This window comes from Palaemon carinicauda, chromosome 38, assembly GCF_036898095.1.
Source record: "Palaemon carinicauda isolate YSFRI2023 chromosome 38, ASM3689809v2, whole genome shotgun sequence".
Classification (NCBI taxonomy): domain Eukaryota; kingdom Metazoa; phylum Arthropoda; class Malacostraca; order Decapoda; family Palaemonidae; genus Palaemon; species Palaemon carinicauda.
Genome location: NC_090762.1, coordinates 30,986,928 through 31,059,016, shown reverse-complemented (window position 1 = coordinate 31,059,016; position 72,089 = coordinate 30,986,928). Strand labels below are relative to the sequence as shown.

At 44.1% G+C, this 72,089-nt stretch overlaps 1 long non-coding RNA gene across 1 annotated transcript; it reads right to left on the bottom strand.

Annotated features, from left to right (window-relative positions):
- Window positions 1-44,146: 44,146 nt before the first annotated feature.
- Window positions 44,147-70,174, bottom strand: LOC137630124 (uncharacterized). Its single transcript, XR_011041664.1, has 3 exons — window positions 70,082-70,174; window positions 56,425-56,727; window positions 44,147-44,588 (listed from the first exon to the last, which is right to left on the bottom strand). It is a non-coding gene; the product is annotated as an uncharacterized lncRNA (long non-coding RNA).
- Between the last annotated feature and the right edge of the window lie 1,915 nt (window positions 70,175-72,089).

Sequence of the window (72,089 nt, the reverse complement as noted above, 5' to 3'; positions counted from 1 at the left end):
TTGTCAGTTTACAGACTGTGCAGCAGTATCATGATCTTTGTCCGGCTCCGTCAGACGACTGGCTTTTAAGAGCTCCCACAAGTCGTCGCTGTCTGGAGATTTTCAAATGGACTATGGATCTGACCAAGGAACTGGGCCTCCTGGTCAATTTTGAGGAGTCTCAGCTCGTTCCATCCCAGACCATTGTTTCCTTGGGTATGGATCTTCAGAGTCGAGCTTTTCGGACTTGTCCGTCGGCCCCAAGGATCTTCCAAGCCCTAGAATGCATCCAGAGCATGCTGAGAAGGAACCGATGCTTAGTCAGGCAGGGGATGAGTCTAACAGGGACACTTTCATCGCTGGCCCTGTTCATCGAGTTAGGGAGACTCCACCTCCGCCCCCTTCAGTATCATCTAGCTGCTCACTGGATAAAGGACATGACGCTAGAGACGGGCTCAGTTCCTGTTTCCGAAGAGATGAGGTCTACTCTAACGTGGTGGAAGAACAGCATTCTTCTCAAGGAAGGTCTACCTTTGGCTGTTCAGACCCCCGACCACCGTCTCTTCTCGGACGCATCGGACACGGGCTGGGGTGCGACACTGGACGGACAGGAATGCTCGGGAACATGGAATCAGGAGCAAAGGACACTTCACATCTATTGCAAGGAGTTGTTGGCAGTTCATCTGGCCTTGATAAACTTCAAGTCCCTCCAGCTTAATAAGGTGGTGGAGGTGAACTCCGACTACACCACAGCCTTGGCTTACATCTCCAAGCAGAGAGGGACTCATTCGAGGAAGTTGTTCAAGATCGCAAGGGACCTCCTCATTTGGTCAAAGATCGAAAGCTCACGCTGGTAACGAGGCTCATTCAGGGCGATATGAATGTCATGGCAGATCGCCTCAGCCGTAAGGGTCAGGTCTTCCCCACAGAGTGGACCCTTCACAAGAATGTTTGCAGCAGACTTTGGGCCCTGTGGGGTCTGCCAACCATAGTTCTATTCGCTACCTCGATGACCAAGAAGCTCCTCTTGTATTGTTCTCCGTTTCCAGACCCAGCAGCAGTTCGCGTGGATGCCTTTCTGCTGGATTGGTCCCATCTCAACCTGTATGCATTCCCGCCGTTCAAGATTGTCAACAGGGTACTTCAGAAGTTCGCCTCTCACAAAGGGACACGGTTGACGTTGGTTGCTCCCCTCTGACCCGCGAGAGAAGGGTTCACCGAGGTACTGCAATGGCTGGTCGACGTTCCCAGGACTCTTCCTCCTAGAGTGGACCTTCTGCGTCAACCTCACGTAAAGAAGGTACACCCAAACCTCCACGCTCTTCGTCTGACTGCCTTCAGACTATCGAAAGTCTCTCAAGAACTAGAGGCTTTTCGAAGGAGGCAGCCAGAACGATTGCCAGAGCAAGGACGACATCCACTCTCAGAGTCTATCAGTCTTAATGGGAAGTCTTCCGAAGCTGGTGCAAGGCCAATGCAGTTTTCCTCAACCAGTACCACTGTAACCCAGATTGCTGACTTCCTGTTACATCTAAGGAACGTAAAATCCCTATCAGCTCCTACGATCAAGGGTTACAGAAGTATGTTGGCAGCGGTTTTCCGCCACAGAGGCTTGGATCTTTCCTCCAACAAAGATCTACAGGACCTCCTTAGGTCTTTTGAGACCTCAAAGGAACGTCGGTTGTCCACTCCAGGCTGGAATCTAGACGTGGTCCTAAGGTTCCTAATGTCATCAGGATTTGAACCGTTCCAATCAGCCTCTTTTAAGGACCTCACATTAGAAACTCTTTTCCTCGTGTGCTTAGCAACAGGTAAAAGAGTAAGTGAGATCCACGCCTTCAGCAGGAACATAGGTTTCACATCTGAAACGGCTACATGTTCCTTGCGGCTCGGTTTTTTTGGCTAAAACGAGCTTCCTTCCCGTCCTTGCCCTAAGTCGTTCGAGATCCCAAGCCTGTCCAACATGGTGGGGAACGAACTAGAGAGAGTACTTTGCCCTGTTAGAGCTCTTAAGTACTATTTAAGAAGGTCAAAACCATTACGAGGACAATCAGAAGCCTTATGGTGTGCTATCAAGAAGCCTTCTCTACCAATGTCTAAGAACTCAGTTTCTTACTACATCAGGCTTCTGATTAGAGAAGCAAATTCTCATCTGAAGGAAGAAGACCTTGCTTTGCTGAAGGTAAGGACACATGAAGTGAGAGCTGTGGCTACTTCAGTGGCCTTCAAACAGAACCGTTCTCTGCAGAGTGTTATGGATGCAACCTATTGGAGAAGCAAGTCAGTGTTCGCATCATTCTATCTCAAAGATGTCCAGTCTCTTTACGAGTACTGCTACACCCTGGGTCCATTCGTAGCAACGAATGCAGTAGTAGGCGAGGGCTCAGCCACTACATTCCCATAATTCCATAACTTTTTAACCTTTCTCTTGAATACTTTTTATGGGTTGTTCGGTCGGCTAAGAAGCCTTCCACATCCTTGTTGATTTGGCGGGTGGTCAATTCTTTCTTGAGAAGCGCCGAGGTTAAAGGTTGTGATGAGGTCCTTTAGTATGGGTTGCAGCCCTGTATACTTTAGCACCTTTGGGTTGATTCAGCCTCCAAGAGGAACGCTGCGCTCAGTAAGGAAGACAAACTTAAAAAAGAGACAGAGTAACGGTTCAATTCGACTTCCTTACCAGGTACTTATTATTTCATTGTTATTTGAGATAACTGTTATATGAAATATGGGATACTTAGCTATCCTTTAATCTTGTACACTGGTTTTCACCCACCCCCCTGGGTGTGAATCAGCTACATGATTATCGGGTAAGTTTAATATTGAAAAATGTTATTTTCATTAGTAAAATAAATTTTTGAATATACTTACCCGATAATCATGATTTAATTGACCCTCCCTTCCTCCCCATAGAGAACCAGTGGGACCGAGGAATAATTGAGGAGGTGTCAACAAGAAGTACTTGAGTACCTGGCCACAGGTGGCGCTGGTAAGAACACCCCCTTCTAGTATTGTGATAGCTGGCGTATCCCTCCATAGAATTCTGTCGGGCAACAGAGTTGACAGCTACATGATTATCGGGTAAGTATATTCAAAAATTTATTTTACTAATGAAAATAACATATCTCGGTCAAACTAATCATGTTATTCATCTTTATATTAATGTTAATGAGCTAAAAAGCTCGAAATACTATTGTTAATACAGTTCATGCTTTCATAGGTGGTCGTTATAGGTTAAGGAGATAATTAGGTAGTCTTTTACGGGCTGGCAATTTAAGAGCTCGTGGCCTACGTAAGATGGGGGAATAAATACTTTCATGCGCAGATTACCTCAGGCATTGATTTGTGAAGCAAAACTGGTTATAATTAATACTTAGGTGCCTTCAGTACACAAAATCTTGGTTGATGATGATCTGCTGGCTACGAAATTTGTGTCCATGAATTAAACCAGGACCAACTTCCCAGTGGGTCCTGATATAAATTATTTGTGCTTCGGTTATGGCACCAATGTTCAGTGGAGACTTGCTTTTTAGTCTCGTGATATTTAAATTGTGCCCCAACTCGTAGAGGAAATTGGGAGTGAAATTTTGTCGAATATATTCTAATAAATTAATGAGAGAAAAGTTGAATATGAATATATGTATGTAAATATCAACCACAAAGGCTTATAATACTGAATTCTACCTTGGGAATATATATGCACTGGAATTCATTTATGATAATAGCTTCTTTCTGGGAAGAGATTTGAACTGAGTGTTACTGATATATATTCATGTATGAATGTAAGGTTGTATGTATGCAGTACCAACTCCTATTTAAGTTTGAATGCATATTGCGTGCTTAATTATTTGTTGATTATATTAATACGTTGCAACAAATTTGCAACTAAGTATGTATGAACCGCTGTAACGTCATTCAAGCAATGAATTAGGACTTTTTCAGCAAATAAACCTTTTGTATTTGTTCGTGCTATCATGACTATCTTGTAACTAGTTTTTTTAATACCTTTCAGTAAACTCAACTGTTGACATTAGTCTGGTAGTAGTAAGTGTTTTAAGCTTGGAAGGAATTTTAAACTATTTTGGGGAAATTTTAGTTTAAGTACAGTAGTAGGCAAAAGTGAAAGTGTTGCTAAAATATCCTTTTTAATTCTTTCCAGAACTGCGCTCCAGTTGACTTGGTATTCATTTGTAACTGAGGATTGAAAGAGGAGACAAGGCTGCCATGCAAAATGTTGTGAAATTGCAAGAAGAGCTTAAATTCTCTGTCTTCTGCATTAGCCAAGTTAAGTATGACATCATCAAAGGTGAACTGATGGTGTTTTGTGCTTTTTAGAAAACAGATTAGATTTGGGGGATTTAGTGGTGGTATGAAGTTCCTCAATCATGTACAGCACAATATTAGATTATGCTGAGTAAAATAGATATCCAAGATCTTTGAAAGCAGCACGTAGAATAAAATAAGGATGCCACCTTAGTTCTCCGCCATAAGTGCCAGTAAATCAAATTTAAAAGATACTGCTTACAGTTATCTCCGTAGAATATAATTCTCTATATGCTGGCTGCTTATTTATCCAGCAATGTTTAAATCTTTCATGAATGGTTAACTAGTAGTTTAAGAATTACATTTGTTCCGTAACCGAAATACAAACCCCGCTATTTACATTGGGTTTACCTTTTAGCGTAGCTGAAATGACGAGCCAATAGTTTTTAACGAGGGTTAATTACCCCCGCGCTAGTTAGCGGGGGGTAGGGGAAGGGTAGCTTGCTACCCCTCCCCCCCACACACCGGTGATTTGCTTCACTTCACTTTTGGCTCTGGCGATGAACAGACGTGTCTGTCCATCGTCCTCGTTGACAGCCTTTAATCTTTTTTCTGCTTTTTCTTTACAGTGTGTGTGTGTGTTAGAAGTTGACCACCTTTATTATTACTATGCATACGTGCCCTGGAACTGCCGGCCGCCCTTGTGGTACCTTTATGTCGGCCACGGACACGGATCCTCACACCCTTTGCCCACAGTGTCGAGGCCGACAGTGTGATCAGGAAAATGTGTAGTGTGTGCAGGGAGTGGTCTGCCTCCCAGTGGGAGAGGTTTGGCCGCCGGCGTAAGAAGTCCAAGAGAGACCGTCCTCCATCCGGGGTTGCCTTGAAGGAGGAAGGTTCTCGGGACACTTCTTTCGCCGCCCAAACCTCCTCCGAAGCTCCCCCTCGTTCGGCTCCTAAGGAGAGTCGGCCGAGTGGGAGCGCAGGCCCTAGTTCTGTTTCCCGACCTTGGGTGGGGGGAGAAGGCGTCGCCTCCCATAGCGGGGCGGTTCCTCCTCCTCCTCCGGGGGAGGTTTTTGATGAATCTCTGTCTAATGATGATCTTTTACAGATTTGGGCTTCCCTAGGGCTTAAGGGCTTGCCCTCCAGGGTTGCCCTGATTTACCTTGTCCAGTTGGGGGCCACCGTTAAGCAGTCACCGGTGATAGCAGAGGTAGACCCTCTGTCTATCGTCAACGTCGTGGTGGCAGAGGCCTCCGATGGGGCGGGGCAATCCTCTGCAGGTGCAGTTGGGGATGTTGGTGCTGACGGCACTCCTCCCCCTTCCGTACATCCTTCGAAGGGGGAAGGGAGTCCTACGGGCTCTTCTGCTGTCCAGCTTCCCTCTAAGGGGAGTGCCTTGACTGAGACTCCCCTTCGGAGGACTGATGGTCCTGACGATCTTCCTCGTGGCCGCCTTCGCCGTAAGGGTCACCGTCCGCTGTGTCGCAAGGGCCGTCCGTCTCCTTATAAGGGTGTTAAGAGGCGCCTTTTTGGATCTTCTTCCTCCGAAGGGGACTCTCCTCGCCGTAAACAGCCTGCAGCTCCAGCTTCTTTAGACCTCTCTGGGGATCGGTCTCCTACGCCTGCTAGAACTTCACCTTCTGGGGCAGATGTTCAGCAACCTGACCTCGTCTCCCGACGGGCAACGGTCCCTTCGGGGCAAAGGGATTCTTCCCTTACACGTGCAGTGTTAGCGCACAGGCGCTCTCCTGCTCGTCAGCGCTCACCTGTTCGCCGGCGCTCTCCTGATGTTCGCCCTTCTTCTCGCCAGCGCTCTCCTGAGGACATCCTTCAACCTGTTGTTCCTGAAGAGCGCCCAGCGCGCCAGCGTTCCCCTGCTCGCCCTTCTGCAGTGTTAGCGCACAGGCGCTCTCCTGCTCGTCAGCGCTCTTCTTATCGCTAGCGCTCTCCTGTTCGTCAGCGCTCTTCTGAGGATCATCGCCCTTCTGTTCGCCAGCGCTCCCCTGTGGTCTCCGAATATCCTGCAGTTCCTGTTGGGCGCCCTGCGCGCCATCAGTCTCCTGAGCGCTCTCGCAATCCTCAGCTTGTTCCTGCACAACATCGCCCACGGTCTCCAGCGTGTGTTTCTAAAGCACATGTTCGTCCACGGGCCTACGCGCTTCCTGTTCCTGTTCATGAACGTGCCGCGCCGACTGTTCCTTCACAGGATTCGACGCGTCGCCCTCTTGCTCGTCAGTGATCACAGACGATTCAACAATCGCCTGCTCGTCAGCATTCTCCTACGCGTCAGCGATCACCTGAATATCGGCGATCTCCGGATCGCCCGCGTGACTTATCGCTTGCGCGCATGCGTTCTCCAACGCGCCGTCGCCCAGAGGTTCTGGAAGGATATGGTTTGCCCTCTGCTAGCTCGCCAACGCGCCATCGCTCGCCTGCGCACCAGCGTTCGCCAGCGCACCACCGATTGCCTGCTCGCAATCGCTCTCCCTCGCGCTACAGGCCTCCTGACCAACGTCGTCAGCAATCTTCGGAACGTTCTCACTCGCTATCGCGCCAACGCATTCGTTCACCGGCTCGCCCACGCGCTCGTTCGCCTGTATGCCCTCGCTCCTACTCGCCTGCGCGCCCGCGCGACCACCGTTTGCGCCGAATTTCACTGCCAGTGATAGCAGCAGGAACGCGTGTTCCTAGACAGCGCTCTGGATCGCCTCCATCAAAACGCAGGACTGTTGTGCAGGACAGGGAAGACACTTCAGAGAGGTCAGTGCGTCTTTCTTCCCCCTTTCCTTTTCAGGCAGGTCCAGTGGTGTCCACTCCGAAGGATCGCCCGATCCCTTTTCCTCCAGCGAGGATTTCGGACTCTGTGTCCGTGGAACAACAGACTTGGTTTGGTCCTCTGATGCGTGCGTTAGTGAGGGTAATGATGCCAGCACTCGCCGATCAGGGCAACAAACCAACGGCTGCCTCACCTACGCTGAAGAGAAAGAGAGGAGTGGACTTCGTGGTGACTTCCCCCAGGGAGAAGTTGGTTTCTAGGAGGTCTGTCGGGAAGGCCCCTTCCCCTGCTCAAGCGTTTTCTCCTTCTCCCATGGACGAGGCTTTTCCATCCTCGGGCGAGTCCAGTGAAGAGATAGTCTTCCCCTCAGCACCAAGGGGGGGAGCCCTCTCTTCATGGAGGAGAATCGTCTCGTGCGGAAGGGGCTCTTCGAACCTCTTTGTTGGGATCCTGTATCCCTCCGAGGAGGGAACCCAAGGACTCCAAGACCATCCCGAAATCGTCTTCGAGGATTCGCCAGGAACCCGCGGCTCCCCAGGGGAACGTCCACACTTCGCCCCAGGAAGATATTCCGGGGACAGGAGACTTAGCTGCCAGCCCGCAAGGAGGAGATCAGCAGGAATCTGAACATGCCTTCTGGCAGGTCCTGAGCCTGATGAGGCAACTCAACTGTTTCATGGACCCCGTGATCGCCCCCCGAGAAGGCTAGGACACAGTCTTGGACGAAGTGTTCGACGTTCAGAAAGCCCCTAAGTCCAGTGCGGCTCTTCCCTGGTCTCGGGGTTTGAAGAGTGCCAGAGCCAGGGCCAACACCCAGCTCGCGATTCTTACCTCCTCCAGTCGTTCCTCTGCCGGGAACAAACTCATCCCCCCTCCTCGTCTCCAGCAGAGGAGGTATTTTGAGATCTTGGGCGAGTCCAGTCTCGCTCTTCCTCTCCATCACTCCGTGGAGCAGCTGGCTAAGGGAGTTCCCCTCGAAAAGCTCTCTGCCCGGCAGGTGTCGTTCTCGGCGTCGGAGATCCTGGGCCATAAGAAGGTCACAAAGTACGCCATGCAGGACACTTCGTGGTTGGATATATGGCTAGGAACTCTGGGCATCCTATTGCGCTCCGAAGACTTGTCTAAGGAGACCAATAGGAAGGCCCTGGAGACCACCTTACTCTCGGGCACCGGCGTCAATGACCTCAGTTCCTGGCTCCATCGAGTTCCTGGCGCACCAGGTCACCACCCTGTGGGGCAACTCGGTTTTGAAGCGGCGCGATGCTGTGACCGAGAGATTCCACCCGAAGGTCCCCGCCGTGGAGGTGTGTAGGCTCAGACATGCTTCCCCTCTTAATGAGAGAATGCCTTGACGAAGTCATTGAGCTTCAGCACGGCATTTCATTCCCGTGCTGAATCTTGGTGACGGGCAAGAGGGCTCTCGAACTTCGGGAAATTGCTCCCCCAGTTCGAATCTAAATTTCTCTCTTTCATCTTTTTCTTCTGCTTAATATTACTTCGACCTTCTCCTAATTTCATCAACTTTCTTTCATCTTGCTGTCCTATCTCTATGATTATTATCTTTCTTACTTATATATATATATGTAGATGTATGCATATATATATATATTTATTTATTCTATTTGCTCATTTATTTATTTATTTTTTTTTTTTTTCTATTTTATTTAACCCTGGATAGGTACGGTCCTCGGGCACCCCTTTAAGGGTATACTCGGACGCGAACGACCCCGACGCCAAAAAAAATTCTTGAAAAATCAGTTTTTGCAGTAACCTCCTTTTTTCTTTTGCCAAAAAAAACTTCAATGAATGCTTAAAACAACTGTATAGATAAATACTACTCATCTGCAGAAAAACTATTTATTATAAATATTTTAAAAAATTAAGTAGAAAAAAAAAAAGACCTGACATAAAAATTCATAAAAAAAATGTTTATACATATATACACAAATCCTTTTAGGAATTGATTCTTGAATGTTTAGGACACATCTTGATGTATTTTGGATGAAGTCAGACCCATGGAGGTGAAGATCTGAAATGAGAAAAAAAGGGTAACTTTTTTTGGCCAAAAAAATTTGTCCAAATTTCATGAATTTTTTTGGGTACCCAAATGAAATAGGAAGTGGCTAATTTTTTTAGGGAATAAACATATGTTATCCTAAAATAGAAATATGTAAAAAAATCTTCATTATTTTGTAAATTACATTTATATCAGGGGCCATATCTAAAGGTAATTTTTTGAGTACTTAGAAATTCCGTAAAAAAATACATATATTTAATATATAATATGATATTTATGCAGGTAAAAATATACCAAAATATCACAAATTCTATAGGGAACAAGAATATATATAGATAGGGCAGCTTACGCTTCGGATATGTCCACAAAATGGCCGCCAACCACACTGACTCAGACTCCCTAATCTGCCACTTGAAATGTAGGAAGGATATGTCAATTTCAAGGTGTTATTTACTAATCTAATTATTATTGGATATGCATAAAAATTGTATGGTGGGTTGCTGGATAATTGTCGATTATTTTACGAATATAAAATTAAAATTCTGACCCAAAAAAATTTTTTTGAAGGGAAATAAAATCGAAAAAAAAAATGTAAAACAATATTTTAGCTAAAAAAATTTGATGATATTCAATCAAAAAAAAAGTAAACAAAATTTTCCGACAAATAAACATCTAGAGGAATCATTACTCTGTGATAGTTCCTTAGTACGTAGTAATTTTGAAAGAATTGGGAAAAAACGAAAAAATGGCAATCACCGGAAAATCGAACACATACCTATATATACGCCATATCTGGCTAAAAAAAAGATAGGCATGGGTAGCCAGATCATCTAGAAACACTTTCCAACACTATAAAAATATAAGTTTTGCGACACTACTTGCCAATTCCTTACGGTAACATGACTAAGCAAAAAAATGCAAAACAAATAAAAAGGGGCACTCGAGGAAAAATGGCTAACATTCTAATATACGGCATTTCAGAAAAAAAAAATTCAGCCACGTGCTAGTCAAACCATCAAGGCACATTTTCCGACAAATAAACATCTAAATGAATAATTACTCTGTGATAGTTCCTTAGTACGTAGTAATTTTGAAAGAAATGGGAAAAAACGAAAAAATGGCAATCACCGGAAAATCGAACACATACCTATATATACGCCATATCTGGCTAAAAAAAGAAGATAGGCATGGGTAGCCAGATCATCTAGAAACACTTTCCAACACTATAAAATTATAAGTTTTGCGACACTACTTGCCAATTCCTTACGGTAACATGACTAAGCAAAAAAGTGCAAAACAAATAAAAAGGGGCACTCGTGGAAAAATGGCCATTCTAATATACGGCATTTCAGAAAAAAAAAATTTCAGCCACGTGCTAGGCAAACCATCAAGGCATATTTTCCGACAAATAAACATATAAATGAAATATTACTCTGTGATAGTTCCTTAGTACGTAGTAATTTTGAAAGAAATGGGAAAAAACGAAAAAATGGCAATCACAGGAAAATCGAACACATACTTATATATACGCCATATCTGGCTAAAAAAAAAATAGGCATGGGTAGCCAGATCATCTAAAAACACTTTCCAACACTATAAAAATATAAGTTTTGCGACACTACTTGCCAATTCCTTACGGTAACATGACTAAGCAAAAAAATGCAAAACAAATAATAAGGGGCACTCGCGGAAAAATGCCCAACATTCTAATATACGGCATCTCAGATAAAAAAAAAGACATGCACGTGTTAGCCCAACCATCAAGGCACACTATCTAACACATAAACATGAAAAAAAAATCAATAATATACGGCAATTCCTTACTACGTAGTAAATTTTTACAAATATTGAAAAAAAACAGAAATTGGCAACCGCAGTTAAATACCCAATATACCAATAACTACGTCGTATCTGACAAAAACAAAATCACGCATGGGTAGCCAGATCATCTAGACACACTTTCCAACACTAAAAAAGCAAAAGTTTTACGACACTATTTCGCAATATCTTACGGAAAAATGACTTGGCAAAAAAATGAAAAAAAAGGAAAAAGGGACACTCGCGGTAAAATGCCCGACATTCTAATATACGACATCTCAGATAAAAAAAAAGACATGCACGTGTTAGCCCAACCATCAAGGCACACTTTCTAACACATAAACATGAAAAAAAAATGAATAATATACGGCAATTCCTTACTACGTAGTAATTTTTACAAATATTGAAAAAAAACAGAAATTGGTAACCGCAGTTAAATACCCAATATACCAATAACTACGTCGTATCTGACAAAAACAAAGTCATGCATGGGTAGCCAGATCATCTAGACACACTTTCCAACACTAAACAAGCAAAAGTTTTACGACACTATTTGGCAATATCTTACGGAAAAATGACTTGGCAAAAAAATGAAAAAAAATGAAAAAGGGGCACTCGCGGTAAAATGGTCCTCGTGGTGATGAACGACATTTTAACTAAAAAAAAAAAACATGCACATGGTAGCCAAACAATCCACCAAGACTTTCCACAACTGATAACCTATACAAGTTGCACCATTCTACGACAATTTCATAATACGTAATAACTTTGATAATTATGCAAACTACCCTAGAAGGGTAAACTCGGACGCGAACGACCCCGACGCGTCTCAGAAATCGGGGAAGGAGTACAGCTACAGCAATGCACATCTGGACACTACTAGAGCGTGTAGGGGAGACACCTCCTGCAGGTCGATCACCCACAAATTCAGTCACGGGGGTGAGTCACGTGAGAAAAACCTGTTTTTTTTTTTACGCTCGGGGTCGCAAACGACCCACCGTACCTATCCAGGGTTAAATGGCGTGGATATTTCCACATTCGTTATTACTGCCTGCTTAGATGAATGGGAGAAGGTTCACGGTTGGGAGGTATTCGCATTCAAAGCTATATATGAGAGTATTGGATGATCTCAGCCATCCCAAAGATGTTTTGGACCTTTTTGGCGGAACTACTCTCAAGGGTTGGGTCATCGGAATCCAGGGGGATCCAATCCTTGAGGTGGGACTCTTGGCTTTTGGCCGGAAGCCCATCATTACAGATATGGGGATTCCATATTACTTTGGTCTCAGTCCTAACAGGCGGGTTTAGCTTACACCTGTGCCTCTATATCTGTTTTGATGCTATCCTTCGGGTAGGGTATGGAGTGGACCATCTGGGAAGTATACTCTCATTGTGCCGATAGTGGAGAATACAAATTTCCTTTCCAACGTATGATACTTTCTTATAATTCTCAAGCAGGTACCCCAACCAAACAACAACAAAAAACCTGAAAATCCCACCCTTAAATATGGACCCTTCAAATGCTGACTCCCCATCCCCTGGATTTGCTGACTCCCCCCCGGCACTGTTGACGACTTCTGCTAATTCAATTAAGGAAAATTTTGTTGATGACTTAGGAACAAAAAAGGACCCCTCTACTAATGTTTCAAAACCAATTAAGTCGGGTAACAAAGGGAAACTAAGAATTCTTCATGTTACCCAAATTCCAATAAATACTGATTATGATATGATATATAAAGCATTTAGATGCTATGGAATGATAAAAGAAATTAGAATGAAACTTGAAAATGAAAAATGGCATTCATGGATAACTTATAATAATCATGAAGAAGCATTCAATGCAATATGTAACATCAATGATATCAAAATTAATAACCTAAATGTCATGGGTGCCCTATGTGATAAGATACCAAACAGTTTGGATGTATATAGACCTGCTGACTGGTTTGAGAAAGATATAGATTTAACTATGCTCCCCCAAAGAAAGCCAAAACCACCAATGTGGCTTGTTGCCGAGCCTAAAGGGAGTAATGGGAATTATTTTAAAATTAGCAAACTAATTCAGAAAAAGGTAGGAACCATTGCACCTGGTGATATATCTCGCTTTGGGAAAAATAGCTTCCTAATCCATGCTAAATCATTCACGCAATCAGTAATACTGTCTAACCTTACGACAAACAGTGATGAGGATATGTTAGATGTCAAACCCCACCTAAACTTTAGTTATGGAAGGGGAGTAGTCTTCAATAAAGATCTTTACGAATTTACAGAAGAGGAAATACTAGCCATGTGCCCATTAACAGTGTGGAAAGTCCATAAGATTCCTGGGACGTCAATGATTATCCTTACTTTCCAGGATGCTGATGTGCCTTTCCACATCGATATTGAAAATGAAAGAATAAAAGTTCGACCTTTTAAACAAAAGCCCTTACAATGCTTCAAATGTTTCAAATTTGGACATCCTTCTAAAGTTTGTAAAAATGAAAAAATGTGTAGCATCTGTGCCAGTCCCTATCATGGAGAGTGTACACTTGAGCCCAGCTGTTTGAATTGCAATTCAAACCATAAATCCACTGACAGGAGCTGCGAGATTTATAAGTTTGAAGAAGCAGCCCTCAACAAATCCAGTGTAGAACACATAAGTGTAGGACACGCCAAAAGACTACTGAAAAAACCAAACAGCTATGCAAATGCACTGAAATCAAGAGAAAATATACCACAGGAGACATCGAACCCACATAGTGCTGCCAGTAATTCCCAAAAAGGAAATACATCATTTAATGATAGTAGAGTTTTACGTGACAAGGTAAGCATATTGCCTTCCAAGGCTTTACCACTGTGTATTAAAACTGCAACACTGCCCACTTCTATACAAACTCCATCCCCCATTACCAACAATAGTGCTAACCTCTCTCAGGCCATGTCCTTGCCTGATTTGATGGAAGTTCCACCCGAAACAAAGTTACCAGGTGCACCTGTGGTAGGGAAGGTGCAAAAACCTGGTAAATCCTCACCACTGATAAATAGGAAAAGAGAGAGACCTCCTTCTCTCTCTCCACCCTCCATTAGAAACGTCAAGGTTATGACATCAAATAAATTTGATGTTTTGTCTGTTGATGTTTCTAATGGACCAGAAGATAAACTGAATAAATCAGAAATTCAAGTTGAGGTCCACCATCCACCTCAACAAATAGATCAAAAGGATGCAAAGAAAAACACAAACATAAAACCCATTATAACAAGACCACCTCTGAAGAAACCTACAGGTAATAATGTTAGATTAAAAACTGCTAATGGGAAGACCTCATCCAAGATGTCTTCCAGAAATAATCCATAGTTTTCTCCTCCATTTTGCAATGGAACTGTCAGGGTTTGAGGGCCAAATATGAAGAACTTAAGCTCCTAATTCATGAGCATTCCCCCATAATTGTATGTCTACAGGAAAGTATGCTTGATTCTAACACTCCTAGTCCTCGAGAGTATGTTAGCTATAGAACACCATATAATCAACAATCAGGGAGCCATGGCGGAAGTCTTGTATACATTCGTCGAGATGTTCCCCAAATACCTATGTCTATACGTACAACCCTGCAGGCAGTTGTTGTACAAATTGATATAGGGAGAAAATATACAATTTGCTCTCTGTACTTACCTCCAAATGATATTATTTTATATGATGACTTAGCAGAGGTCATTCAACAACTCCCTCAACCATTTCTCTTACTGGGAGATATGAATGGTAGACATCCTTTATGGGGTGATATCCTAGCAAACACAAGGGGCAATATTATCTCATCAATTGTGGAGAATGAGGATGTGGGACTCCTTAATACAGGAGAGCCCACACACTTCCATGTTCAGACAGGTACCTTGTCATGCATTGACCTTTCAATTGCAAGCTCTAACTGTCTTCTTGATTTTGATTGGAGGACATTAGATGATTGGCATACTAGTGATCATGCACCAATCATTATAAACACCAACAATGGTCCACCTTTACAGAGATCGCCACGATGGAATCTTGACAAGGCGGACTGGGAAAAGTTTCGTGAGCTAAGCGAAATTGAGGGGGATGCTGAACAGGTTGAAAATATCGATGATGCCATAGACTTACTGAATGGAACTCTCCATACAGCAGGAGTCAATTCAATTCCCAAAACAACAGGGTTATTCAAACGACGACCAGTCCCGTGGTGGTCTTCAGAACTAACTGCCCTCCACAGAGCCACAAGAAGATCTCTAACACGATTGCGTAGACTCCGAACCGATGAGAATTTAATTATGTACAAGAAATGTAGAGCACAGTTCCGTCGTGCCATGAAAGAAGCAAGGCGCCAGTCATGGATGTCTTTTGTTTCCTCCATTAACAGTAGAACACCACCATCTTCTGTGTGGAGGAAAGTAAAAAAGATAGCTGGCAAATTCACCCCCAACCCACCACCAGTGTTGAAGGTGAATGGTCAGTATGTTACTGAAGCAAATGATGTTAGCAATGCCCTGGCTAATCATTTTTCAAATGTATCCAGCAAGTGTGTAGGAGCCCCTGGTCACCAGTATAGGAGCGTTGAAGAAAAGAAAATTTTAGATTTTGGAACAAGAAGAGAAAAGAGTTATAATTCTCCTTTCACTGGAAGAGAATTTGATTCCGCACTTGCTCATTGCAACGATACAGCCCCTGGACCCGATGGAATTCCATATGCAATGATTAAACATGTACATTTTAATACAAAGCTATTTATTTTAAGCATTATTAATAGAATATGGCATGATCATAGTTACCCAAGTGTTTGGGAACTAGCCATTATTTTAGCCTTTTTAAAACCCGGTAAAGACAAGTTTTTAGCAGCAAACTATCGTCCTATTGCATTGACATCTTGTTTATGTAAAATCATGGAGAAGATGGTCAATGCAAGGCTGATATGGTACCTTGAAAAGAAAGGTATTTTATCACCGATTCAATGTGGATTCCGAAAAATGCACTCAACGACTGATGTGTTGATACGACTTGAGTCTTCTATTTGTGAAGCCTTTGCTTCCAAACAGCACCATGTTACAGTATTTTTTGACCTTGAAAAGGCATATGATACCACTTGGAGATATGGTATACTTAAAACCATTCATGAAATCGGATTGAGAGGAGAGCTGCCACTATTTATTCAGGCATTTCTTTCACATAGAGTTTTTCAAGTGAGAGTTGGGGAAGCTCTATCAGAGAGTAAGTGCCAGGAAGAAGGAGTTCCTCAGGGAAGTGTGCTGAGTGTAACCCTTTTTGCACTAGCAATTAATGGGATATCCTCAGCCATTCCCCAGGATGTTCTCCCAACATTATTTGTGGATGATCTCTCAATATCATTTGCTGGAGCCAGAATGGCAACGGTTGAGAGAAAACTACAGCTCTCAATTGACAAAATTATCCAGTGGGCCGATATGAATGGATTTAAGTTCTCAACAAGTAAAACTACTATTGTACATTTCTGTCGTATACGGGGAGCACATCCAGACCCGGATATATACATTAAAGGTCAACGGATACCATGTGTATCGGAAACCAAATTTTTAGGTTTGATATTTGACTGTAGACTTACATGGGTTTCTCACCTAAAAGCACTAAAAGCAAAATGTGTTGAAGCTCTGAATATTTTAAAAGTATTGTCCCATACATCATGGGGGGCAGACCGCAATACTATTTTAAAATTATACAAGGCCTTGATTTTTTCCAAAATTAGTTATGGTTGTGAGGTATACTCTTCAGCCACCCCAAGCCGGTTGAAAATATTAGATTCAATACATCATGCAGGTATTAGATTGTCCACGGGAGCATTCAGAACATCACCTATCCCAAGTCTCCTTGTTGATGCTGGAGAGTTACCACTAGACCTTTACCGGATGTCTTCTATCCTTCGGTATTGGTTTAGATTGCAAAGACTCCCTAATTCTTTAGCCTTCCAGACTGCAAGCCTTGTAAGGCACCCAACATACTTTGAAATGCACCCAAAATCTCCTCAACCCTATGGCTTTCGGGTGAAACAATTATTAAACAGTCTGGATATAATTAGATGTAAGGTACTTCCATTCAAGATATCATCAACGCCTCCATGGAAGTTACCAGAGATATCTTTTTGTAAATATTTTATAGGAGATAAGAAGAATATGTCAGACCTAGAAGCCAGGTCTCTTTTTAATGAACATGTTAAAGAACATAGAGGATCAACTTTTATCTATACTGATGGCTCCAAATCTGATGCTGGCGTTGGATTTGGGGTACATAGTAATAGTTTTAATTGTAGAGGTGCACTTCCTCTGACCGCTTCCATATTTACTGCCGAACTGTATGGCATATTAACCGCTGTTGAGAAAATAGCATTGGAGAAGGAGGGTAATTTTACAATTTTTAGTGATGCAAGGAGTGTCCTTCAAGCTATGGAAGTTTTTAATTCTAATAACCCTCTAGTTTTAAAGATTTTAGAATGGCTTTTTATTATTGGACGGAGAGGTATAACAGTTCAATTTTGTTGGGTTCCAGCACATGTAGGTGTGTGTGGGAATGAGAAGGCAGATTCACTGGCTAAGAATGCTGCATCCGAGTTGCTGCCAAGAAGGTATCCCATTGCCTGTAATGATTTCTTACCTGACATCAAGAAATTGGTTTGCAATAAATGGCAACAGCAATGGGATACCCTAGATGCGAATAAAATGCGAGAGGTAACAAATGTCATATATCCTTGGAGGTATAATATGATGCCCCGAAAATGGGAGACGTCTCTTTGTCGTCTCCGTATTGGTCACACTCGGTTGACACATGAGTTTCTGCTGAAGGGCCAACAGCGACCGTATTGTGACGACTGTTTAGTACCTTTAACAGTGAGGCATTTGTTGACTGAATGCCCCAATTATAACAACTTAAGGAATAGATATTTGTTTGAGGCTCGAGGTGAGGGTGGCAGGTTCATCCTTGCCAAGATTCTTGGAAATGATGTGTCCTACCATGCAAGTGGCATTTTTAGATTTATTTCAGAAGCAGGTCTTCTGAAAATTATTTAACTTTTATGACATTCAACTTTTATGATTTTAATTGAATACTCTTTTATTTTTTATTTTATTTTATTTTTTATTTTTGTATACATAAGTTAATTGTTACCGGCGTCAATGACCTCAGATGTCAGGATGCCTGAAAACTTTAAATCAATCAATCAGACATGCTTCCCATCTTGGGGAGAATCTGTTCGAGCCACAGGATATGGAGGGAACAGCTGAGAAGTGGAGGAAATCTAGCACGGACTCCCTCCTCCATAGGGCCCTTATAGCTCGGCCCTATAAGCCTCCAGCTCCGCCGCAACAGCAGCAGCAGCCTCGTAAGGCTCTGAAGCAGGCACCGGCAGTTGAGAAAGTGGTGTCTAAGCCCCAGCCCTTTCCAGCCAAGGTCAAAAGGGGAGGCAAGACTCCTAGGGGTAGCGGCCACGGCCGCAAACCCTAGGGGTGGCATTCCCCCTGCGTGTCCACCTGTGAGGGGATGCCTTCAGCGTTGCGTCCGCAGGTGGCAGCAACACGGGGCCGATGCTTGGACGGTTTCAGTGATCGGCCAAGGCTATTGCGTCCTGTTCACAACATCTCAACCTCCCCTGACAGCGAATCCAGTGTCATTGAGCTTCTATGCCACGGGATCGGCAAAGGGGCTGGCCCTTCGGGCCGAAGTCGAGACCATGCTCAAGAAGGGTGCTCTCCAGGAGGTCGTCGACGACTCTCCAGGCTTCTTCAGTCGACTCTTTCTTGTAAAGAAGGCGTCTGGAGGCTGAAGACCTGTCATCGACCTCTCAGCTCTGAACGGGTTTGTCAAGCAAACCTGGTTCAGTATGGAGACAGCGGACACGGTCAGACTTGCGGTGAGACCACAAGACTTCCATGTGCACACTGGATCTAAAGGACGCGTACTTCCAGATCCCAATCCATCCGTCTTCCAGGAAGTACTTAAGATTCTGCCTAGACGACAAGATCTACCAGTTCAAGGTGCTGTGTTTCGGTATCTCCACAGCTCCTCAGGTGTTCACCAGAGTGTTCACCCTGATTTCATCTTGGGCGCACAGGAACTGCATTCGTCTCCTTCGTTATCTGGACGACTGGCTGATCCTAGCAGACTCGGAGTCGACCCTTCTTCGGCACCAAGACAGGCTTCTAGGTCTTTGCCAGGATCTGGGGATCGTGGTAAACCTCGAGAAGTTCTCTATGCAGCCGCCCCAACGATTGGTTTATCTAGGCATGCTGATAGACACCAATCTCCACAAAGCCTTTCCATCAGACGACATGATAGCAAGGCTGAGGAGGGTGGCGGAACCCTTCCTCAGGCGAGAAGAGCTCCCCGCCCAGTCTTGGTTGCGTCTCTTAGGTCACCTGTCCCTGGCTTGTCTGGTTCCAAACAGCCGCCTTAGGATGAGATCCCTGCAGTGGCAGCTCAAGTCCCGGTGGAATCAAGGATCCGATTCCCCGGAAAATTCTGATCCCGATAGGATCTTTGGAACGAACGGACTTGCGGTGGTGGCTGGTCGACGAGAACCTGCGGAAGGGAGTGAGTCTTCTCGTCCTCCCCCCGGAATTGACTATTTTCGGACATGTCAAAAGAAGGGTGGGGGGTGCACGTTCTGAACCAGAGGACCTCAGGCCTTTGGTCAGAATCAGAAAAGTGCCTGCACATCAACCTGCTAGAATTGAAGGCCGTCTTTCTGGCTCTTCAGCAGTTCCAACGGACCCTGGCGAGTCACTCCGTGGTGGTGATGAGCGACAACACCACGGTAGTGGCTTATATCAACAAGCAGGGAGGCACTTTTTCGCAGCAGCTATCCCATCTTGCAGTAGAGATTCTGAGGTGGACCGAAGTCCACTCGATAACACTATCAGCTCGCTTCATTCCTGGGAAGAGGAATGTGCTCGTTGACAGTCTGAGCAGGGCCTCGCAGATAGTGAGTACCGAGTGGTCTTTGGATCCTCAGATAGCCAACAAAATCCTGACTTTGTGTGGGTTCTCCGACCGTGGACCTGTTCGCGACAGCGTTGAATTTCAAGCTGCCTCTGTACTGCTCCCCAGTCCCGGACCCCAAGGCACTCTGGCAAGATGCTTTCCAGCAACGGTGGGACAACATCGACGTGTACGCCTTCCCACCGTTCTGTCTGATGAGAAGGGTGCTCAACAGGACCAGACTATTGGTCAACTGTTCAATGACTCTGGTAGCTCCGCTATGGCATCACGCGGAATGGTTCCCGGACCTTCTGCAGCTCCCGAGGGAACTTCCCCCACGACACTAGCTTCTCAGACAACCCCACTCCAATGTCCCTCACAAGGCCGTGGCCTCGCTTCGGCTTCACGCCTGGAGACTATCCAGCGTCTCCTCACAGAGCTTTTCACAACAGGTTGCGGAGAGAATGTCTCAGCACCTGCGAAAGTCCTCTGAGGGAGTCTACCAGGCGAAGTGGAGAGTCTTTTGTGGTTGGTGTCGTGGGAGGGGTATCTCTCCACTCGATGCCACTATTCCAGCAATAACGTACTTCCTCGATTATCTGCGGGAGGAAATGCGCCTTTCTGTCTCGGCAGTGAAAGGCTATCGCTCAGCCTTAAGCTTGGCCTTCAGGCTGAAAGGCGTGGATATTTCTTCCTCGCTAGAACTCTCTTTACTCATACGTAGCTATGAGCTTACCTACCCCCAGTCGGAAGTGAGACCACCTCCTTGGAACGTGGTTCGGGTTCTCAGGGCTCTTAAGAGACCTCCCTTCGAACCATTACGCCAGGCTTCCGATCGCCACCTGTCTTGGAAGACGGCTTTCCTGCTCGCTTTGGCTTCGGCCAAGCGGGTTAGGGAACTTCATGGTCTCTCGTACGACATCGCCCATTCAAGGTGATGGGGGGAGGTAACGTTCAGGTTCGTCCCTGAGTTTGTAGCCAAGACTCAGAATCCTGGAGTGCCGGATCCTCAGTTCGACTCTTTCAGGATCGCGATCTCTGCTCTGTAACAAGCGACCCAGACCAGCTGCTACTATGTCCAGTGAGGTGTCTGAGGCACTACTTGAAGAGAACGGCTGCAGTCCGTCCTCAAGTGCGAGCATTGTTTGTGAGCACAGGCAGGACGAAGAGGAGGGTCACCAGGAACACCATCTCAGCTTGGATTTGATGGGTTATCTACCATGCCTTGAATCCAGACCCCCCTCCGTCACGTCGCCCTAGGGCACACGATGTCAGGGGTGTTGCTACGTCCCTGGCCTTCAAGAGAAACTTCTCTGTGGCGCAGGTGCTTCGAGCTGGGGTCTGGAAGCGTCAGAGGACCTTCACAGCCCACTACCTGCAGGACATGACCCACAGGAGCCTCGATACGTTTTCTATCGGCCCTGTGGTGGCTGCACAACAGCTGGTCTAACCTCAGGCTCCTTTATGGACAAGTAGCAGTAGGTTGAGGGCGTTGTTACCCGGTTTTAGTCTGCGTGAATGACAGAGTATGTCTTACCCTTACTTCTTTCTTCATTCTCCCCTCTCTTGGGGAAGCAGCATCCTGGTCCTCGCATAGCTGACCTCGACCTATGCAGGTAACCCATGCTTCCTTGTGCTCCTAGTATTAAGCTTAATACTGTTGCGTCCCCCATACCCTGACGAGGTGGTATTGGGAACGTCCTATCCTGGATTCCTATCTAAAGGTCTCGAGGTCAACTTCATAGGACGAGTCACACCTTCCTCCACACACAACTTATGTAGGCCACTCGTTCCTAGCGAAGCAAGGAACTTGTGAGGTGCAGGGGTTCCTTCTCTCAAGTGCTACTCACTGAGGGATTGAGTCCCCGGGCAAAGCCGAAGTCAGTAAGGCTGGGGACTTTCCACCCTTCCTAAGGGGTAAGTCACCCAATGTAAAAAACGTGGTTTTTTACGGAACAAATGACAAGTTCGGAGAGAATTTGTATTTTTCCTAACCATACAAACCTTAGCTACTTACACATATTTGCCCGCCATCCCTGGCCCCCAAGTCAAGTCCTACCTCTAAGTGAAGTGAAGCAAATCACCGGTGTGTGTGGGGGGGGGGGGAGTAGCAAGCTACCCTTCCCCTACCCCCCGCTAACTAGCGCGGGGGTAATTAACCCTCGTTAAAAACTATTGGCTCGTCATTTCAGCTACGCCAAAAGGTAAACCCAATGTAAATAGCTAAGGTTTGTATGGTTAGGAAAAATACAAATTATCTCCGAATATGTCATATTCTAGCACTTTTGGCCTGAAGGATATATTTGAAATAGATTTATATTTACTTAAGTCCTGATAATCGAGAGCACTTTTCAGAACTGAGTATGGCTATAGCCACTGTCTCATATTTAGGATATTTACTCAACAATAGTAGTATTTACTATTCCTGAAATAATATCCGTAAGACACTAAAGTTTTTTTTACTCAAGTTACTTTCGATATTGGCATCAGATGAATCTCACGATTTGTTTTCTTAGCCCCTGAAAAGTTTCGACTTTGTCATTTGTTATGCGATCAAATTACTCATATTTTATTTGTGTGCCTGGTTAACAATAATTTAAATTTGAATATCATCTAAATTTTGGGGTGGGGGTAAAAGCTAATTTAGTTGTTGGTCACATGCACAACCGGGAGCCTTTTTCTTTAACATTTCCCATTAGAACATTTAAGACTGGATAGCTTATTCATGTCTGTTGCTGTTTCTTCATCGTTAATAGTTACTTACTCCTTACCCTCATTACATGTTTTCTCTCTCCAGATCTGCCCATCGAAACAAGTTTAGTAAAATATATTCTTTACCAGCTAATCTATACAATTTAGATAAGTCTTGAAATGTCAATAAGTGTGTTGAGTATACTTGTCCCTCGTACGGCATAGATTTGATATCACTGGAATTTATTTAAGCAACATATTAGGTAATATTTTAGAATGCCATCAAGAAATCTTTGATTAAATTATATAATTCAGTTACATTTTCCCATGATATTTTAGTTTTAATCTATTTTAATGAAAATGGTTTATTAGTTGGATTTTGAGGAAAACTGATGAAGGTTAAAGAAATATTAGTCACTTTCCCTATCCAGGAAGCCCAAGATTACGTGCAAGATATGAATGTAGGGATTCAACTATCCGAAGCACTTTAACATTGGCTGTTACATAGATGCTTTGGTTTAACTGAAGAATGTAGCCGTTAAATACGAATTAATGATAGGCTTGTTAAGGATGCATTTACACACACACTCTCTCTCTCGCTCGCGCTCTCTCTCTCTCTCTCGCTCGCGCTCTCTCTCTCTCTCTCTCTCTCTCTCTCTCTCTCTCTCTCTCTCTCACTCTCTCTCTCTCTCTCTCTCTCTCTCTCTCTCTCTCTCTCTCTCTCTCTCTCTTCTCTCTCTCTCTCGCTCTCTCGCTCTCTTTTTTGCCAATAATTCCCTGTTATGATATTCAGTATCTCGGCCAAACCAATTGATGTGAACCCGGTGTATCCAGAACTAAGGTTTTATTCAGTTAACAATTCCACTGCAGTTATACCCTGCAAACGACAAAACAAACACATTATCAGACACAGACATAAACATAAATAAACATTTGTGTTAACTAAGAAGGTACATACATCACACTCCTTACGAAGGACAGGATAATATAAACAGGTTTATTTTTACCACATTCTTCCCTTCTGAGTTAAGTTCACATGGAGTAATCCTGAAGGTACTTTGGAGGTTGCCTCACTCTCTCTGACCTTCGAAGTTGAGGAGGTGAGGCACTGTACGTGATTCGTGAAGAGTGTCATTCTGAGGAGCAGTATCCACATGGGAGAAACTGCGTGCAGTCTCCTGGGGAGCATTCGCAACTGACAATTCCTCAAGAACCTCGGACTGAGGTACAGGATCCCCAGCATCTGTATTTTTTCTCGGTTGTCACTAGCCATAGGAGCAAGATGTTTTAATGAAACCGTCATCGCTCTACCATCTGAAAGCTTCACATGAGCATACTCAGGGTTCGTCTCTACGATTTCAACCTCATCCACCAAGGGGTCGTTCTTGCTGTGTCTTACATGGCGTCTCAGGAGAGCACGTCCTCCTTGGATGAACCAAGTAAGCAACGATTGGCCGGTGGTGGACCTTCTACTATGCAGGGAAGGCGCTCGTGACGAGTACTGTTCGTGGACGTACACAACAAGGAGTGTGTAGAATGGAGAGCATCTGAGAGAACAGTTTCCCACTGAGACACATCAAGGTTTCTTGTCTTAAGGGCCAATGTTAGAGTTTTCCCATATAATTCCGTTATATTTTTCAGCCTGACCATTCCCTTTAGGGTTATAAGGTGTAGTGCGACTGGTAGCTACACCTTTCTTCATCAGGAAATCCTTCAGCTCTTCAGACATGAAAGATGCACCCCTGTTAGTGTGGATGTATGCTGGCATACCAAACAAAGCAAGTAGTTGCACCAAACAACTGATGACAGTTCTAGTGGTCATATCAGCGCAATGGAAAACAAAAGGGAACTTGAAAATTCATCCACAACTGTGAGGAAGTACTTGTTTCTAGATTGAGAGGGACCTGGGCCTTTGAAATCTAAGTTCAGCCTCTCGAATGGCTGGGTTGCTTTGATCAGTTGTCCCGAGTATTTGAAGAATTGAGGTTTGAGCTCTAAACACACTTGGCAAGACCTCGGACGAAATGCATCATACGAGATATTCCTGGGTGACAGGATTTCATGAAGTTCTCGGAGTTTATCAGAAGTAGTGGCACCACAGATGCGGGAGAGAGCATCAGCTGGTATGTTCTGTGTTCCTGGACGGTATACTATATCATGGTGAAAACATGAGAGTTCAACTCTCCACCTTGCTATTTTGTCATTCTTTATTTTACTGTTTGATTTAGTCAAACATAAACTTTACACTACGCTGGTCCGTGATGAGCTTGAAATGGTGTCCAATTAAGTAGTGTCTCCACTTCCTCAATGCCTCCACTATGGCATAAGCTTCCTTTTCCACTGCAGAATGTCCCTGTTCACTGCGAGTGAGAGTGCGGGAGAAGAAAGCCACTGGGCGATTATTCTGTGTCAGAGTAGCTGCTTTTGCATGACCTGAGGCGTCCGTTTCCACAGTGAAAAGAGAGGTAGGATCAATGGCTGTTACCACAGCACTAGCAATGTCTTTCTTCAAGTTCCCGAGAGCTTGCAGTGCTTCAGTAGATAAAGGAAAACCATTGGCTTGTGTGAGAGGGCGGATTTTCTCTGAAAAGTTTGGGATCCATCTTTAATAATGTGCAAGCAATCCCATGGTCATGCGAAAAGAAGCTGCATCCTTTGGGGGGGAAAGATTCCACAGTGGTTGCAAGCGTTCTGGGTCGGGTTTGATTTCCCCATTCGTTACTGAATACCCAAGTAATTTAATGGTTCTGACTTTGAAGTCACACTTGCTGTGGTTTAGAGTCAGGTTGTACTACTCGGCCACCTTCAAAAACCTTCTTAAATTCTGGTCATGCTCCTCCTCTGTCTCACCACACACAGTAACATCGTCTACATAAGCAAATGTACCACCTACTTTTTCTTTCTTAAGGATTTCGTCAAGCACACGTTAAAAAGCAGCTACTCCATTTTTCACTCCAAATGGAATGCGATTGAACTTGTAAAGTTTACCCCCAGCTTCAAATGCAGTGTACGGTCTCTCTTCTTCTCTTATTGCAACCTGATGATATGCACTTTTCAGATCTAAGGTACTGAACACCTTGTACCGTGCAATGTTGTTCACCATCTCGTCGAGATTTGGCAAGGGGTAAGCATCAAGCTCGGTGAACTTGTTTATAGTACGAGAGTAATCTACAACCATCCTCCTTTTCTGATTCGCCCCTGATGTCACCAGCACTTGAGCTCTCCAAGGAGAATTGCTGGGCCTTATTATTCCTTCCGACATCATACGCTCAATCTCCGCTTCAATGAACTTCTTGTCACTCAAGGAGTATAGTCTTGACTTATTAGCCACTGGTCTACAATCTGGTGTCAGGTTCTTGAAAAGGAAAGAGGGGACACCTTAACAACACCTAGTGAACATATCTTCAAGGGAGGTTTCTCTCTTCCAAAATCCATTTCCAGACCAGAATGTTTCCTCAGGAAGTCATGGCCTAGAATCACATCACTATATAATCTTTGTAACACCTTGAGTTCAAAACCGTGATAAGTCTCTCCTTTTAACTCCAAGTCCACACTGCACAGACCTAAGATGTTTGACGACAGGGATTCATCAGCTATGGAGACTTTTCCATGCTCTGGAGACATAGTTAGTTTGTTTAGGTCCACTAAATTATGACGCACAAAGCTGTCCGAACTCCCTGTATCAATAAGGGCACTGACAGGGCTACCATTAAGCTTGAGAGGTGTTATAGATTTTTCAAGACACTTAGGGGAGGCCCCCCACTATAGAAGCTAGCATTGCTGAAGAATATTTTGGGCTAGAAGAGCCACTTGCCTGTTTCACAGAGCGGCACACCTTAGCATAATGTCCTTGCTTCTTACATTTCAAACACACTGCGTCCTTAGCAGGACACTGAGTTCGGGGATGCCGGTTGTTCCCATAAAAAAAACATCGAGCACTAGAAGTAGCAGCAGAAACACACACAGTTATTTTCAGCACTAAACAATTCCTCCACTCGACTCATTGCTGACACAGCAGCATTAACAGGTTCTGTTGAAGAGTAGGAGGCTGAATGCTTCTGGGCCATTTCTAGAGTGCGGGCCTGTTCATAAGCAGTATTTAAGTTCAGTGTCAAATTCTCCAACAGACGCTGGCGTATTGCACCAGAGACCAAACCATTAATGAAGGCATCCCGAACATAACTGTCACACGCTTCCTCCGCAGTTACACTTTTGAATTGGCAGTCCTTAGCAAGTAGCTTCAGTGCCTGCAGGAACTGATCCAGGGACTCACCCGAGTTTTGCCTGCGAGTGGCAAGTAGATGCCTGGCAAATATTTCGTTGTTTGGTTTCACGTACTAAGATGTCAGAACCTCTTCAGCCTTCTTATAAGTCTCACACTCAGAAATGTAGTCATACACGCTAGGAGCCACATAGTTAGTGAGAAGAACCAGTTTGTCAAGCGTAGGGGTAGTCAGCTGCACCGCTTCAACGAAGTTTGTAAACGTCCTCAGCCAGTGTGTCCACTCCTGGGCGGCCTGGGCAGAGTCAGGGTCCACATCAAACCGGGATGGGCGCAGAAGCCGTTCCATGGCGACTGAATTGATTAACTGAATAAATTGAAGTAAACCCGGTGTATCCAGAACTAAGGTTTTATTCAGTTAACAATTCCACTGCAGTTATACCCTGCAAACAACAAAACAAACGCATTATCAGACACAGACATAAACATAAATAAACATTTGTGTTAACTAAGAAAGTACATACACCACACTCCTTATGAACGACAGGATAATATAAACAGGTTTATTTTTACCACACCAATCATGTTATTCATCTTTATATTAATGTTATTGAGCTAAAAAAACTCAAAATACAATTGTTAATACAGTTCATGCTTTCATAAGCTGTTGTTATAGGTTAAGGAGATAATTAGATAGTCTTTTACGGTCTGGCAATTTAAGAGCCCGTGGCTTACGTAAGAGGAGGGAATAAATACTTTCATGCGCAGGTTACCTCAGGCATTGATTTGTGAAGCAAAACTGGTTATAATTAATACTTAGGTGCCTTCAGTACACAAAATCTTGGTTGATGATGATCTGCTGGCTACGAAATTTGTGTCCATGAATTAAACCAGGACCAACTTCCCAGTGGGTCCTGATCTAAATTATTTGTGCTTCGGTTTTAGCACCAATGTTGATTTCCATGTTCAGTGGAGACTTGCTTTTTAGTCTCTTGATATTTAAATTGTGCCCCAACTCGTAGAGGAAATTGGGAGTGAAATTTTGTCGAATATATTCTAATAAATTATTGAGAAAAAAGTTGAATATGTATATATGTATGTAAATATCAACCACAAAGGCTTTTAATACCGAATTCTGCATTGGGAATATATACGCACTGGAATCCATTTATGATAATAGCTTCTTTTTGGCAGAGATTTGAACTGAGTGTTAGTGATATATATTCATGTAAGTATGCATGCATGCAGTACCAACTCCTATTAAGTTTGAATGCATATTGCGTGCTTAATTATTTGTTGATTATATTAATACGTTGCAACAAATTTGCAACTAAGTATGTATGAACCGCTGTAACGTCATTTAAGCAATGAATTAGGACTTGTTCAGCAAATAAACCTTTTGTATTTGTTCGTGCTATCATGACTATCTTGTAACTAGTTTTTTAATACCTTTCAGTAAACTCAACTGTTGACATTAGTCTAGTAGTACTAAGTGTTTTAAGCTTGGAAGGAATTTTTAAACTATTTTGGGGAAATTTTAGTTCAAGTACAGTAGTAGGCAAAAGTGAAAGTGTTGCTTAAATGTCCTTTTTAATTCTTTCCAGAACTGTTCTCCAATATGCTTGGTATTTATTTGGAACTGAGGACTGAAAGAGGACACAAAGGCTGCCATGCAACATGTTGAGAAATTGCAAGAAGAGCTTGAATTCTCTGTCTTCTGTATTACCCAAGTTAAGTATGACATCATCAAAGATGAACTTATGGTGTAAACTTTGTTTGAATGGTAAAATTTTCGTTTTAAGGTTTATTGGTGGTATGAAGTTCCTCAATCATGTACAGCACAATATTAGATTATGCTGAGTAAAATAGATATCCAAGATCTTTGTGGTTTTACAAATTGGTGTTCATTCATTGTGTTTTATTTTTTGTTCTTAATTTCAAACTGGATTGATAGACCTCATAGGATGTGTTTGATCAAACTATCATGAAATTGTCTTGCTTTATACTTTTTTTTTTCTTTACTAATTCCCAGTATTGTCAAGTATTTGATTAAATTAATGCCTTTTTGTAAAAAGAAAAATTTAAATGCATGTATATTTTAATTCTACTTTTTTGGACAACAAAACTTCAAGTTTACTTTTTTGTCAAAATAAATCTAGGAAAAATTAGTTAGGTACAATAAGCAAAAGCAAAAAATCTTTTGAAATTACCTTTTCAACTCTCTCCAGATTTGTGATTCAGTTTGTTTGGAGGTGCAGGCGTTGATGTTCAAGAAGTTGTGAAATTGTGATGAAGTCTTTAGCCTGCTGTATGACCTGAGTTAAGTCTGACATCTTCAATTATCTAATACTGTAAGCTTCGTTTGGATGCTAAAATTACTTTGAAAGTCGTGTGCTTTTTAGAACCTAGGTTTGATTTTGTGACATTTAGTACTAGGGTGAAGTTACAAGAGTACAGAGATGGAATATTAGACCGGACTGAGTAAATATCTGATATTGAAGATTTATTATTTTTAGATATTGGTTTTCCATTTTATGAGAATTCTTTTTGGGAAGGGGTCTTTAGATAAATTATGAGAATTCTTTTTGGGAAGGGGAGTCTTTAGATAAAAATTTAAGTGATAGGACTCACTCAAACTAATCAAAGAATTTTTTTTTTTTTTTAGTAAATCCCATTAGTTTGAAAGCTCAGATTAAACTCATGCTTTTTATTAAATTGTTTTCAACTCTAATAAGTTTGGAGTTTAGTTAGATATCTACGTTTGAGTGTGACATAAGTTAACCACTTATAAACCTTTTAGATAACAAAACTCAATTAACCTGTTTTTGGCAAAAGTTTTCATGTTAAACCTTTTTATTTGTTTTTGAAATATCCCGATTTTTTTTTCTTGATCTAATTTATTCACTGAAATGTAAATTAGATCTTTAGGATACCAAAGTTTGGTGACATATTATCATAATAATTTTGGAGCTTAAAATATTTTACATTTTGGGGCTTAAAATATCTTATATATTTGGGGCTTAAAATAACTTAATTTGGGCCTTTGAACATATTACTTATGGGGCTTAAAATATCTCCCTTTTGGGGGGCTTAAAATCTTTTAATTTTGGGGCTTCAAATATCCTACTTTTGGGTACTTGAAATAACCTACTTTTGGGTGCTTTGAATATCCTAAATTTGAGGGTTAAAATATCTTACTTTTTTAGGCTTAAGATATCCAACTTTTGCAGTCTTAAAATATCCTACTCTTGGGGGCTTAAAATATCCTTAATTTTGAGTCTTAAGATATCCAACTTCTGGGAGCTTAAAATATCCTACTTTTGGGGAATTAAAATATCTTACTTTTGGGGAATTAAAATATCCTACTTTTGGGGCCTTAAGCTATCCAACCTTTGGGGGCTTAAGCTATCCAACTTTTGTGGATTAAAATATCCTACTTTTGGGGGATTAAAATATCCTACTTTTGGGGCTTAAAATATCCTACTTTTGAGTGTTTAAAATATCCTACTTTTGAGTGCTTAAAATATCCTACATTTTGGGGATAAAACATCCTACTTTTAGTGGCTTAAAATATCCTATATTTGGGGATTAAAATAGCCTACTTTTGTGTGCTTAAAATATCCTACATTTTGGGGTTCAAATATCCTACTTTTGGGGGCTTAAAGATATCTCACTTTTGGGGGCCGAAAATATTCTACTTTTGGGGGCTTAAGATGTCGTACTTTTGGGGCTTAACATATTCTACTTTTGGGAATTGAAATATCCTACTTTTGGTGGCTTAAGATGTCATACTTTTGGGCTTAACATATTCTACTTTGGGAATTAAAATATCCTACTTTTGGTGGCTTAAGATGTCGTACCTTTGGGGGCTTAGGATATCTTACTTTTGGGGCTTAGGATATCCTACTTTTGGGGGCTTAGATTATCCTACTTTTGGGGGCTTAAAGTATCCTACTTTTGGGGCTTAACATATAATACTTTTGGGGCTCAACATGCTCTACTTTTGGGTGTTAACATATACTACTTTTTGGGGCTTAAAATATCCTACTTTTATGTGCTTAAATATCCTGATTTATTTTCGGTTGATCTGATTTATGAAAAACATAATATTGCTTTAAAAATTACTGATAACAGTACTAAATTTATGCATTATAAATCTTAATTAGTTATATTCTGTGAGTTCATATTAACACTTTTGCCTTTCAGGTTAACATGGCCTTCTTTGAGGATGTTTAAAACTAACCAAAAGGATGATTAGTCCTGAGGGATCCTGACTCTTCTGACAAAGTCCTTCAGAGCAAGTGGAACTTCTAGAACACCATTTTGTCCCTATTTAGATTATTTTATCCACAATGAGGATTTGAGTATCTAGTTCATGTTTCAAGTCTTGGACAGTATGCTAAGTTGTATTGATAGCTTACTGATTTACCCAAGTTCTTTAATTTTTAATTTCATGAATTTAGTTTTCATAGATTAAATTCCCGTTGAAAATTACTTTAATGAATAGCTGATGACTAAAATTCAGTTATAATTCAATTTAGGTGTATATAAATCCGTGTCAATAACTAAGATTGCAATATTGGGAAAACTAAACTAAAGTCCTTTAGAGGTAAATTATATCTCATTTTCATCAACTTAGTGGCACCTGGGGAAAAAAAAAAATCTTATAATGGAAATCCAAGATATTAATTTTTTGGTAGTCCTGATAGAAGTTTTTTCAGGTAGATGCTGGGCTGTTTCAGGTAAATGCTTGGCTGTTTCGGGTAGAGGCAGGGCCATTTCAGGTAGAAGCTGGGCCATTTCAAGGAAGAGCTGTTTTAGGTAGAGGGTGGGCTGTTTTAGGTAGAGGGTGGGCTGTTTTAGGTAGAGGGTGGGCTGTTTTAGGTAGAGGGTGGGCTGTTTCAGGTAGATGCTGGTCTGGTTCAGGCAGGAGTTATTTCATGTAAAGGCTGGGGTATTTCAAGTAAGAGTTATTTCAGGTAGAGAGTAGGCTGTTTCAGGTAGATGCTGGGTTGTTTCAGGTAAGGGCTTGGCTGTTTCATGTAGAGGCCTGGCCATTTCAGGCAGGAGTTAATTCAGGTAGAGGCTGGGCTATTTCAAGTAAGTTATTTCAGGTAGAGGGTGGGCTATTTCAAGTAGAGGGTGGGCTGGGCAGTTTCATATAGTGGACTGGCTATTTCAGGTAGAAGCTGGGCCATTTCAAGGAAGAGCTATTTCAGGTAGAGGGTGGGCTGTTTTAGGTAGAGGGTGGGCTGTTTCAGGTAGATGCTGGGTTGTTTCAGGTAGGAGTTATTTCATGTAGAGGCTGGGGTATTTCAAGTAAGAGTTATTTCAGGTAGAGAGTAGGCTGTTTCAGGTAGATGCTGGGTTGTTTCAGGTAAGGGCTTGGCTGTTTCATGTAGAGGCCTGGCCATTTCAGGCAGGAGTTAATTCAGGTAGAGGCTGGGCTATTTCAAGTAAGAGTTATTTCAGGTAGAGGGTGGGCTATTTCAGGTATAGGGTGGGCTATTTCAGGTATAGGGTGGGCTGTTTCAGGTAGGGGCTGGACTGTTTCATATAGTGGCCTGGCTATTTCGGGTAGAAGCTGGGCTATTTCAAGGAAGAGCTATTTCAGGTAGAGGGTGGGCTGTTTCATGTAGATACTGGGCTATTTAAAAAAGTTAATTAAATTATGGGGTGGACTGTTTCAGATAGATGCTGGGCTGTTTCATTTAGACCCTGAGCTTTTTCATTTAGACGCTGATCTGGGCTATTTTTGTTGAATTTTAGTCTAGTGATATCTTCAGGATTTGTTTATTTAATCCAGTGGGATTGTGCTTTCAAATCACGAGATCCTAGAAGCAAAGATTTCCAAAGGTTTTTTTTATTTGTCTATTTTGACTTTCAAGATTCAAGTATTTTTAGTAAGATTTGGAAAACCTTTATGAATATTAAAGCAGGTTTTAGTTTGTAATCTGTGTAATCTTTAAAGTTCAGGAAATAGGAACTTGTTCGTAAATTAGTTGGGGTTTATTTCAAACTGTAATGTTATTGTATTAGGAATTAATAGGTTATATAAGATTACTAAATTATCCAGTGCCAAAAATTTTGATTGATGGAAATGAGGTTTCAATTTAAGTATGCATAGTTTTTATAAAGTTTTTGTTGTTCAAATTGAGCTGCTTTAAATGCTTATTTCAAGGTGTGTTCTTGTTTAGCCTTTCAATTTTCCTTTCTGTCCTATAAGCTTGAGGTTCTTTAACACAAAACTCTTTCAAGTTTCACTAGTATACCAAGGATAGTTGATCCCCCACATTGTATTTTAAAACTTATAGAGGGTAATAACTAACAAATGTATTTGAAGCAATTTCAAGTTTAAAATACTCTATTGGTCCTATATTTAAACAATCTAGAGTAAATATTTCGATATTTGTAATTTGTATAAAAACTTATCCCACGTTTTATTCTTAATTTTGTATTTGATGTAATGTCCATTCTCTGACCCAATGTTAAAAAATCTTAATCTCTCTCTCTCTCTCTCTCTCTCTCTCTCTCTCTCTCTCTCTCTCTCTCTCTCTCTCTCTCTCTCTCATATATATATATTTAGTGTATAGAGGGTATTCTAAGAGTATACTTTGAATGAAGCTTAAATTTAAGTTTAGGAAAGATGGTTGTAAAACTTTGTGCTTTTTGGAAGGTAGAAAAGCTGATTTGTAGATTGGTATAGATTTAAATGCTAAGAATTAAAGTAAGGCTTGAACATAGCTGGGAAATACAGAATAGGTGATCATTGGCAGACGAGATGGTTAGGAAAAAATTAATGTAAAATTGCTAGGAGGGCCTTGTTATGACATGGCTAGTAGAGTAAGGAATTGGGAGTGCGAAATGGTAGGGGTTTTCCTAGTAATAGTATTATTCCTCATCTTCTCCTAAGCTACATGAACACACCTTGAAATTAACTTTGAATTTTGAAAATGGCGCAGGGCAGTATTTTTAGAAATTTCTCAAAAGTTTTCGAATAAGATTACTGTTCTCTATAATACATAACTAAAGTTTCAGAAGTCCCATTCCCACTCCTTGATCCTTCCCCCTCCCAATTTGGAAAAATTTAAAATTAAAGGGAACGTTCATATGACTGAGCCTTCCTCTCCATCTTCCCCCCTCCCTCTTCTGGTATCAGTATTTGCCATATTCCTCACCACTGAAAGGCCAAAGGGCCCATGAAGTATATCTTGCTTTTAACTAGAACCACTGTTCATTTAGGCTGTTTATGAGCTTCCCATGTACGGAACTCGTTCATTCTTTTGCTGGTTTAATGAGAGAAGTTTACTGTTAACTTGGTTATGTTGCATTGTTAAAGTGCTAGACTACGTGCCATGGTGAACATGTTCAGTCCAATTTGATTTCCTTGAAATCTTGCCAGAGTAGACTCTGTCTTGTCAATTCTAGTCATGATTAATAATTCATTAAGGTTGAAGGATCTTTGAAGCCTCAAGGGATTTTAAAGTTTTTGATGTTTCATACTTTTGAATATTTTTTAAATTGTTTAAAATTTATCTTTAAAAATCTTTAATCTTGAATTGTAGGAGATTGTAATGTCAGATTGGACAGGTTTCTGTTATGTATACACTATATCAAACTATATCAAATTTTTCTTGTTTTGTGTAAATTGAGTTGTGAAATTATTTTTGTCAAGAGAGTGATTTAAAATGTCCAAGAATATGGGAGTTTTCAATTTAAATGTGAAATTAGTTACTATTGGTAAAGTTTTCAATTTTATGTCAATGAAAATCAAAGGGCTGGAAAGATAAATTTGGTTTTAAACTTTTAGATAACTTTCATAAAAAAGTGTTGACATATCAGTCTTGCAATCCAGTGCTTTCCATCACACTGAGGTACCCGAGCTCTCTGAAAAGGTGTCCAGCTGGGATGATAAATGTCCCAAGTTATCTGATTCCTACTGTTTCTGTTCATAACATAAAGAAGGGACAAAGAACTGCTGTAGTCTTTTTAGAAGAAATGTGTAATACATTCTTGAATATATGGTTGTTGGTATAGTTTTAGTTGTTAGTGGGGATTTACACCCAATGTTGAATGGGGGTAATTAAGGCCTTCTTAAAGATCTTGTTTGCGTAGTTAAGGATCAGGTATCCTAGTTTAGGGGATGTTTATACAGGGTTAGATTATAGGACTTCAATTTAATTTAGTTTAATCTGCTCTTGGTTTATGTATTTCTAATTGGCAAAGGGGCCCAAACTGAAGTTTGACCTTTTAAGGTTAGATTTTGTATACATACTGTTATACTGATGTACAGGAATGTATCTTGTGTGTTAATTTACAAAAAGTACCTGCTCTGAAGGTATACTTTTTTGTGCAAGGAAACTTTGTAATTCAGAAAACTTAGACATAATCTGATAAGCTTCTGAAGCTTGTGCGAAACATGAAGTCAGAGCATTGGTGTTATATTGTAATAAGCTGTATAACTCTCCAATTTCTTTTAGTTTTATTGGTACTTGAAATTAGAATTTACAATTTAAGTTGTTCACATGTAACAAGATCATAAGTTCTACGCTATTCCCTCTAGACAATTAAATCCAAAAACTGGTAAATTAACTGAAAGCTAGATAAAGTCTGATCTTCTTATGCTAAAGTCCCTAACGGTTTAATGCTAACATAATTATGATTAACGTCATAAACTGTTGATTAAACTTTTTAAAACTTTAGTTAACTTATGTCCATGTTAAGTAAATGTGTAGTAACTTGAGGTAATCTAAAACGAGAAGTTAGTCCATTAATCTTCAATGCACTTTATCAGAATTTATGTAAGTATAATAAGAAAAATCTTGAAAAGTCAGTCAGTAGCGATTTTGAAGTCTTGATATTTCAAGTAACTAATGTTTTAATTACCTACAAATTAGCCACTAAATCTTTATTTGAAACTTGCAACTTTTTCGAGATATGTTGAGCGTTTCAATATTTTCATATAGATGTGAAGTACAGAAAACCTTTACTGATTTGGTGAGATAGTTTTGAATTTCAATTGGTTGCTTTAGATTTAGTAAATAATCAGTGGAATTATCTTTAACAAAACGTAGTAAAGATTATTTAAATGGAATTATACTTTTCTTAAGATAGGGCAAGTGCGCTTTTCAAATGTCTCTACTTGAATTAATTTTAATGTAGATATTACTGTAATCTTTAACTAATTTGAGGGAACAAGAAGATGATCAGATTGTCCCTATGAATATACGCAAATGTTTTCAAATATAATTTTAATAACTGGTTCATGACAGTAAGCTCAGAGAATGTTACCACTTATGTTGCTGTTCTCCCACTTAAAATTAAGCCTTTGGATTAAATTTAGGAATTAATTGATACAGGACCATTCCTTGTACATCAGTCAATTTATAACAAGCAATGAACGAGTGGCTGGACGATGTGTGGTGTAGGTGTTATGAGCAGGATCTAATCTATAGATAGGAATTCTAGTCTCATACTAGTTTTGTCTTTAGTGAAAATTAGTTTGATTGGTTGCTGATTTTAATAGATGTGTAAAGGTTATCTTAGACATAGATTAGTTTTTCTCGGGTTAAATCAAAGTTAACAAGTAGTCAGTAACTCAGGTTTACACCAAAAATTTAATTTAGATTTATACTAAATCAAGGAGATTGTGTTTAAATATTGAGATTAGGGTAAACTTTGTTCAGTAGGCAGCTCTTAAAAGCTATTTTATTTCATGAAGGACAATATTAGTTAGTTTCCTTGCATAACTAACCAAAGGGACGTTTCAAATCAAATAATTTTGGTGCTCAAATTTATTTTTGAATCTTAGATTTTAAAGGTTATTGTAATGAGTAATTGAATGCATATATGAAAAATCAAATCCACTAGTTAATAATTTTAAAGTAATGTCACTCATCTTTGTATTAATCCTTTCTAGATTAAATCTAAATATTTTTCAATAGTAGCTTAATTAGTTGCTCACTTTACCAGATTGGCATATCCTAATTGTTTTTATCTATAAATTCTCAAAATTATATTAAGTCATTTTATGAATCTTTTATATGAAGTTCTTACGTGGCTACATTAAGATGAGGCGATATGCAAGATGTTGAGTATTATGTGCTGATATAAAGATATTCTTTATTAATATGAAAGACATACTTGAAGGTTTTTTCACACAATTCGTTTTTCAGGGACAAATTTCAGTCTCGTGCTTTTACCATAAGCAATGAAATTTAAAAATATATATCATATAAGATACTTTATAAATCCTATTTTTTAAGAAGTCTTTTAATAAATGGAATTAATTTTTGATGAAAGAATAAAGCCTTTAGTTCATGCTATTGAAATATAAATACTTTGCAAGTCTTAGGATTAATTCTTTTCAAATTAAGTTTCAGTTATCTTCACTATTCATGAGATTGTCCCCTATCATTATTACGGAGAATTTAACAGTTAAAGAGTATTATTATGTTTCCCGTAAATGTTTTTCCATTATTAATAACCCCTTTAAACCATATAAGGGGCTAATATAATTCAATTCTCATAATTTTTAACATGACATTAATTTTAGGGTGGATTTCTGATTATTAAACTCAAATATAAATAGTACTTATTTCACAAAATATGTTTTAAGGAAAGTAATTTTCAAAAAATATTAAAAAAAAAATCTATTGACTATTAAGATTGTAAATACGAAGTTTATAATGCCAAAGGTACTCCGTTAAAGGTAGACTGACTTAAAAGTATCCATATAAGAAAGAGAGAATGATCCTGAATAATTCAAAATCTTCTTAATCTTGTCCATAGTTTGTTTTATACATGTTCAAGAGCAGGTAATATCAGTAGAATTTATACAAGGCTGGGCATATGGTGTGTTTGTGTGTTTTTCATACTGTATACTAATTTTCATCAAGTAGGCCTACTGTTCGATTAGTTGGTGTGCCTGTATGCTAGGAATGACTACTAGGCATAGTGACACTTGGGTAGAATCTCCATTTTGTCATCAGCAACAGCTTGTAGGTAGGCATACTGTTAGTTTAAGGGTTGCTCAGTTTTGTAGGTAGGCCTACTGATAGTCTAAGGGTTGTTCAGCTTTGTAGGTAGGCATACTGTTATTCTAAGGGTTTTTTAGGCTTTGTATGTAGGCCTACTGTTAGTTTAAGGGTTGTTCAGCTGTGTAGGTAGGCCTACTGTTAGTTTAAGGGTTGCTCAGCTTTGTAGGTAGGCACACCGGTAGTTTAATGGTTGTTCAGCTTTGCAGGTAGGCTTACTGTTAGTTTGAGTTGTTCAGCTTTGTAGGTAGGCCTACTGTGTTCAAGGGTTGTTCACCTTTGTAGGTAAGCTCGCTGTTAGTTTAAGGGTATTTTTAGGCTTTGTAGGTAAGCATACTGTTAGTTTAAGGGTTTTTAGGCTTTTTAGGTAGGCCTACTGTTAGTTTAAGTGTTTTTTAGGATTTTAAGTAGGCCTACTGTTAGTTTAAGGGCTTTTTGGGCTTTGTAAGTAGGCCTACTTGTTAGTTTAAGGGTTGTTAAGTTTTTGAGCTAGGGCTACTGTTAAATTAATAGTTGTTTAGCTTTTAAGAAAATCTGAGTTTAAGTTCTCTCCAGGTAGCTTCTAAAATGGGTCTTATTTGAGAATGTATTACACATGGAACTGAATTGACTTTTGTGGTCCACGTGCAAGGTTAATGTGTACTTCGGTCCGATCTGCCTATCTGCTAGGAGGAGTAGTAAGGATAGTCAGGGCAGTGGTTTGCATGTGTCTTCTCCTTTACCCGACTCAATCATGCACATGAAATGGGACGGATGAGAGAGATGCCTTTGGGCAGTTGTGGTTTCTGTCTGCTTTTGAGGGAGCAAAAGGTTTCTGGAGTAATCGATCGTGGTGGAATTGTAATATACGACTGATGGTGTCTCCACTCCCTCCACCCATGTTTACACTTAATGATTGTTTCTAACCAAGCATTTATATTTAAAAAGGAATCCCCTTGCTCTGTTTATAATTTAAACTGTAAAAATCTGAAATTTCTTATAAATTTTCATTTATGACTTGCCATTTTCATTAAAATTTAATGAAGTATTAACTAATTAAAATACTATAACATTATGTTGAAAAATCATACTATTCTTGGTGTATTTAATTCACAATCATTGCATTAATGTCTAAGATTTTCAATAAAAGATCAACAAAAAGAAGGAAATGGAAAGCATTCAAGGGCCTGGTGACTTTGTTCGTTCACAAACAAAATGCCTAATTAGTCTCTTGTTACCAGGTGGGAAGGGGTGGGCCTTGGTGGGCTTTCCATTTCCTTCTCATTTTTTTTTTTTTATTGAAAACTTAACTAATTTACACAATCATGACACTTGTAATCTCAAATCTTGAACTTCAAACTCATTCCAATGTTCAGAAAATGCAAAGAAAATTAATTGATTTAGTATCCCATGTTATGAGATCTAAAATTTTTGTTTTCTATGACTTTCTGTTGTTGGCTGAGTTTGTTGTTAGAAAACGGGGTTGAAGAATTTTATATAGTTTGTCATTGGCTTTGTAGTGTATTCATACATACTGTATACTTGATATTGCTATTGAGTGAATGGAAACCTGTCTTATGTATGGCAACCAATCTTCTACAATAAAAGACTTTATCAAAATTTATTGGTTCTTCTTATTTCATAATTCATAAACTTAAAAACTTTTATAGACTCTTAGTAGTCTATGCTTAAACCCAAGTTGAAGTAACATATTTTGAAGATAAAATTATTTGAGGCTAAAATGAATTTTTATCAAAAGACTAGAGTTGTCAGGATTGAATAGATACTTTGAGAATTGGACTAAACATGAATACCATAGTAAACAGTCCTCATTTTAATAATACTAACATACCAAGAGACAGTATACAATTCTCATATCACCAGTGAAAGAGTGAACGAGCTCTGTAAATGGGAAGGAAATAAACAGGACTCATAAATGAACACTTGTGGTTTATCAAAATTAAAAGCAAGATTTATATACTTCATGAGCTCTCTGGTCTTTTAGAGGAGAGAGAATGCAGGCATTTTACTGGTACCAGAAAAGGGAGGGGTGGCGACTGGGAATTACACTGTCATATGAACGTTAGGTTAAGGAGAACACTCCAAGTCACTGGAAATTTTAAATTGTTTTCTATTATGTTCAATATATTTTTTGCCATATTGTGGATGTAATGAAAAGGAACGAGTTTTATAAGAGTTTTTATTTCTTTTATTCACAATTTTAGTTTCATAAATTATATTACTTTGTAACCAACGTCACTGCTTTCCTACAATCACTAATGTATCTTCCATTCATACATTATTACTATATCTTCTATTTTTATACATCACTCAATCTTCTGTTTATGCATTATTACTGTATATCTGTTCATACATTATTACTGTATTTTCTATCTATACATTACTGCTATATATTCTATTCATACATTATTACTATATCTATTCATACATTACTACTATTTATATTCTATTCATATATTACTACTGTAACTTTTGTTTATAAATTGCTACTGTATTTTTTAATTTTGATATGGAAATACAGCTATTTTAACAATGAAAAATGCAGAAAAGACATTAGCCATGTAAAATGCAGAATTGTAATCACAAAGTAAAATATGTTATACAAGACATAAAAAACATCCACGCCTTAGCCTTGAATGTCTTGAGATATCTAGTGTAACATTTTACTTTATAATTAAAATTCTCTTGCACTTTATTTGGTTGATGTCTTTTCTGTGTTCTTCATTGTTAAAACAGCTCTATTTTCATTTCAAAATCACAAAATACAGTAGCAATTTATAAACATAAGTTACAGTTGTAATGTATGAAGAGAATATATAGTAGTAATGTATGAATAGAATATTCTTTTCATACATTACAACTGTAACTTGTTTATAAATTGCTACTGTATTTTGTGATTTTTATATGAAAATAGAGCTGTTTTAACAATGAAGAACGCAGAAAAGACAACCGAATAAAGTGCAAGAGAATTTTAATCATTAAGTAAAATATGTTACATTAGATATCTCAAGACATTCAAGTCTAAGCCGTGGATGTTTTTTATGTCTTGTATAACGCATTTTACTTTATGATTACATTTCTCCTGCACTTAACATGGCTAATGTCTTTTCTGCATTTTTCATTGTTAAGATAGCTGTATCTCCAAATCAAAATTAAAAAATACAGTAGCAATTTATAAAAAGAAGATACAGTAGTAATGTATGAATAGAAGATATAGTAGTAATGTATGAATACAAGATACAGTAGTATGTATGCATAGAAGATTCAGTAATAATGCATAAATAGAAAATACTGTGATAATGTATAAATAGATGATACAGTAGCAATATATAAACAGAAGTCAGAAGCATTGCATAAGCAAACAATACAATGGCAATATAAAAATATTCGACACCAATTTATACAAGTTGAAATATGCAACTTTACTATATATAGAGTACAATAGTCATATAAAGACCACTTGCCGGACTATTATTTTTCTTGAATCTACACTATCTTACAATGACAATTGAAAGTACAAATTAAAACAATTTTCAACATGTTGATTCTAAGCAGTGTCTGCATGATTTGGTTGACACCACAAGGGACCTGAACGTGTTTTTAAACAAGCATTTTCAGAACTAATTCTATATTAATCACTAGTTTTCAGAACTAATTCTAGGTTAATCACTAGTTTCCAGCATTAATTCTAGGTTAATCACAGGTGTTTCAAGCACCGATGTTTTTAGAAGTTACCTAATAATGACATATTTCAAACCAGGAAGAAACAAACTATGCCTAAAGATCTTATTCAACTTTGAACATTTTCAGTTATTAATGTTTATGATCATTGTCCACCTAAGGAAACATTTTAAAAGCTACCCTCCACAATATGAAACTTGAGTTATTCCCTAAAAATTTCCTCAATTTAAATCTAAACAATTTAATCACAACTAATTTCTCTAAAACTTTTCTTAAGACTACCAAGACGGCCTTTATAGAATAATAATTCTTTTTAGAATAACTATAAACTATCCCCTTTAGCCTCATTGCAAGCTATTCCTACATCAATCCCTATTACTCAAGTTATAAAAGAACAAATTATTCAGTCATTTATAAATACACATTCAACTTGTCCTTGAACTTTTCATCTTAAAATCCTGCCCTGATAAGCATCTGCATTTGCTTTCCGATAATTCTTATGGAGTCCCATTTGAATACTAAACTTAATCACGCTCAAATTTTTCATCTATATTCATCAAACTAATATTCAATAAATCTGTGTTCATTATTTTAATCTAAACTAATCAATTTCTGTACTTCACCTTTTTTTCAAATACTTCATTAACGCCATGACATTTCTCTTACCTATTCTCTTCAACATCCTTGAACCTTTTTTTTTTTTTTTTTTTTTTTTTTTTTTTTTATTAGATTTTTAGTTTATAGCTATTTACTTAAATCTTTCAGTCAATACGTCCTTTTAAGATTCTAGAACTAATAGAGTTATTGCATACATATTCTTTCCTAGACCTTAAATCCAACAATCCTTATATATCTATAATTAATCGGATAATAGTTCTTAACATTCTTTACCTACCCATCCTCTTATCTTAAAACTCCACCATTAATTTATAAATCAGCCCTAACTTAAACCTTTTAAAAACTAACAATTATTCCCTGATATGTAAACTGAGTTTTTGATCTTCCTTATTTCTTTCCAGCAAGTGTCTTGGCCTAATGTACAACTATTGATGTAAAGCAGATCACATGACTAAGGTCATTACATATAATATCAATAAAAACATTCCTTAAAATCAGTTATTTTTGAGCAAAAACAGTGGTCATTCTTAGACTTACTATTCAAAACTAATAACTCCAAAAACATCAAGTTTAGGACAATTTCTCAGCTACTGAGAGAGAGAGAGAGAGAGAGAGAGAGAGAGAGAGAGAGAGAGAGAGAGAGAGAGAGAGAGAGAGAGAGAGAGAGAGAGAGAGAGAGCATATGTATACAGGATTTCAAAATGGCTTTGATAGTTTAAAATAACTTTAGTTTAATTCTTTCTTGTTTATGACATTGCATAATTCTCAGAATAAGAAATCTCTCAATCTTAATGTTATATTATGGACTGATAAAGGTTTCAAACTATAAAATTATGAAAACGCCAAAGGCAAATATTCATGCAGAGACTTCGTCAATTTCGTAATGAATCAAATATATGGATTCGACAAGATTTTCTATAGTAATTATTTAAATGAAGGTTTGTACTACAGTACAGGGATAGATGGTAAAAGTTGAAATTCAGTAAGATTTTAGCCAGTAATTATTTAAATAAAAGTGACTATGGAGTAAATTTTTTGTACTACAGTGCAGGGATAGATAGTATAAGGTTAAACTAAGTGAGTTAGCCTAGTTTGAAGGCCTTTCAACATGGAAAACAACTTTGACATCATGAACTCTCCAGACATTAGTTAGGCCAACTAAAAGTTATGGAATAGAAGTGAGAAAAGTGATATAACAGAAATAAGCTAATCTAAAAATTACAACAGATCCATTTGAACTTTCAATAAACTATAAACCAAGTCTAAATAGGATGAGTTACGAAAGCAGAAGAATAATTAACGAATGGTTTAAAGTTACAGTTCCCAGAATTTTAAACAATGTAAATAATAGGTTTTAAAAGTTAGAGAGTGGAACAAAATGCTAATAACCCAGCAGTCACACGTACTGATAACTTATTCAAAATAGTTAAATAAATTCACAGATAATACTACTAATTAACTTGACAGTCTAGAACAGGAATGTCAAACTCAAAACCTTTCGAAGGCCAATTATGCACTTGACTATGGTCTCGAGGGCATCAAAAATTTGGTAATTATTTATCAGCAAGACTGAAAAAGTTTTTTGCTGGTCATCCTGGGTTACCGCAAAAACAATAATTTTCCTCAGTTATAACAATTATAGTGAGTTGAAAAATCTAGTAATCTCGAGGGCCACATCTGGCCCATAGGTCATAAGTTTGACACTTCTGGTCTAGAATAAACTATAGACTTAAATTGATAAAAAAAACCTAGGTGACAATAATTTCAAATATCTATATAGGATATTTTTTCTGATATGAAGTCCGTAGGCGTAACATGTTTCCACGTCACAGGACGCTTTTAAAGAATACATATAGTGATCAAATTCATTAATGACTAAAACTAACATGTTAAATCATTTTATACTTTTCTGTTTAGTCAATTACTAACCTTATTGTACAAAACAATTACTGAAGCTTATATCAATCTTGTTCCTTGCAGGTGTGAACAAACTTGAAAACTATTTCCTTGCTCGAAGGCTAGTTTGACTTAAAGAGATTTCGTAAGAATATTCAGATGGTCTTAAATGATCGAAAAGCTTAAATATCAAAACTTTATATAAATTTATAGAAAAGTATATGGAAGACATAAATGTTCAGGCCACAATAAACAATTCTGAAAATGTTGACCTTACGAAGTACTACGATAGGACTTAATAATGCTTAAGTGACTTAATGACTAAAACATGACTGGTTGTTAAAAGTAAATGTTCGGAGTGGAAATTGAATTCTTTATATGAAAAGGTTTAAGATTGAACTACCCTGAATAAATTTGGTTAAGAACAAGACTTCTTAAAATGAAGTTGAAATTACGAAATGAATCATTCTTTAAAGACCTGACAGACTTCTAACTTCAGAGACTTCATTGTAAATGAAAAGCTAAAATATAATAATATATCCTTAGGAGCTCTCGGTTTGTTGACAGCAGTAGTTGTAGAGGGTGCAGTAAGATCTACATTTTTCTTGAAAACTTCCTCTCTTCTTGCCCTTGGTTCTTCAATCCTGTGGAAAGAAGATTGAAATATCAGTTTGACATCTGGATGGATATTTTACAACACTAAAATTTTCTGGACACTAATACAGCTTGAAATCACATAAAAAAAATCAGGCTATATATTAGTTTAGTGAGATTGATGTTACTGTACATGGACAAGAGTCGTGGCATGAGAATGAAACCATATCCAACAGATTTTTTAGATTTTAGAACAAAGCCCTCAGAAGAATATTTGGAGTTAAATGGCAGGGTAGGATTCGAAAGTTAACTATAAGAGAAATTACTCAAGTGTCATATTATTATCATTATTATTACCTGCTAAGCTACAACCCTAGTTGGAAAAGCAGCATGCTATAAACCCAGGGGCCCCAACAGGGAAGATAGCCCTGAGGGATTTTGAAGAGGAAATGTCTAAATAGATACGAGACCTCTGGTCATATTACGCCACAGATTATATCGACACCAATAGGTGAGCGTGCTAGTTCAACCTAGCATTCCTATGCATTTTTTCTCTGGTAATATCATAGAAGTTATATTCCTTAGAAATGGTGCTTTAGGAGCATTTCACTGGCCAGCACAGGTTGAGCCCAGAATTTGGAGTTAAATAGCAGGGTAGGATTCGAAATTTAACTAAGAGAAATTACTCAAGTGTCATATTATTATTATTATTATTATTATTATTACCTGCTAAGCTACAACCCTAGTTGGAAATGCAGCATGCTATAAACCCAGGGGACCCAACAGGGAAAATAGCCCAGTGCGGAAAGGTAACAACGAAAAATGACAAATTCGTAGATAATTTGTATTTTTCCTAACTATACAAACCTTAGCTATTTACTAGGGGTATTACTTTCGGCGTAGCTGAAATGTCAAGCCATTAAATTCTACCAAGGGTTAACTACCCATACAGCTAGCCAGTAGGGGTAGGGGAGGGAAGCCTGCTACCGGCTCCCCTCACACACCTGTGATTGAGCTTACTTTGTTTGGAGGTAGGACTTCAAGGGGGATAGGGCTGGGGGGTAAGTTTGCTTAAATAGCTAAGGTTTGTATAGTTGGGAAAAATACAAATTATCTACGAATTTGTCATTTGTTCCGTAACTGGAATACAAACCACGCTATTTAATAGGGGTGATTCACCCATAAGGTAGGGTGGACATCCCAGCCAATCAGGCTTTGGCATAACCCGGGAGCTCCTTATCCGAGTGTGTCAGTAATCAAAATTAAGGAGTCCCTGCAAAGGTTCGCGGCCTACGCAAGCTGTGTGTTGAGGTATATAGAAGTGTGACTGTCCAGGTAAAGTTATTCAGAGTTCTTTAGAAGGAAAAACTGTAACTAGGACTTACCCAATACCACCTCATCGGGTTTGGGGATGCAACAGTATTAGTTTTAATACTAGGTACAAATGGGAGCATGGTTTACCTGCAGTGGTTCGAGGTCAGCTGTGCAGAGAACCCAGGATGCTGCTTACCCCAAAAGAGGGGAGAATGAAGAAAACAATAAGGGCCAGTCAAACCTTTTCATTCACGCAGACTAAAACCGAATAACAATCCCCTCAACCATCTGCTACTTGTCCAATAAGGAGCTTGAGGTTTTAAAGCAACTGTCGTGCAGCCACCACAGGCTCGATAGAGAACGTATCGAGTCTCCTGTGGGTCATGTCTTGCAGGTAGTGGGATCTGAATGTGGTCTGACTATTCCACACCCCAGCTTGATGAACCTGTATCACTGAGAAGTTTCTCTTGAATCCCAGGGACGTAGCCACGCCCCTGACCTCATGAGCTCTGGGGCGACGTGACGGAGGAGGGTCTGAATTCAATGCATGGTCTATGACCTTGCAAATCCATGCTGATATGGTGTTCTTGGTGACCTTCCTCTTGGTTCTTCCTGTGCTGACGAATAGTGCAGGCACATAAGGACGGGCTGCGGCTGTTCTCTTAAGATACAGCCTCAAACTCCTCACTGGGCATAGTAAGAGATGGTCTGAGTCATCTGTTACAGTACGAGACTAGAAATCCGGAAGGAGTCGAATCATGGCTCCGCTACTCCCGGGTTCTGAGTTTTAGCAATAAACTTGGGGACGAAGCTGAACATAACCTCTCCCCATCCCCTTGAATGGGCGATGTCATATGAGAGACCATGAAGTTCACTGACTCGTTTGGCCAAAGCCAAAGCTAGCAGGAACACCGTCTTCCAAGTCAGGTGGCGACCGGTTGCCTGGCGTAATGGTTCAGAGAGAGGTCTCTTAAGAGACCTGAGAACTCAAACCACATTCCATGGGGGAGGTCTCACTTCTGACTGGGGGCAGGTAAGCTCATAACTCTATATGAGTAAGGAAAGTTCTAGCGATGAAGAAATGTTCATTCCTTTCAGTCTGAAGGTGAGGGTTAAGGCTGAGATATAGCCTTTTACTACCGAGACTGACAGGCGCATTTCTTCACGCAAATACACGAGGAACCCCGCTATTGCTGGAATAGTGGCATCGAGTGGAGAGATACCCCTTCCACGACACCAACCACAAAAGACTTTCCACTTTGCCTGGTAGACTGTTGCTGATGACTTACGCAGGTATCCGGACATCTTACGAAAATCTTCTCAGAGAGGAGATGCTGGATAGTCTCCAGGCGTGAAGTCGTAGCTTCGCTACGGCTTTGTGGAAGATGTTGGCATGTGGTTGTTTGATTAGATTGTGTCATGAAGGGAGTTCTCTTGGGGGGCTCCGTTAGGAGCTACAGAAGGTCTGGAAACCATTCTGCGTGATGCCATAGCGGAGCTAAGAGGGTAATTGAAAGATTGACCGATGTTCTGGTTTTGTTGAGTACCCTCCTCATCAGACAGAACAGGGGAAAGGCGTCAACGTCGATGTTATCCCACCGTTGTTGGAATGCATCTTGCCAGAGAGCCTTGGGGTCTGGGACTGGGGAACAATACAGTGGGAGCCCGAAGTTCAGGGCCGTTGCGAAGAGGTCCACAGTCAGAGAACCCCACAAAGTTAGGACTTCGTTGGCTACTAGATGATCCAAAGACCACTTGGTACTCACTATCTGAGACGCTCTGCTCAGGTTGTCAGCGAGCACATTCCTTTTGTCCGGAATGAAGCATGCCGATAGTGCTACCAAGTGGATTTTGGCTCATCTAAGTATCTCTACTGCTAGATGGGATAGCTGCTGCAAAAAAGTACCTCCTTGCTTGTTGATGTAAGCCACTACTGTGGTGTTATCACTCATCACCACTACTGAGTGGCCCGCCAGAACTGTTGGAACTGTTGAAGGGCCAGAAAGACGGCCTTCATCTCTAGGAGATTTATGTGGAGGTACTCTTCTGACTCTGACCAGAGGCCTTAGGTCGTGTGGTGCAGCACGTGGGCCCCCCACCGTTTTTTTTTGAAGCGTCTGCGAACAGCTTCAAATCCGGGGGGAGGACGAGAAGATCCACTCCCTTTCGAAGGTTCTTATCTGCCACCCACCACTGGAGGTCTGTCAGTTCCATGGGGATCCCGATGTCCGGGAAATTGCGAGTCTTATTCTACTGGGGCTTAGAGTTGCCACTAGAAGGATCTCATCCTGAGGCGACCATTTTGAACTAGACGGGCCAGTGATGAAAGGTGACCGACGTAACCACGTTTGGGCTGGAAGTTCTTCTCGTCTGAGAAAGCGTCTTGCGACCTTCCTCAGCCTTGTTATCCTGTCGTCTGATGGGAAGGCTTTGTGGAGATTGGTGTCTATAATCATGCCTAGGTATACCCATCTCTGTGTAGAAAGCAGAAAAGACTTCTCGAGATTTACCATGATCCCCAGGATCCTGGCAGAGTCTCAGAAGTTTGTCTCGGTGTTGAAGAAGGGTTGACACAGAGTCTGCTAGGATTAGCCGGTCGTCCAGGTAACGGAGGAGACGGATGCCAATCCTGTGCGCCCAAGATGACACTAGAGTGAAAACACTGGTGAAAACTCGAGGTGCTGTGGAAAGACTGGAGCACAGCACCTTGAACTGGTACTTTCTGCAGTCTAGCCTGAATCTTAAGTACTTCCTTGAAGACAGATGGACTGTGATCTGGAAGTACATGTCCTTTAGGTCCAGACTGCCAGTCTGACCGTGTTTGCCGTCTCCATGCTGAACGGAGTTTGTTTGACAAACTTGTTCAGGGCTAAGAGGTCGATGACTGGTCTCCAGCTTCCAGACGCATTTCTTACACGAAAAAATCAACTGAAGAAGCCTGGGGACCCATCGAGGACCTCTTGGAGAGCGGCCTTCTTCAACAGGGTTTGGACTTCTGCCCGAAGGGCCTGCCCCCTTGGTGATCCAAATCCCATGGCAAGGGAGTCTATTGACACTGGATTCCTGATCAGGGGAGGGAGAGATGTTATGAACGAGACGCGATATCCTAGACGGATCACGGAGATTGTTGTCCAGGAATCGGCCCCGAGTTGCTTCCACCTGTCTGAGCAACTTTGTAGGTATTCCCCCATGGTGGAAACGCAGGGGGAGTGACTATCCTAGCGTTTTCGGCTCTCTGCCGTTCCCTCTAGGATTCTTTCCTCCCCTGGAGGACTTTTTAGATACCATTGTCTTTGCTGCTAGTTTCATCGTCATGGTTTTGGTTGGACGGGACTGCTGAGGTGCTGGAGGTTTATAATAAGGCTTGGATGTCAAACCCCTATAGAGGAGGGAGTCTCGATGAGACTTCCTACACCTCTCAGCAGCAAGTTCCACCTCCTTAGGCTCAAACAGGTGGGCCCCCTCTAGGAAGGAATGACTGAACCTATTTATCTCTACGCTGGGGACCTGTTGGTGGAACCTTTCAGACACTGCATCTCGACGTATCAAGATAGTGTTTGCCCACAAGTTTAAAACTTGGTGGGCAAGAAATGTCTCCATTGCCTTCCTGGTACACTCCTTGAAAAAATCCTCGGATCGTATCAGCACACCCAAGGTCCCTAACCAGATGTCAAGCCACGAAGTAGCTGGCATCGCATACTTGGTGACCTTTTCCTGGTTAAGGACTTCGGCTGCCGAGAACGAGACCTGCCACCTGGAGTCTCTCTCAAGATTGACTCCCTTGGTTAGCTCTTCCATTGAGTGCTAAAGTGGAAGAGCTGAACAGGGCTCCTCCAGGATCTCAAAGTACGTCCTTTGCTGTATGCGAGGAGATGGGAGGAGCTTGTTCGTTGAGTCGGCAAGGTTGGAGGAGGCAAACTCGGAGAGCTGTTGGGCGATCTTGTCCCTGGTTCTCTTCTGTTATGTATTATTGTAATAATGTACACTCTTAATCCCAGGGCGAAGTCTGGCTGTCCTTTCCAGGTATTTTCTAACTGCCCTGACCGGGCATAGCAACAAATCCCTCGGGTTGTCTGATCGCAGAATCACTGGCACTGAAAATCCCTCAAACCTAGGGTCCCAGGAGGCTCTGCGTCTTGGCCACGAAATTGGGCAGGAACTTGAAACACTAATCCTTCCAACATTTCGAGTGCAAAACCTTGTACGACAGCCCATGGAGTTCGCTCACTCGTTTAGCCGAGGCCAGGGCGAGAGAGAAGACAGTCTTGAGGGTGAGCTTTGTCCAGAATGTCCCTGAGGGGGTCGAAGGATGGCTCAGACAAGGCCTTAAGAACTCTGGTCACGTCCCACTGCATGCAGTGGGATGTGGCCAGAGGCACGTGGAGAACACGATTGTTTGAAGCTCTTGATGAGCATCGAGATCTGCCGGGAATCTCCTAGATCTGGACCCTTGAGGAGAAAGACTTGGCCCAAGGCAGCTCGGACACCTTTGATGGCCGGGATAGACATGCCTACGTCGTCTCTCAGATAGACTAGGAAATCTGCTATCCTATGAATGGAGGCCTCCAATGGCCTAAAGTTCTGCGAGGCGCACCATTTTGTGAAAGTGGCCCATTTAGCTTGATAAACCGCGACTGAGGACCGTCTCAGGTAACCCGACAGCCTTGTCTTGTTGCGGTCTTCGATGAGTATCCTTCATTCCTCAGGAGCCACTCGATAACCTCCACGCGTGTAGGCGGAGGGACCGAGGGTTTTCGTGAAACCTTTGGAAGTGGGGCTGACGGAGGAGATCTTCTCTGTCCGGAAGAGGCCAGGGTGGAAGGAGGGCCAGTTCCTTTAGGTCCGTGAACCTCTCTCTCTCCGGCCACCAGGGCGCTACCAAAGTCATCCACAGGTTCTTTGCTCATCTCACTCTGTTGAGGACCTGCCTGAGCGTCCCGAAGGGAAGGAAGGCATGCACGTCGAGGTTGTCCCAAGAGTGTTAAAAAGCGTCCTCGAACAATGCTGTTGGATCTGGCACTGGAGAACGGAACACGGGGAGCTGTGTGTTGAGTTTTGTGGCGAAGAAGTCCATTATTAGCAACCCCCACCTCAGGATGACCATCTGACCCACTTCTGGGTATAGGGACCAATCCGACCCTACCACTTGGCCTATGCTGCTGAGGCCGTCGGCTAGGACATTTCTCTTCCCTGGAATAAACCTGGCCGTGACCTCGATTCACTCTTTTGCGGCCCATTCCAGGATCTTTGTCGTGAGACTGCACAACTCTTTCGACTTTAGTCCTCCTTGCTTTTTCACATAGGCTACCACCGTGGCGTTGTCGCACATCAGAGCCACCGTGTTTCCTCGGAGAAGGTGGACGAATTCTACGCACGCCCTCTGAACCGTCATCAGTTCCAAGAAGTTTATGTGAAGGTTCTTTTCTTCGGGGGACCACTTCCCCTTCGCTGATTCGTCGAGAAGATGGGATCCCCATTCCTCTTTTGATGCGTCCGTGAATAGCAGCATCTCCAGGGGATCGATCGCGAAGGGTATTCCCTCGAGGGTGTTCGTTCTGTCGTGCCACCACTTCAGGGTTTCCTTAGTCTCCGAGGACACCGTGACCATCTTGTGCAGAGACTTCCCCGAGGTCCAAAATTCTCTTAGGTTCCACTGAACCACTCTTAGTTTGAGTCTCCCCCGGGGACTAACTTCTCCAACGACACCAGGTGGCCCACAAACCTCTGCCAGTCTTTGGCTCTCCTCGGAAGGTTTGCTAGGAAGGGGAGAATTATCTGGTCAAGGTTTTTTAACCTCTCTGAAGAGGGGAAGGCCCTCCCCAACTTGGTGTCTAGAACCATCCTCAGGTAGGTCATCCTGGTGGAGGGTATCAGTTGCGACTTTTCTAGGTTGATATTACCCCAAGTCCTTGCAGAACTGTAGAAGCTTCGCGCCTTGCTCCTTCAGTACTTCCTCTTGAGGCTGAAAGCAACCACCAGTCGTCCAGGTAACGGATCAGGTGGATGCCCTGTTCGTGAGCCCAGACTGAAACTGTCGTGAAGATCCTCGTGAAGACCTGAGGAGCTGTTGATAGCCCAGCATAGGGTCTTGAATTGCAATGCCTGGGCACCCCATTTCACCCTTAGGAACTTCCTCCTGGAGGGGTGGACAGGGATTTGAAAATAGGCATCCTTGAGCTCTAGGGACATCATGAAGTCCCCCTCCCTCAAGGCTGCCATTACCAACTTCGAGGTGTCCGTCTTGAAGTCGGTCTTGCATACGAACTTGTTGAGGGCTGACAGATCTATGACCGGCCTCCAACCCCCTCTTGCCTTCTCCACCAGGAAGAGCCTGCTGTACAATCCCGGGGTGGGGTTCTTGACTAGTTCCAACACCCCTTTGGCGATCATGGCTGACACTTCCTCCTGTAATGCCACCTTTTTTAAGGGGTCCTTGGGAGCCAACCACTCCGTCTGTCAGTCTGGAATTAGAGGGGGCGGGTCCGCCAGGAAGGGCACCCTGTACCCGTCCCTCAGGACTGCTACGGTCCATGAATCTGCCCCGTTGTCCCGCCAAGCTTGCCAAGTGTGTTTGAAGCATCCCCCTACCTGAGGCTTTGGCAGTAGGGGGCCTCTCTCCCTACCTTCTCCTGGAGGCGCGGCTTGAACGTCCTCTCCTTGAGTTAGGGTAGGTAGTCCTAAAAGAGGCCTGCGGGGTCAAGCTTCCCCTACGGGAGGACTGCGAGGCTTGATGCCAGGGAACCGACGGGGAATCTCTTCTGGGTTGGACTGACGAGGAGTTGGGGCCGTCTGTAGTGGCTCTTCTATGCGCCGGACGCCTTACAGTTGGGGGCCTGGACTCCTCTTCCTCCTTGAGCCTCCTGATTCTTTCCATCACTTCCTCGACTGCCTTCAGGGGGAAGACGGAGTCACCCCACACCGGGGAGCTCCTCAGGCACCTCACCCCCTGCTCGGGTAGCCTACGGATTAGCTTATTAAGGAGGGTGTCTCTCTCCCATAAGACCCAGTTAGCCGTCTGCGTGAGGGATTGGAACGTGAGGAACTTCATCGCCTTTCCCCCTGAGCGGATCAGTTCTTGCAGTAAAGTCTGATTCTCCGGCACGGAGATATCATGAGAGGACTGGAAACCCACTAGGGTACAGGACGACCAGTGCAGCCAAGACGTGACGTTAACTAAGTCCTGGGCCATCCTCCATCATTGCGGTCTCCACTGGGGAGAAACACACTGGGGCAGAGGAGGCCCTGTCTTCCGCACTTCCTTGGTTCAGTGTGGCTATCGCCGCTTCGACCGCACAGGGACCTCCACGCCGACCGTCCGGGACGTCGAACCGTTTCTGTGTTCTTAGGACCGGAAGCAGCTTGGAGGACCCTTGGCCCCTGGGGGCGTCAGCTTGGCTCGCGAAGTACCTGTCTATATGGTCCACACCTAATTTCACATCCGGCACTAGAGGAAAGGTTAGGGATGGCTTCTGCTGGACCGGGTTGTCCACTAACCTGCCCAGACCGGAGAGCCAGGCTGCTCCATCGAGGGTTTCAGGTCGTCAAGCCTGTGGTGCCGCCTGATGAGCGCGAGCACCTTTCTGTAGGAGGAGACGTCATCTGCCGAGCACTCTCCTCCTTCTATAAGGCCTTCAGCCACTTGATCCTTCACGTCGGGTGCCTCGTGGGAGGCCAGATCTCATCTCTCTCTCGCCGTACCAATGGCGCGGGGACTTGCAGCACAGGTGGATCCGCTAGGACGGGAGTAGCCGTCATGGGTCTACCCCCTCCCTCGGAGCTCCGTGGTGCCGGGGGCCTACCCAGGTTTTTCGGTTGCTCCTGGCGCTTGGGTAGAGCTGCCATGGAACTGGGGCCAGGGGCCATGCTGCCGGGCCGAAGGGGCGGCTCTTTCCGCTGGGCGGATGGAGCCGGTGCCTTCGCGAGCTTAGGCTTGGCGAAAGACTTGTGTCGATGACTTCGGCGACGGCCGGACCAACTGGAGGACCCATGTCTCGAGGGCGATGAGGCGGCTCTAGGGAGCCACCCTGAACGGCCTGGAGCGGAGGCTGCCTTGATGAGCTCACTACGTGGGATGGTTACACGGACCCACTTGTCTCTGGACGAACGGCCCTTCCTATGTTTTTTCCTGGAGGTCCTGGCACTCTTCCTGGAAGGAGCTGACCACGAGCAAGACCACCTCCTTCGGGACCTCTTCCGCTTCTTCCTAGAGTCCCGGGGGCCGGAATCTTCCAAGGAGGACGAGTCCGATGAAGATGAGGCCGATGACGGAAAGGAAGACGAGTTCGCCGAGTCCTCCGAGATGTCTGATGCTGATGGAGGGTCCGCGTGTCGTTTCACCAGCAAGATCGGCTGCATAAAGAAGGGCGGGAGCATTGACGATGGCGCTGGGGGAGACCGCACAGTCTTCTTGGGGGCAAACCAGCTACCAAACTCTTCTTCTAGCCACATCGAGGACCTGAAGGGCATCCTACGGGCCGTCCATGTGATGGAGTCTGGGTTCGACTAGCCTATCGGAGGACTCTCTTTGTCCGCTTCTCCCCCGGTTGCTGAAGCACCTGAAACACACAGCCACGATGCAGGGGAAGCCGGAGCAGTCTTCCCCCACACCGGGTCTTTGGTAGAGACGGGCCCTGTAGGCACCAGAACCTCATCTCTCGAGCACACTTCCGCCCAGGCCCCCAACATGCCTGCACGGACACAACATCCCCCACATAAGGAACATCAGACTCATGGGGATCGGCGATGGGACACTTTCCCGCAATGGACTTACCTCGTTTCCTACTCTGGGTAAGGAAAGGTGAAGGGGAACCTTTCTCCGACGGAGCCGTGGGCGACGCGGTGCTCGCCTTCTTGAGAGATCGCTTGGGTGCCTTATTATTCTTAGTACAGTACCGTAGAGGGCCCACTGGATCTCGGGCCAGGACTACGTGGCGGACAGGAAACACACACTACGAACACAGCATGTGCGGATCCACCTCCGGTTTAGAGAGGAACGCACCACAAGATTTACCGGCATTAGGCCCGGGGCAATGATGTTGGTGATCCATAATAGTACACCAAAGCACCAAGCAACACAAGAACACAGGGGAAAGAGGTAGATGATAGGATATAAGGGTCGCGCGGGATGTGAGAGAGCGGCGAGATGTTAATCACGCCGTGACCAGAAACTTACTGGTGACAGAGACCTGGCCACACGCTCTCACTGACCCGGGTCGCCTCAGGGCGAGTATCCATCCGCCACAGAGGGACCCATCATAGAAAAGGGAGATAGGGGAAACTACACAAAATTCTGGTCAGTTGGGAGGAGAATCCCAGATACTTCTAAGAAAGTAGTTCGGGGTAAGTACTCCGTGTTGGAACAAACAATTTTAACAGTCCAATGGATAATGTTGATTCATTGCATAACCCATGCAGCATCAAAATATCCAACCTATCATATCATAACCCTTAGACGAAGTTAATCTACTAACTACAAACCATCCTATCTATCAACGACAATCCTGTCACACTGATACTTGATGTTTCTTACGTGAACTTTTGGGTAACTTACACAACATATTCACATGCTTGGTTATAATCAATGAATGTTCATAAAAAATCAGATCTGATGTATTGTCTCCATTGGTAAAAAAGAGAGAGAGAGAGAGAGAGAGAGAGAGAGAGAGAGAGAGAGAGAGAGAGAGAGAGAGAGAGAGAGAGAGAGAGAGAGAGAGAGAGAGAAATTGTTATATTAAATGGTCTAGGTAATTGTTTTATAAGGATGATATTACTATTATTATTATCACTAGGGGAGCTACAACCCTAATTGAAAAAGCAGGATGCTATGAGCCCTTAAGGAAAAAAAGCCTTGTGAGGAAAGGAAATAAGGAAACAGATAGAACAGTGAGCCCATATGTACCCTCAAGTAAGAGAAATCTAACCCAAGACAGCGGAATACCATGGCACAGAAGTTATGGTATTACACAAAGACTAGAGAACAATGGTTCGATTTCAGAGGCATTATTCTTTCGAGAAAATTTGGCTACTAGTTTTTTTAACAATGACGTCCAAACTTATGGCTGATTACATGAATTGGTCATTTTGCTTGACCGTGATTTTGACCTTCCAAAACTTAATCATTTTCAATTTTTTTACATAACAGTTAGTACCTGCAAGTTTCATTACTCTACAATTATAATTGTGGCCAGAAAGCTGTTCACACACACAAATGGGTGAAAACATAACCTTCCAGCTTCGTTGGCGGAGGTAATAACAAACCCCAACAACACGGGATTCAATTAGATAATTGAATAACACTAAGAATATATAAAAAATACCTCAAATCTTACCCACATTGCCACATGCAACAAAGAGACTATCCTTTTCCACCAAAAATTTCCCACAGAAAAATATTGAATTAAACAATGTGACTTCATGAACATTATACAGTATTGTCTATATCCTTAAATCCACGCATTGGATATCCCTAAGTATACAACGAGTCTTTTGATTGTTTACAAATTAATTCACCAGGAAAAGATACCTTATAAATACAAATGGTTATATTAAAACTTTAGTTTTCAAAATACTTACCGCATATATTGTGAACTATCTTCCTAACATTCGTTAGTTCATTTGGTCGCTGCCACCTCACCGTCCTTGTGAGCTAAAGATAGGGTGTTTGGGGAGCCTATAGGTCTATCTGCCGAGTCATCAGCAGACATTGGTGGAAAGGGGTCGTTGATCATATATAATATGGTCGGTCTCTGGGGCATTGCCCTACTTGATAGGGCAATTCATGAGCGGACTTTCAACCTTTAAGGGGCGATCGGGTCAGACAGCGCCCCGCCTTCTTTATGGTCCTTTTGCTATTTTGGTTGGTATGTCAAGGAATGTCTGAAAGAGAACCCAAGATGTTAAAAGGACCAAGAACAGAATTTTCAATACTAAAATTATAAGTAAAACTAACACCGAAATGATATGAAAAAAAAAAATAACCTATAACTGTGCGTTGAGTAAAATGGCTTCACCAAGTAACAATGATGTTCATCTAGCCCCTTTCCCCATGAAGATATGATTTTGAAGCTCTCTCTCTCTCTCTCTCTCTCTCTCTCTCTCTCTCTCTCTCTCTCTCTCTCTCTCTCTCTCTCACCAAGATAAAGTTTAGGAAAACAGTTCTAATAATTTCTAAAATGACAAATTCGGAGATAATTTGTATTTTTCCTAACCATACAAACCTTAGCTATTTACATTGGGTTTACCTTTCGGCGTAGCTGAAATGACGAGCCAATAGTTTTTAACGAGGGTTAACTACCCCCCCGGGGTAGTTAGCAGGGATAGGGGAAGGGATAGCTTGCTACCCCCTTCCCCCCCACACCGGTGATTTGCTTAACTTCACTTAGAGGTAGGACTTGACTTGGGGGTCAGGGCTGGCAGCCAAATATGTGTAAATAGCTAAGGTTTGTATGGTTAGGAAAACTACAAATTATCTCCGAATTTGTCATTTGTTCCGTAACCGAAATACAAACCACGCTACTTACATTGGGTGACTTACCCCTTAGGAAGGGTGGAAAGTCCCCAGCCTTACTGACTTTGGCTTTACCCAGGGGCTCTGCCTCCAAGTGAGTAGCACTTGAGAAAAGGAGCCCCTGCCCCTCACAAGTTCCTTGCTTCGCTAGGAACGAGTGGCCTATATAAATTGTGTGTGGAGGAAAGCGTGACTTGTCCTATGAAGTTGACCTTTAGATAGGAATCCAGGATAGGACGTTCCCAATACCACCTCGTCAGGGTATGGGGGACGCGACAGTATTAAACTTAATACTAGGAGCACAAGGAAGCATGGGTTACCAGCAGAGGTCGAGGTCAGCTATGCGAAGGCCAAGATGCTGCTTCCCCAAGAGAGGGGAGAATGAAGAAGGGTCAGACATACTCTTTCATTCACGCAGACTAAAACCTGGTAACAACGCCCTCAAACTACTGCTACTAGTCCATAAAGGAGCCTGAGGTTAGACCAGCTGTTGTGCAGCCACCTCAAGGCCAATAGAAAACGTATCGAGGCTCCTGTGGGTCACGTCCTGCAGGTAGTGGGCTGTGAAGGTCGTTTGACGCTTCCAGACCCCAGCTTGAAGCACCTGCGTCACAAAGAAGTTTCTCTTGAAGGCCAGGGACGTAGCAACGCCCCTGACGTCATGTGCCCTAGGGCGACGTGACGGAGGAGGGTCTGGATTCAAGGCATGATAGATAACCCTTCGAATCCAAGCCAAGATGGTATTCTTGGTGACCCTCCTCTTCGTCCTGCCTGTGCTAACAAACAATGCTCGCACTTGGGGACAAACTGCAGCTGTTCTCTTCAAGTAATACCTCAGACTCCTCACTGGACATAGTAGCAGCTGGTCTGGGTCGCTTGTTACAGAACGGAGACTCACGATCCTGAAAGAGTCGAATCGTGGATCCAGCAATCCAGCATTCCGAGTCTTGGCAACAAACTCAGGGACGAACCTGAACGTTACCTCCCCCCTCCCCTTGAATGGGCGATGTCGTACGAGAGACCATGAAGTTCACTAACTTGCTTGGCCGAAGCCAAAGCGAGCAGGAAAGCCGTCTTCCAAGACAGGTGGCGATCAGAGGCCTGGCGTAATGGTTCGAAGGGAGGAGGCGGCCTCACTTCCAACTGGGGGCAGGTAAGCTCATAGCTACGTATGAGTAGAGAGTTCCAGCGAGGGAGAAATGTCCACACCTTTCAGCCTAAAAGCCAAGCTTAAGGCTGAGCGATAGCCTTTCACTGCTGAGACAGAACGGCGCATTTCCTCCAGCAGATACACGAGGAACTCCGCTATTGCTGGAATAGTGGCATCGAGTGGAGAGATACCACTCCCACGACACCAACCACAGAAGACTCTCCATTTTGCCTGGTAGACTCCCTCAGAGGATTTCGCAGGTGCCGAGACATTCTCTCCGCAACCTGTTGCGAAAAGCCTCTCTCCGTCAGGAGATACTGGACAGTCTCCAGGCGTGAAGCCGAAGCGAGGCCATGGCCTTGTGAGGGATGTTGGAGTGTGGTTGTCTGAGTAGCTCGTGTCGTGGGGGAAGTTCTCTCGGGAGCTCCGTCAGGAGCTGCAAAAGGTCCGGGAACCATTCCGCGTGATGCCATAGCGGAGCTATCAGTCATCGAACAGTTGACCGATAGTCTGGTCCTGTTGAGCACCCTTCTCATCAGACAGAACGGTGGGAAGGCGTACATGTCGATGTTGTCCCACTGTTGCTGGAAAGCATCTTGCCAGAGTGCCTTGGGGTCCGGGACTGGGGAGCAGTACAGAGGCAGCTTGAAATTCAACGCTGTCGCGAACAGATCCACAGTTGGGGAACCCCACAAAGTCAAGACACTGTTGGCTATCTCTATCTGAGGATCCAAAGACCACTCGGTACTCACTATCTGCGAAGCCCTGCTCAGACTGTCGGCGAGCACATTCCTCTTGCCAGGAATGAAGCGAGCTGATAGTGTTATCGAGTGGACTTCGGTCCACCTCAATCTCTACTGCAAGATGGGATAGCTGCTGCGAAAAAGTACCTCCCTGCTTGCTGATATAAGCCACTACCGTGGTGTTGTTGCTCATCACCACCCCGTAATGACCCGCCAGGGTCCATTGGAACTGCTGAAGAGCCAAAGACGGCCTTCATTTCTAGCAAGTTGATGTGCAGGTACTTTTCTGATTCTGACCAAAGGCCTGAGGTCCTCTGGTTCAGAACTTGCGCCCCCCCAACCCTTCTTTTGACGCGTCCGAAAACAGTGTCAATTCCGGGGGGAGGACGAGAAGATCCACTCCCTTTCGCAGGTTCTCGTCGACCAGCCACCACCGCAGGTCCGCCTGTTCCAAAGATCCTATCTGGACCTGTACGCCCGGGGAATCGGATCCTTGATTCCACCGGGACTTGACCCGCCACTGCAGGGATCTCATCCTGAGGCGGCCGTTTGGTACAAGACGAGCCAGGGAGGACAGGTGACCTAAGAGACGCAACCACGATTGGGCGGGAAGCTCTTCTCGCCTGAGGATGGTTTCGCCACCCTCCTCAGCCTCGCTATCCTGTCGTCTGATGGAAAGGCTTTGTGGAGATTGGTGTCTAACATGCCTAGATAAACCAGTCGTTGGGACAGCTGCAGAGAGGACTTCTCGAGATTTACCACGATCCTCAGATCCTGGCAAAGACTCAGAAGCCTGTCTCGGTGTCGAAGAAGGGTCGACTCCAAGTCTGCTAGGATCAGCCAGTCGTCCAGATAACGAAGGAGACGGATGCGTCATCCAGATAACGAAGGAGACGGATGCGTCGTCCAGATAACGAAGGAGACGGATGCGTCGTCCAGATAACGAAGGAGACGGATGCGGTTCCTGTGCGCCCAAGATGAAATCAGGGTCAACACTCTGGTGAACACCTGAGGTGCTGTGGAGAGACCGAAACAGCACCTTGAACTGGTAGGTCTTGCTGTCTAGGCTAAATCTCAAGTACTTCCTGGAAGATGGATGGATTGGGATCTGGAAGTACGCGTCCTTTAGATCCAGTGTGCACATGAAGTCTAGAGGTCTCACCGCAAGTCTGACCGTTTCCACTGTCTCCATGCTGAACCGAGTTTGCTTGACAAACTTGTTCAGAGGCGAGAGGTCGATGACAGGTATCCAGCCTCCAGACGCCTTCTTTACAAGAAAGAGTCGACTGAAGAAGCCTGGGGAGCCGTCGACGACCTCCTGGACAGCATCCTTCTTGAGCATGGTCTCGACTTCTGCCCGAAGGGCCAGCCCCTTTGCCGATCCCATGGCATAGGAGCTCAACGACACTGGATTCGCTGTCAGGGGAGGTTGAGATGTTGTGAACGGGACGCGATAGCCTTGGCCGATCACAGAAATCATCCAAGCATCAGCCCCATGTTGCTGCCACATGTGCATGCAACGTCGAAGGCATCCCCACACAGGTGGACACGCGGGGGGACTGCCACTCCTAGCGTTTGCGGCCGCGGCCGCCCCCTCTAGGAGTCTTGCATCCCCTGGAGGACTTACCGCCCCTCTTGTCCTTGGCTGGAAAGGGCTGGGGCTTAGACACCACTTTCTTAGCTGCCGGTGCCTGCTTTGGTGTCTTGCAAGGCTGCTGCTGCTGTTGCTGCGGAGCTGGAGGCTTATAGGGCAGAGCTGTAAGGGCCCTACGGATGAGGGAGTCCTGGCTAGACTTCCTCCACCTCTCAACTGTTCGTTCCATGTCCTGAGGCTCTAGCAGATTCCCCCTAAGGAGGGAAGCATGCCTGAGCCTACAGACATCCACGGCGGGGACCTTCGGGTGGAACTTCTCGGTCACCGCATCACGCCGCTTCAATACCGAGTTGGCCCACAGGGTGGTAACCTGATGTGCCAGGAACTCGATGGAGCAGGTGCCCGAGAGTAAGAAAGTCTCCAGGGCCTTCCTATTGGCCTCCTTAGACAAATCCTCAGAGCACAATAGGATGCTCAGAGACCCTAGCCATATATCCAGCAACGAAGTGGCCTGCATGGCGCATTTCGCGACCTTCTCACGGCTCAGGATCTCCGACGCCGAGAACGTCACCTGCCGGGCGGAGAGCTTCTCGAGAGGAACTCCCTCAGCAAGCTCTTCTACGGAATGATGGAGAGGAAGAGTGAGACTAGACTCCCCAAAGATCTCAAAATACCTCCTCTGCTGGAGACGAGGAGGTGGGAGGAGTTTGTTCTCGGCAGAGGAACAACTGGAGGAAGCGAGAGCCTCAAGTAGAGCATTGGCCCTGGCTCTGGCACTCTTCACCCCTTGGGACCAGGGCAGAGCCGCGCTGGCCTTGGGGGGCTTCTGAGTACCATACACCTGGTCCAGGACAGTGTCCTTGCCTTCTCGGGGGGCGATCACGGGGTCCATGAACCCGTTGAGTTGCCTCATCAGGCTCAGGACCTGCCAGAAGGCATGCTCAGACTCCTGCTGGTCTCCTCCTTGCGGACTGGCAGATAAGTCTCCCGTCCCCGGAATCTCTTCCTGGGGAGATGCGTGGACGTTCTCCCGGGGTGCAGCTGGTTCCTGACGAATCCTAGAAGACGACTTCGGGATTGTCTTGGAGTCCTTGGGTTCTCTCCTGGGCGGGATACACGACCCCAACAAAGAGGTTTGGAAGGCGCCCTCCGCGCGAGACGATTCCCCTCCACGAGGAGACGACTCCCCCCTTGGTGCCGAGGGGGAGACCATCACTTCACTAGATTCTCCCGAGGACGGAAAAGCCACGTCCTCGGGAGGAGAAAGCGCCTGTGAAGGGGATGGAGCCTTCCTGACAGACGTCTTAGGAACCAACTTCTCCCTGGGAGAAGTCACCACGAAGTCCACTCCTCTCCTTCTCTTCAGCGGGGGCGAGGCAGCCGTTGGCTTGTGCCCTTGATCGGCGAGTGCCGGCTTCATAGCCTTCATTAACGCCCGCATCAGAGGACCAAACCAAGTCTGCCGAGACACAGACACAGAGTCCGAAATTCCCGCTGGAGGGAAGGGGATCGGGCGATCCTTCGGAGTGGACACCACTGGACCTGCCTGAAAAGGAAAGGGGGAAGAGAGTTGTACTGACCTCTTTGATGGGTCTTCCCTACCCTGCACAAGAGTCCTGCGTTTAGGCGGAGGCGATCCTGAGTGCGGTCTGGCGACACGCGTCCCTGCTGCTGCCGCGGGCTGCGGAACCCGACGCGAACGGGGGTCGTGCCGACGCTCGTACATAGGCGAAATTACGGAGTCACGCGCGAGAGGATGTTGAGGCATGGGCGCGCAAACACGCGGAGACAAACCAGCGCGGGAGCGATCGCGAGCAGGCGAAGGGTTGCGCGGACGCGAGGGCGCACAGGCGAACGAGCGCGTGGGCGAGCTGGCGAGTGAGCACGTTAGCGCGTTGGAGCATGGGCGAACGAGATCGCTCCGATGACCGCTGACGATCTTGACCAGGAGACCTGTAGCGCGTGGGAGAGCGATGGCGAGCAGGCGATCAGCGGCGGGCTGGTGAACGCTGGCGCCTAGGCGAGCGATGGTGCATGGTGGCGCGTTGGCGAGCGATAGCGCGTAGGCGAACGACCGCGTGTGAGCGAGCTGACAGAAGGCGACCCATGTCTCTCCAGATCCTCTGGGCAACGGCACGTCGGAGAGTGCTTGCGCGCAGGCGATAGGTCACGCGGGCGGTCTGGAGATCGCCAATGTTCAGGTGATCGTTGACGCGCAGGAGATCGCTGACGAGCAGGCGAATGTTAATGCGACTTTGATCGCTGGCGAGCAGGAGGGTGACGCATGGAATCCTGTCAGGAAGCTGCCGGCGCGGGGCGCAGAGGCGAACGCTCACGAATGGGCTCAGGAACAGGAGGCGCGTGGGCGTACTGGCATTTTGGAAGTACGTGTGGAGACCGCGAGTGTTGCTGCGCTGGAACAGGCTGACGAGCAGGATCGCGAGGGCGAGGAGAAGTCCTTGTTCAAGAGCGTGGGCGCACAGGGCGCGAGTCAGGAACTGGGAGCGCAGGTGCGCACTGACGGGCAGGAGATCTTGGGCGCTCAGGGGAATGCTGGCGCACTGGGCGCTCAACAGGAACAACAGGATGAACGATGTCCTCAGGAGAGCACTGGCGAGAAGAGGGGCGACGATCATCAGGAGAGCGCTGGCAAACAGGAGAATGCTGACGAGCAGGGGAGCGCCTGTGCGCTAACACTGCAGGAGGGCGCGCAGGGGAACCCTGACGCGCAAGGGAAGAGCCCACACCGTGGGAAGCATCCCTTTGCCCGTCGGCTGACGAGGTCAGGCTGCTGGACATCTGCACCAGAAGCGGAAGGTCTGGAAGGCGTAGGAGACCGATCCCCGGAGAGGTCTAAGGAAGCTGGAGCTGCAGGCTGCTTACGGCGAGGAGAGTCCCCCTCGGAGGAAGGAGGCGAAGATTCAAAAAGGCGCCTCTTAGCACCCTTATAGGGAGACGGGAGGCCCTTGCAGCGCAGCAAAGCTGCCCCCTCTCGGTGAGCCTTACGGCAAGGGCGACCACAAGGGAGATGGTCAGGACCATCAGTCCTCCAAAGGGGAGTCTCAGACAAAGCGCTCCCCCTAGAGGGAGGCTTGGCAGCAGAAGAGCCCGCGGGACTCCCTTCCCCCTTCGAAAGATGTACGAAAGGGGGAGGAGAGCCTTCAGAACCATCATCCACAACAGGAACCGCAGAGGATTGACCCGACCCGTCGAAAGCCTCTGCCACCACGACGTCGACGATAGACTTAGGATCTATCTCTGCTATCACCGGCGACTGCTTAACAGCGGCCCCCAACTGGACAAGGTCAATCAGGCCTTCCCTGGAGGGCAGGCCCTTAAGCCCAAAGGAAGCCCAAATCTGAAAAAGATCATCATGAGACAAGGAGTCATTAGCAACAACCTCCCCCGGAGGAGGAGGGGGAGCCGCCCCATTATGGGAGGCGACGCCCTCTCCCCCAATCCAAGGTCGGGAAACAGAACTAGGGCCTGCGCTCCCCCTCGGCGGTCTCTCCTTAGGAGCCGAACGAGGGGGAGCTTCAGAGGAGGTTTGGGCGGCGAAAGAAGAGTCCCGAGAGCCTTCCTCCTTCAAGGCAACCCCAGAAGGAGAACGGTCTCTCTTGGACTTCTTACGCTGGCGGCCAAACCTCTCCCATTGGGAGGCAGACCACTCCCTGCACTCACTACACGTGCTCTCTCTCTCACACCGTCGGCCTCGACACTGCGGGCAAATGGTGTGAGGATCCGTGTCCACAACAGACATGAATGTACCGCAAGGGCGACCGGCAATCCCAGGCCACTTGCGCATGGTGAACAATAAAGGATGAGGCCAAGTTCAAACACTCCTTCAAGTAGTGAGCTGTGAAGGTTGACTGACTAGCCCAAGTACTTGCCCTCAGGATTTGGCCGACTGCCATGTTTTTCTCAGAAAGGCCAACGAAGTACTAAGCCCTCTGATGTCGTGGGGTTTAGGCTTACCCGGAATTGGAATCCCTACACTACTGTAGGCTCTCCTGATCACCTGCCGTAGCCAGAAGATTGTATTTTTGGAGATTGGTTTCTTTACTAGTCCTGAAGAAACGAACACTTTTGATTTCGGGTCAGTCTGGCTGTCCTCTCCAAGTACTTCCGTACTGCTCTGACAGGGCACAGAAGCAAGTCCCTCGGGTTGTCCGAACGTGGGATTGCCGGCACCGAGAATCCTTCAAACTTGGGGTCCAGAACTGCTGGGTTCTGGGTCTTGGCCACGAAGGATGACACCTCGTATGAAAGTCCATGAAGCTCCCCTACCTGTTTTGCTGATACCAGCGCTAACAGAAAAACTGTCTTGAGGGTGAACTTCTTGTCCAAGATGTCCTTTAGGGGTTCAAAGGGAGGTTCTGACAGCATCTTCAGGACTCTAGCCACGTCCCACTGGGGCACCGTAACTGCCTGAGGGGGGCACAATTGCTCGAAGCTCTTGATGAGCATTGAGTTGTGTCTAAGGAACCCAGGTAGATGCCCTTCAGGAGGAAGACTTGTCCTAGGGCGGCTCGGACTCCTTTAATAGTTGGGATAGACATATTTACCTCGTCCCTGAGATAAACTAGGAAGTCAGCTATCTCCGGGATGGAGGTTTTCAACGGCTTGATGTTCTTCAGGACGCACCACTTCGTGAAGGTAGCCCATTTTGCCCGGTACACAACGGCTGGCAACCGTCTCAGGTACCCTGACCTCCTTGTTGCCGTCTACGCCAAATACCCTTCCTTCCTCAGGAGATGCTCGATAACCTCCACGCGTGAAGGCAGAGGGACCGAAGGTTTTCGTAGAACCTTTGAAAGTATGGCTGCCAGAGAAGGTCTGGTCTGTCCGGAAGGGGCCGAGGTGGAAGCCGCGCCAGTTCCTTTAGATACGCGAACCACTCTCTCTCCGGACACCAGGGCGCTCCCAAAGCCATCCACAGGTTGTCCGCTCGCCTCACCCTGTTGAGGACTTGCCTGAGCATTCCGAAGGGAGGGAAGGCGTAAACGTCGAGGTTATCCCAAGGATGCTGGAAGACGTCCTCAAACGCCGCCCCCAGATCTGGCACAGGAGAACAAAACACGGGGAGCTGTGTGTTCAGTCTCGTGGCGAAGAGGTCTATTACTGGCGAGCCCCACTTCTGAATCAGAGTCTTGGCCACTTCTGGGTGCAAGGACCACTCAGACCCCACCACTTGACCCATTCTGCTGAGGCCGTCGGCCAGGACGTTTCTCTTCCCTGGAATGAATCTGGCCGAGATCTTGATCAACTCCCTTTCGGCCCATTCCAGGAACTCTGTGAGGACGCACAACTCCTTCGATTTTAGCCCTCCTTGCTTCTTTATGTAGGCCACCACCGTGGCGTTGTCGCACATCAGTGCCACGGTGTTTCCCCGGAGCCGATGAACGAACTCTAGGGACGCCCTTTGCACTGCCATCATTTCCAGTATGTTGATGTGCAGGTTCTTCTCTTCGGCTACCCACCTTCCTCTCGCTGTGCTGTCGAGGAGATGAGCACCCCAACACTCCTTGGATGCGTCCGTGAACAGGAGCATCTCCGGAGGGTCGGCTGCGAAGGGCATCCCCTTGAGGGTGTTCGATCTATCGTGCCACCACTCAAGGACCTCCTTCGTCTCCGGGGACATCGGGACCACCTTGTGCGGGGAGTCTCTCTGGTTCCAGGCCTCCTTCAGGTTCCATTGTACTCCCCTGGGTTTGAGTCTCCCCTGTGGGACTAGCTTCTCTAATGACACGAGGTGGCCTATCATCCTCTGCCAGTCCCTGGCTCTCCTGGGCTGGTGCGACAGGAAGGGCCGTAGCATCTGGTCCAAGTTGTCCAGTCTCACAGCGGAAGGGAAGGCTCTCACCAACCGGGAGTCCAGGACCATCCCGAGGTAGGTTATCCTGGTGGAGGGTATCAGTTGGGACTTCTCCAGGTTGATGGTGATACCCAGGACATTGTAGAACTGCAGGAGCTTCGCGCCTTGCTCCCTCAGTACTTCCCGAGGCTGAAAGCAACAACCAGTCGTCCAGGTACCGAATCAGGCGGATGCCCTGTTCGTGTGCCCAGGCTGAGACTATTGTGAAGATCCTCGTGAAGACCTGAGGGGCTGTGGACAGACCGAAGCAGAGGGTCTTGAACTGCAACATTTGGGTACCCCATTTTACCCTTAGGTACTTCCTGCGGGAGGGGTGGACAGGGGTCTGGAAGTATGCGTCCTTGAGGTCTATGGACATCATGAAGTCTCCTTCCCTCAAGGCCGCTAGGACCAGCTTCGGAGTGTCCATCTTGAAGTCGGTCTTGCACACGAACCTGTTGAGGGCTGAGAGGTCTATGACTGGTCTCCAGCCCCCTGTTGCTTTCTCCACCAGGAAGAGTCTGCTGTAGAACCCTGGACCTGGGTTCTTGACTGGTTCCATTACCCCTTTCGCCAACTTCGCAGAGACCTCTTCTTGTAAGGCCGTCCTTCTCAAGGAGTCTATCGGTGCCAACCATTCCGCCTATAGATCTGGTATCAGAGGTGGGGGGTCCACCAGGAAGGGCAACCTGTACCCTTCATTCAGGACTGTCACAGTCCACGGGTCCAATCCGTGGTCTCGCCATGCTTGCCAAGAACGTTTGAGGCATCCCCCCACCTGAGGCTTCGGCAGGAGTCTTGGGCCTCTCTCCCTATCTCCTTCGAGAGACGCGGCCCGACTGACCTCTACGGGAGGGCTGCGAAGGTTGCTGCCAGGATGTAGTAGGGGCATCTCTCCTGGGCTGGTTAGGCGAGGCGCGAGGGGGGAGAGGAACGTCGGAGGGTGTCCTTCTGTGGGCGGGTCTTCTCGCTGAAGGGGGTGTGGGTTCTCCCGCATCCTTTAGCTTCCTCACCCTCTCCACCGTCTCTTCCACCTCCTTGAGGGGGAACACTGAGTCGTCCCACAGTGGAAGGCTCCTCAGGGACCTCACTTCTCTGTCAGGGAGCCGCCTTACTAGTTTGCTGAGAACAATGTCCCTTTTCCTCAGTATCCAGTTGGCAGCCTGTGCTATGGATTAATAAGAGAGGAACTTCAGGGCCTTACCTCCCACGCTAATCAGCTCCTTCAGCAAGGCCTGATTCTCCGGGATAGTGAGGTTGTGCGAGGACTGGAACCCTACCAGCGTGGAGGCCCACCAATCCAGCCACGATGACACGTGAACCAAGTCCTTGGCCAGCTCCTCCATCATGGAAGTCTCCGCCAGGGAGAAACAAACCGGGGCAGTGGTAGCCCTCTCCTCTGCTGCTCCTTGTCCCAAGATGGCGACTGCTGGTTCCACCCCACAGGGCCCCGTGCGGTGTCCTTCCGGGAGGTAGAACCGGCTCTGTGTCTTCGGGCCATGGAGAAGTCTAGAGGCGCTCTGGCTCTTGGGAGCTTCCGCATGGTTGGCCACGATCTTGTTAACGTGCGCCAATCCCAGCTTCACATCCTTGGCCAAAGGGAGGGCTAGCGAGGGCCTGGTTATGGGGGATGCAGACCCGCACCCATTCTTCCTCCGGTGAAATGCTTCTCCTGAACTTCCTCCTGGGGGATCTAGAACGTGGCGGGATCTTGAACGGCGGGATCTTGAACGGCGGGATCTTGAACGGGAACGTGAGCGAAATCGCCTCCTGCGGGAACTATCTCGCCATCTCCTATAGTCCCTCGGGGCTCCGTCTTCCAATGAGTAGGAATATGCGTCGACCGAGGAGCCGGAAGACATGTAGGACCTCGCAGAAGGGCCTGATTTATGCCTCGTTGCTGGTGGTTCTACATGGTGTTCGGTCAGCAACGAAGGCTCCAGGAAGACGGCCGGGAAAGTAGCTGAAGGCGTTGGATGGGAGCGGGGGGAGCTCCTCGCTGGGGAACCAGGTCTCAAACTCCTCTTCCATCCTCAGGGGAAATCTGAAGGGCGTCTTCGGAGGCGCCCACACGAGGATGTCTGACGGCGGCGAGTCCTCCTTCTCGGCGGCACCCTCGGCTGCTGACACACCTGAAAAACCTGCCCAAGAGGCAGGAGAAGAGACTGCAGCAGTTTTACCAAACATCGAATCGTCCAACGAGACGGGACCTGCCTTCACCAGGGCTCCGTCCCCCCCACCACACACCGGCACCTCCCTCAGGTCCCCCACTTGCCTGGATCGAAGACACAATCCCACTGTCAGGTAAATTAGACTCCTGGGGAAGGACCACAGGCCGCTTCACCACAACATACTTACCTCGTCCCCTACACTGGGTAGGGGAAGACGGCAGAGAGACACTGTCTGACGGGACGCCGGGCGAAGCGAGAGGCGAAGAGACGTTGGGCTTCCTAGGAGAACGTCATGAGGCCTTCTTCTTCTTGGTGCCGTATCGCACCCACTGCACCTCATTCCAGGACTCGCACACCGGACACGTGGCTGTAGGGGAACACACACTGCCCCTACACGAAGAACACAAGGAGTGTGGGTCAACTTCGGGCTTAGAGAGGAGAGCGCCACACGATTGGCCAGCCACAGGCCCAGGGCAACGACGGGGATGCTCCATAAAGCACTAGTAAGATACCGCGAGACACAGGAACACATTGGGAAAAGGATAGGGAAGAACACAAAGGGACCACATGGGAACCGTGTGAGACACAAAGGGTCGCACTGGTTTAAGAGAGAGCGTCGGGATGTTAACACCAACGCGACCAAAAACTTACTGGAGATCGAGACCTGAGCAAGCATGCTCTCTAACCCCGGGTCGTTTCTGAGCGCGTATCACTCCGTCAGAGATTACCCCGCATAGAAAACGGGAGTAGGGTAAACTACACAAAATTCTGGTCGGGTGGGAGGAGATCCCAGATACTCCTCCTAAGAAAGTAGTCTGAGGTAAGTACTCCGTGTTGGAACAAACTAAAATTATATTAACTGAAAACTTCATGAATAACAAATCACAATTTAATCTTAAAAATTCTTGTGTTATAATAAGTAATCAAAATATTAACTTCAGAAGCTGCAAGGGAGTCAGTCACTTGTAATTTTGATCAGGTTTCGTCTCATAAAACGAAAAAAAGAATAAATGTTTCCCGAGAATAATTATAAATTGAACGACAAACTACTGGGGTTCATCGGAAGAGCAAATTCTAAAGTACCTCTTGGAGTGTTACTTAGAAAAATGATAAATAAACTTTGTCAAATGGAATCCTCTAACTAAGCAACAGTCCTTAATTTCTTACATCGAATTCCAATTTCGCTAGAAATTAATGCATAAAATATTTACCATCATTCTACATAAAAAGGAACATCAGCCTTACACTACACTGGCTATCAAAATAACAAAAACTCATTCTGTTTACAACCACTTATAATCACCTGAAGGATTCGCCCAACTCTCTTCTAAAATGTTTAACAGAGACTGACAGCAACAATGAGTCAAATGTTCCAGTAATGCATCCAACCTTTCATAGCCCAACGTTTAATTTAATATTACTCAATAAAATTACCTTCTTAATTATTACTAAATTGATTAAGTATATAAAAACTTGAAAATGTAAACGAGAATCGTTTACATCTTATTTCCCGTCTATTTTCTAAAGACTAAGATATTCTTTGCTGAGTGAAAGTGGAGGGACAGTTCTTGAATATTTTCTCCTGTCCTCGAGGGGGAGGGGGGTGACTAAAAGAGAGGTTATATTGTTATACAGATACTAGTTTCTTTTATTATTCAACAAATTTTTCCTCTATCCTTGCGCATATGTCAAGTTTTACTTTTCATTATACCCATTATCATAGAAATCATGAAGCTCACTCTTATATGATAAATAAACTTAAAAACTAAACAGAAGTTCTAAACTAAACAACTATCTCGTTTTGTTTATGGCTGCTTCTTTTGTTGTCTTTGTAATTCAACTTTATCCATCTAAAGAAGGCTTTTCCAGATCAGGCCATCTCTGATTTCCTCATCCTGGTTCCAGTTTGACTTTTGACAATGATAATGGCACTATAGAATTCGTCTTTAATTATTAATGATTTTCGAATGCATTACCCCATTGCTAGGGGTATTTTTAGCTTTATTTCAGAGGCAAGTCTCCTGAAAGATATTCAACTTTTAAAACGGCATCTTTGTTTTTATAGTTTTAATTGAATATTCTTTTGTTTTTTATTTATAATAAACAATATCGGCGTCAATGTCCTTAGATGTCAGGATGCCAGAAAACCTCAAATGAATCAATTAATGTAGGTAAAGAGAGAGAGAGAGAGAGAGAGAGAGAGAGAGAGAGAGAGAGAGAGAGAGAGAGAGAGAGAGAGGGAGAGAGAGAGAAATTTTCAATACTAATAATTATTCTTCCCTATCATTACTTCCTAAAACGGTGGCAGTCAGTCTCCTTACAGTAACAAAATACTACACCTTAAGTCATGTCACTTTTATCGACACTTCAGAAAAGTTACTTTCCGTCAAATATGAAAATACTCTAATTTAGACACGAGAAACTAAAAAATGATCCACTAAAATATAAAAGACTGATAATAAATATGCATGTTAGTACCAAATAGATTAAATTTGCATAAGATACTGGGGATTATATGCAAAAATATTTCTGCAAAACCATATTATTATTATTATTATTAGCTAAGCTACAAACCTAGTTGGAAAAGCAAGATGCTATAAGCCCAAGGGCACCAACAGGGACCAATAGCCCAGTGAGGAAAGGAAAATAACGAAATGAACTACAAGAAAATTAATAAACAATCAAATTAAATATACTAAGAGCAGTAATAACGAATAAGATCCTTCACGTATAAACTATAAAACTTCAAAACCAGGAAATTGAGAAAAAAGATAGAACAGGGTGCCCGAGTGTACACTCAAACACCGTGACCTTGACCTTCCATAATCTAATACTGTATTTCGCAGCTTTTAACATGACAGTAAATCCATGCAAGTTTCATTATTCTACGACCAAAATTGTGGCCAGGAAGCTGCTCACAAACAAACGCACACACGGGGTAAAATATAACCTCCTTCCAACATCGTTAGCCGAGATAATAAATTAAATGGATAAAAATAAGGTGTCACTCTTCAGCACATTTCCATCTGGTGATTTTCAAAATCAAACATTCAAATGAACGTGAATCTGAAGTTTTATTAACTTTAAAAAGAAATAACAGGATTTTTAAAATAAAAGTTGCCCGTTTCAATGGGATGTAGTTATCGTAATTACTCAAGTCGAGTCCACCTGTTGGTCGCTAACCTTAAAAAACTATCTTGACCAACAGATTTTTATCGA